This window comes from Nuphar pumila, chromosome 6, assembly GCF_984573655.1.
Source record: "Nuphar pumila chromosome 6, dmNupPumi1.hap1.1, whole genome shotgun sequence".
Taxonomy (NCBI): domain Eukaryota; kingdom Viridiplantae; phylum Streptophyta; class Magnoliopsida; order Nymphaeales; family Nymphaeaceae; genus Nuphar; species Nuphar pumila.
This window is the reverse complement of record NC_143254.1, coordinates 34,086,101-34,158,189: the sequence shown is the minus strand read 5'-3', so window position 1 is coordinate 34,158,189 and position 72,089 is coordinate 34,086,101. Positions and strand designations below refer to the sequence as shown.

At 35.5% G+C, this 72,089-nt stretch overlaps 1 protein-coding gene and 2 pseudogenes across 1 annotated transcript; 1 reads left to right on the top strand and 2 right to left on the bottom strand.

Annotated features, from left to right (window-relative positions):
• The first annotated feature begins 34,391 nt into the window (after positions 1 to 34,391).
• LOC149834593 (uncharacterized) lies at positions 34,392 to 37,538 on the top strand. The gene is made up of 3 exons (XM_090009404.1): positions 34,392 to 34,766; positions 35,287 to 36,106; positions 37,137 to 37,538. The coding sequence occupies exons 1-3, from the start codon at positions 34,392 to 34,394 to the stop codon at positions 37,427 to 37,429; spliced, it is 1,488 nt and encodes a 495-aa protein (XP_089865530.1). The 3' UTR covers positions 37,430 to 37,538.
• Positions 37,539 to 45,584: 8,046 nt separating this feature from the next.
• On the bottom strand, positions 45,585 to 46,047 carry LOC149834592 (protein DMP5 pseudogene; annotated as a pseudogene).
• Positions 46,048 to 68,108: 22,061 nt separating this feature from the next.
• On the bottom strand, positions 68,109 to 69,671 carry LOC149834591 (L-type lectin-domain containing receptor kinase SIT2 pseudogene; annotated as a pseudogene).
• Positions 69,672 to 72,089: the final 2,418 nt, after the last annotated feature.

Here is a 72,089-nt window from a genome sequence, read left to right as displayed (position 1 = left end):
AAATTAACATGTCCAAGTCTCTTGTGCCATAACCATTGAATTTCATTTGAAACAATAAGACATTTTTCATTAAAAGAGGGTAATTCATCTAGATATAGTTCATACACATTGTTTCTTCTTTTACCTTTAAAACTGATCTTTTTAGATTGAAAATAAAAAATTAAGCATAAATCATTTTCAAAAGAAACATGAAAACCTTTATCACATAATTGACTAATAGATATTAAATTATGCATTAAACCATCTACTAAAAGAACATTTTCTATCAAGGGAAATTTTGGATTACCAATACCTATCACTTTTCCCTTGTTATTGTCACCAAAGGTGACGGTTCCTCCATCCTTATTTTGGAGGGTGGAAAATAACTCCGGCCTTCCAGTCATATGTTTGGAACAGCTGCTGTCCAATATCCATTTGCTCCTTATGTTGTGTACCTACAACAAAATCAGAAAACAGAGCATTTGACCCCTTTCTATTTTCGGGTCCATGAGAGTTAGTCTTAGGAACCCATATCCATTTGGATTTTGGTTTCCTTTGATAATAAATATTCTTTCTATAAAAGAATTTAGAATAAACATTTCTAGAATAATCATTTCTAGATGTATTTCTATTAGAACTAGAAAATTTAGTTTTATGAACAAAAGGTTGAGAATAATGTCTTTGATTTTTCACCACATAGTTTGGTCTATTTTGAGTATCAAAGAAGCTATATCCCAATCCGGTTTTATTAACCGAGCATCTTTGAGAACCAAGAAGTTTTTCTAGATTCTCTTGACCATTTGTGAATTTGGTCACTATAGAAAGAAGATCATTTGACTTTTCTTTAAGACTAGATATTTCTTTTTGTAAGAGATTGGTTCTAACTCCAATTTCTTTTATCTCAAGTGCTTGGCAAGAATTTTCCTTCTTGAGATCTTCTATTTCTTGAAATAACACTTTATTTTGAGAGTCAAGAGTTAAATTTTCAGTTTTTAACTCTTTATTTTTAGAATTAAGACTCTTAAATTTAGCATATAAATCATTAAATGCTTCAAATAACTCATCATAGTCAAATTGACTTACCGAATCTTCTTGTGCTACAAAACACATGTTGGCGACTTCTTCATTTGATTCTTCATCGGAAGAGGAGTCACTATCATCCCAACAGGCTTGAAATGCCTTTTTCTTCTTGAATTGGTCCTTGGGATTGAATTTGAGAAGAGGACAATCTTTCTTGATATGTCCTGCCTTTTTGCAGTTAAAGCACTTTACTTCATTGGGAATGGAAGAATCTGCTTTCTTTGCCTTTTTTTGAAATCTTTCCTTTTTGATGAAGTTTCTGAATTGCCTTGTGATGAGGGCAATATCTTCATCTTCATCTTCTTCAGAATTTTCAGAGTCAGAAGTAGCCTTAAAAGCAAGAGATTTCTTCTTAGGCTCTTCTTCTTGTCTGTCTTGAAGTTGGACCTCATATGCCATTAGATTACCAACTAAGTCTTCAAGAGTGAGAGTATTGAGATCATTTGCTTCTTCAATAACAGTGGTTTTTCTCTCTCATTCAGGAGTTAAACACCTTAGAATCTTTCTGACTAAATCCACTTGTGAATATTCTTTTCCAAGGGATTTCAAAGTGTTAGTTATATCGGTCATTCTAGTTACCATGTCCGATATAGATTCATTTTGCTTCATTTTGAACAATTCAAATTTATGAACTAAAGAAGCAATTTTAGATTCCTTTACCTTTGACGTACCTTCATGAGTTACGAGAAGAGTATGCCAGATTTCATTAGTTGTAGAGCATTGAGAGATGCGATTGAACTCTACTTTGTCAACGCCACAATATAAGGCATTCATTGCCTTGGCATTAAGTGAAGCAGTCTTCTTTCCATCATCGGTCCATCGGCTGAAATTAGTTGATGGAGTTTGGTACTTTTCTGAAACAACTCTCCAGATATCGAGATCCATGGATTGCAGGAATATTGTCATTCTTACTTTCCAGTATCCATAGTTTGTTTCGTCGAAGAGAGGAGGACGAACAGAGGAACTTCCTTCTTTGTGCTGAGATGTTGTAGTTGCCATGCCAGATGATGGTCAAATCAAAGTAATAGCTAACCTGTGCTCTGATACCAAATGAAAGTGCACTAGGATCGAGGCAACGAGCACTAGAGGGGGGGTGAATAGTGCTTTTAAAAATTGTCTGCGGAATATAGAATGATTTTGCAAATCTCAAAGCAAACACACAAAGAACACAAGATTTTATCCTGGTTCGGTCAAACCCGACCTACATCCAGTCCTGTAAACACCCCAAATTTTCACCCTCATCCAGTGTTTGTCCATTTCATGTGTCATTGCATATCATTGCATGTATTCTGCATAGCATTGCATAGCATTGCATGTCATTGCATCTCATTTTCGAGATCCAACACTCCTATTTCAAAACATTCAGTCCAGATTTGAATTTTAAAGCTTTTATTTCAAAATCAACTTCAAAACCTGGGTTTTTATTCAACACTCTGTCATTTTCCAACCCCAGGACTTTATATTTCGAAATATTTTCTCAAGGAAACAATCTGGATTCATTTCAAATTCAAATTTTAATCGATTTCAATTCACAGATGAGACCCATTGAGGTGGTGTCGCTTCTGAATTCCTCTATTCATCAAATTTCTCAAAATTTAGAAAGTTTCAGTCCGATCAGGACTCTGTCTCAGAGTCCTGATCCAGTCAAAAATCTGTTTTTAAGTCTGTTTTACTTCCATTTTCAGTTTTTTTCGATTATTTTCAAAATTTAGGTCATTTTACATAGTCCAGTTAGTTCAGGATTCTATTTTAGAGTTCGGTTGAGTTAGGAGTCTAACCCTGACTGTGTTTTCTGACTTATTTCATCATTTCTTGATAAAATCTTTTGAAAATTCTTTCATTTGGCTTTTAGAATCTAAAATCTCAGAGTCCTAAGAGTTCAGGACTCTAACCCGGAGTTTCAGTCCGCTTGAGACCCTATTTTCAAAGATCTTGAATTTCAAATATCGATTTTAACCCCTTTTCAAAGCCATTTTTAGTATTTATTTCAAAATTTCTAAAACTCGATGTGGGCCCACTCAGTTGGCACCATATCCAGAGGAATTCTAATTCAGTTAGAACCCTATGCCATTTCAAAAATCCTAATTTTAAGATTACTTTTGAAAATCCTTTTGAAAACTCCTTCAATTTCAAGTTTTAAAATCGCTTTTTGAAAAAAACTCAAGTAGGGCCCACTCGGGGTGGCGCCATATTCGAGTCAGTCAGGGCTAGACTAGGGTTAGTTGATGTCTTGGTTAATGTTAGAGGTTTAGAAGAGTCAAAACCATTTTGAAAAACTCATTTTGAAAGTTAGTTTTTAAAACTAGTGTTTTTAAAGGTTTTTAAAAGGTGTTTTAAAACTCAAATGTTAAAAATGCCAAGTGGAAGTACATTTGGGGATTTTTTAGGAGAGTCTAGGGGTTAATTAGGTATTAAATAGGATAATTTAGGCTAGGGTTAGGATAGTAACTACACCCCAAAATCGCCCCCCCTTTAGAGTCCAAAATTTCCATTTTTTTTAAAACCTAAAAATTTTCTATAAAAAGGGGCTATAGGGGGGACAAATTTTCCAGCCACCTCCTATTGGATTCTTGGAGCTTCTCTCTCCTCTCCAGCCTTCCTTCATTTCTGAAACTCCAAGGTAAATAATTTCTTCAATTTTTAATATTTTATTTAGTGTTTTTCATGATTTAAACCTAGATCTAGGTTTGGACACCCCTCCTTATGAAGATCCAACCATGGTTTCACCTCAAGAACCATCAAGAATCAGAAAGAACGATCCAATAAGGTGATCTAACCCTGTTTTGGATGATTTACAGGGATTTTAATCCATTAGAATTGATTTTAATATGATTCTTTACATTATTAACCAATAAAATATATGATTTACCCTTTTTAATGGGTTAAATCTATGTTTTAAAGGTGATATCAAATTTCAGCCATTGATTCCCTGTTTTTATTTTATTTTCATGGTTTATTCATGTTTGTTTTACGTTCTATAGCATAGAAATAAGTTTTATTTACTGTTTTATGGTTTATTTTATTTATTTACATTAATTAATGCATGGTTTTTCAAGTTTCTTAAATTTCTGTGTGTTTTAGGTTTAGAACAGTAAAGATAATGTTATTTCGGATTGAAGTACTCATTGTTTATTTCTGATTTTTTTATATGTGATGCATGAATGAGTTATTGAGTTACTGTAGAAAAATCAGAGGTTTTGGATCTCGGGAACCCTGTCAAAAAAATCAGACATCAAATCGGGGTTTTAAAGATTTAAAATCGTGGTTAAAATCAAGAAGGTAACTTGCTGTGATGATATTTCTCTTATATTATATCCGATTTTAGATCTGTAAAGTGATATGGATTTACATTATATAGGTCTGTCTGCTGTGAAATTTTTGGATTTTTTGATCACTGTTTAGTATTTTTCCCTATTTAGAAAATCTGTTTTTAAATTTAAAACTCGTTAGGGTTTACCAAAACCCTAATCAGACTTGTGTTAGTCATAAATCCCAAACCACAGATCCGATCCTAGATCTGTAAAAAGTGAGTATTGTTATTTTTCTGTCTAATGTTTACCACTAAAATTTCAGATATTTTTGTTTAGTATTTCTATTTATACCTGTATTTTCAATCTGGAATAGCTGTTTTAATCCCTATTAAGAGTGATATATTTTAGCTCAGATTGCCGGAAGGGTTTCTCCCTAACCGGAGATGATTTTTCCGATCTGTAAGTTGGGAAATCTCTGTTTTTATTCTTAGTTAGTCTCTGTAAAATTTCATAAATTTCCATGGAGATTTGACCCCTGGTTCAGGTCTTGGAATGAGACTGGTTGGTGAATTGGGTCAAAAATAGCATATTTTAGGGTTTAATGCAATTTTCGGATTAGTTTAATGTCAAAAAATTATTTTTATAATTCCAATTCGACATTAGGGTTATAACATGTGCAGGTACCAATTTTTATGGATTTTGGAATCCATTTGATGGCTGAATTAAGCAAATTGCAAAACCGGGTTCCTGAAAGATCCAAAAACACTGCTAAAATCACAGTTTTTGTGATATTGTTGGATTTTCGTGCATAAGCATATATTTTTAGGGTTTAATCATGTTCATAATCATATTAGGACGCTTTAGGTTTAATTTTGTGCTCATTTGATTTCATTTAGTGCATAAAACCTAAGTTTTTACCAAAATCTATTTCTAAAAACCCTGATTTCAAGGCCATAGTCTTGCTATCAGGGGCAATTTGGTCATTTGACCTAAATTTCGAAATCCTTAACCTTAATTTTAATGTGTTTAAGTATGTCATATCATATTTTAGCCTAGGTTATTTGCATTTGAATTTCAAAATTTGCATTTTATCAAAATATCTTTCTAAAAACCCTAATTTCAAGGCCATAGTCTTGTTATTAGGGGTATTTTGGTCATTTTGACCCCAATTTTGAAATTTCAAATTCCATTTTCATATTTTTTCATTTTATTTCGTATTTTATCAATTTCGATTTAAGGGAATCATGGAAAAGGCTTATATCTAGCAAAATCCAGAAAATTTCTAGATATTACTGGATAAATCTAGAAAAGCCAACATATTTTCATTAACAAAGTTTTCTAGTTTTGCAGGTACATTGAAGACTTTATTTTTCATGTATTTAAATTTCAATAGTGATGTAATTTGTAATTAAACTTTGGAATAAGAATTTACATTTCCTGCTTAGCTTAGGCAGCATTGCATATAGTTTATTTTTTTAAATAATGTTAATGTGTGATGGATGATGATTCATGCATATTTTTACAAATTCACCATGGTCTACACGAATGGCACATACACTAGCTTTTATGAATTTTATAAACTTGGTGGAATTTGTATTTATGGCCATAGTCAGAATACGAAAGATACCCAGATTTATGATCTTCACATTAGCCACATTTAGCCTACACTCTTAGGCTAACTTCAAAATGCATTGGATTTCTCAAAAATACAAAAAGTATTTCTTAATTCCTCAAATCCATATTCATTCATTTCATGCATTTACCAATTCCAATTCAAATTCCAATTCAAAGAAGTTTATTTTTCTAAAAAATTTCCTAAGTCTTATTCAAACATCGATTTTCTCAAAATATTGATTTGCCAATGATATTTCCCAAGTTCCAAATTTGATTTTCTAAGTTATATTTTCAATTTCAAAGTTTGAATTCAAAGAAATCAAGTTCTCCAAAGTTATTTCACATTTCTCAAAATCGATTTTCACAAAAATCTCTTGAATACTTCAGAAATCGATTTTCACTTTCTCAAATACAGTATCTCAACCTTGATTCATGATTTTCAAAGAGTTTATATTCCAAGTATTCCAATATTCAAAGCAAACATCATGTTTTCAAATGTGCATTTTTAGAAATTCATAGCACATGCCTGATTCTTTGTGCATTTAGGAATTAGAATATGGTTTAGACAAGTTGAACAAAGCAAAGCATAAGATTGATCCTTGGTTCAATTACCCCTGTTAAAGGTGGCAGGAACGGTTGAACCTCGTATCGACAGGCGAGTCCCATTCTTCGGAATAATCCCGCATTTTAAAAACGGAGGCGAGTTATTTTCAAAATCTTTTTCAAAGGTCAGTTTGACTCGCAAAAGTTAAAAATTTTGCGATGATGACAAGTCCCCAAGCAAAAACCCGCTTGAGATTTTCCACTATCAACCTTGTAAACTACAAGATCACACAGACCATTAACCGGTCCCACTTTCAGTAACAATCCCACAGAAAGCAAACAACTCCTTTACACCAAGGAGTCCTTCTTTTTACACAAAAGAAATAACAACTTACAATACAACCTATGAGCCTTCCTTTTGAATGCAAATGAGATGCAATTGGCTTTTGAGGTTGTTGAAACACTCTACTCATGAATTCACTATCTCTCAAAGTGAATTGAGTGAAAAACTGAAGTGAAAATATCACGTGAGTGAGAAAACAAATACTTGAATGGATAGGAGTGAAAAGCAAGAAGTAAATGATTCAAATCGATTGAATTCTTTTTTTTGAGTGTAAAATGCACTCATATTTATAGTTCAAAGATTCCATACGTTGAGAGTATGAAAGGGTGTCAAAACTGTCCATTTTGAACGATCAAAACGTTTGAAAAATGAAAAGACACGCCTTTTTGAAGTTTCAGGAAAACGGTAAAATTAGTCGACTGAAACATCAGTTAGTCGACTAATAGTTAGTTATTAGTAGACTGTCAGTTATCATCGGTCGACTGATCTGTTAATCGAGCCATTTGAAAATCTGAACTTTTGAAACTTAGTCGACTTGAGAAAAGTTAGTCGACTGATAATATTATCAGTAGACTGAAAAACCTTTTAGTCGACTGCTGCTAAAAAACTTCTGAAAAATAAACATTCTGTTCGGTCGATTGATAAAAAGCATTAGTCGACTGCTGCTAAATTTTTCAGAAAACACATGTTCTATTCAGTCGACTGAAAAACCATTAGTCGATTGCTGCTAATTTTCCAGAAAACAGACATTCTGTCCAGTCGACTGATAAAAACTTCGGTCGACTAATTTGACATGAATGACTTTTTAGAAAATATGGCGCGAAAGGATTAGTCGACTGATAAGTCTATTGGTCGAATAATAAACATGAAAATTTAAGAAAAGAGTTTTCTAAAAAGATTTTCAAAAGAGTTTCTTTTAGAAAAGTTTTTCTAAAGACTTTTAAGATGAAATGCAACCTAAATATGCACTCTAAGTAAGGCTCTTACAAGAATCTAAGACTTTTAATGAATTAAACATTTGCACACTAGTCTTCAAGGATTCTTCACTGAATTCTTAAATTTCTTCATAGCCTTAGCTGAAATGCAGTTGATTCCACTTGTTCATCATCAAAACCTTGTACTTGAAGTATAATGTATGGCTTCATTGTCGTAACACCTCTAAATTCATGATCTACTAGTTTCACCAACTGAAGTCAATTCCTTGAGAATTGAAGAGACGGAGCAATTATGAGTATTGTCGTTTTCACCAAAGTGAAACGATAATGTTTCAATTATGCTTGTCTCAGAAAAGGTGAAAATAAATGGTCTCTCTTTTACTTTTTCAACATGAGTCTTGTTTGAGAAATAATAGTAATGTCTTTCCGTTTTCGTTTCTTATTTTATCAAGCTCCTTCCTTATCGACGGTTCTGGTAATATCCTCATTTTAGATGGATCAAATTTTTCTGATTGAAAAGAAATTGTATTATTCACTTTGGGCTATATGGATTTAAATCTGACCCTTAGAATTGACGAACCTCCCGCTCTTACAGAGCAGAGCACAGCCGATCAGAAGGCTGCCTCTAAGAAGTGGGAGCGCTCGAACAGACTTAGCCTATTGCTTTTGCAATCTCGAGTGGCTAAGAATATTCAATGTGTCATTCCTCATTGTAGGATTGTTAAGGAATTTCTGGGAGCCATTGAGGCTCAGTTTTTCACTTCTAATAAGGCAAGGGCCAGTACGCTCATGTCCAAATTAGTGTTTATGAAATATGTTGGTGACAGTCACATCCGACAACACATTTTGGAAATGAGGAATATTGCGACTCAACTGAATGACATGAAGTTCGCCATCTCTGACAACTTTTTAGTTTATCTGATCTTAACCTCGTTACCTATTGAGTATGGACCCTTTAAAATCTCCTACAACACACATAATGATTAGTGGTCTTTTAATGACCTCTTGGCCAAGTGTGTTGAAGAAGAGGAGAGATTGAAGGGTGAGAGGGTGCCAAGTGGACATATGACCTCTCATAAGGATAAACAAAGGTCGAGGCCAAAGAAAAGCTCATTCAAAAAGAAGAATCAGAAGAGAGCCACTGGGGAGAGTTCAAACTCTCAGGTGAAAGCCGAATCCCAGTTAGGTGACCCTTATATAAAGTGTTTCTTCTGCAAAAAGAAGGGGCATAAGAAGGTAGACTGTTTAAAGTACAAGAAGTGGCTCGAAAATAAAGGTAATAGGTCATTCGTTTCTCATGAGTGCAATCTAATCCATGTTCCATTGCATAGTTGGTGGATTGATTCTGGTGCCACGGTGCACATTGCCAACTCTTTGCAGGCATTTCTGAACAAAAGGGAACCAACGGAGCATGAAAGAAGCATCTTCTTAGGAAATAAGATGCGTCCGCATGTCAAGAGCGTTGGGACCTGCAGAATTGTGTTGGAGTCTGGATTTATATTGGATTTGGTCTATACTTTTTATGTTTCATCTTATAGTCGGAACCTAATTTCAATTTCAAAACTTGATAAGTTTGACTTTGTATTTAAATTTGAAAAATCTGAACTTATTATTATGAAAAATGCAATGAATATAGGTTCTGCATATATGAGTGATGGTTTATATCGATTAAGAACCAAATTCCAAATTCAGAAATCTCACTCCATTGAGAACACAATGATTGGCAATAAACGTGGCTTAAAGGATGATCAATCTTATTTGCTTTGGCATCGAAGATTAGGACATATCTCGAAAGAGAGAGTCCAAAGACTCGTGAAAGAGGGAATCCTTGGATCCCTTGACTTTACGAATATAGAGCTATGTGTTGACTGCATAAAGGCTAAGCAGTCTAACACATATAAGAAAGATGTCAAACGCAACAATGGAAAGTTAGAAATAGTGCATACGGATGTCTGCGGCCCTTTTTCACCGTGTTATACGGGTGAAAAATATTGTGTCACCTTTATAGACGATTACTCACAGTATATGTATCTCTGCTTATTATCTTGAAAAATCAAAAGTCTTTCAGGTTTTTAAGGACTTCAAGAAAGAAGTAGAGAAACAAACCGGTGAAGTTATTAAGGTTGTCAGGTCAGATAGAGGTGGCGAATATTATGGTCGTTTCACTAAGATGCGACAAAAGGAAGGTTCATTAGCGTGGTTTCTAAAAGAGAAAGGCATTGTGCATCAGTATACCATGCCTGGTAGTGCTTACCAGAATGGTGTAGCTGAAAGGAGAAACTGTATGCTTAAAGAAATGGTTCGAGCGATGTTGAATCACTCAAACCTCCCTTTGACCTTTTATGGTGAAGCTCTTAGGACAGCAGTGCATATTCTGAATAAAGTTCCTACGAAGGTTGTTCAAAAGACTCCTTACGAGTTATGGACAGGTAGAAAACCTTCTTTATCATATATGCACATATGGGGATGTCCAGTAGAAGCTAAATTGTATAACACACATATAAAAGCTTTTGATCCTAGGACAACTAGTGGTTTCTTCATTGGTTATCCAGAAAGATCAAAATGCTTTAGGTTTTATTGTCCATCTCATACACCACAGATAGTGGAAACAGATAAAGCAAGATTTCTTGAAAATGGTTCTGTTGGGATAGATGCGTCTCAAAATATTAATTTTGAGAAAATGCAGGATTCAGGTTTCTCACCTGCAAAGAATAAAGACTCGGTTTTCTCTATCATTGTTCATTCGAGTAATGTAAGAGAAAGTTCAGTCAATGAATATCAATCCCAACTAGATCCGGTTGTTGATGAGGATATACAACAACAACAGGATACAAATGCTCGTTTTGAACCACCCGTAGCACCTGTATGGAGGTCCACCAGAATTAGGAAATCTGCTATCCATCCAGACTATGTGGTGTATTTACAAGAGTCAAATGATTTCATAGACATTGATAAAGATCCATTCACATTTGCAGAAGCCATTGAAAGTGAAAGATCAACACATTGGATCAATGCCATGAAAGAAGAACTTGACTCTATGGCAAAGAACCAAGTGTGGGATCTTGTACCTCAACCTGATGGAGTTAGACCTATTAATTGTAAATGGGTTTATAAAACGAAAACATACTCTAAAGGTCATGTGGAGAGGTACAAGGCTAGGCTTGTTGCAAAAGGTTTCACACAGATAGAGGGCATTGATTATAATGAGACTTTTTCTCCTGTCTCAACTAAGGAATCATTAAGGATAATCATGGCCCTCGTAGCTCATTTTGATTTAGAGCTTCATCAGATGGATGCGAAAACTGCCTTCCTGAATGGGGATCTAGATGAGGAGGTATACATGCAACAACCTCTTGGTTTCAGTATAGATGACTCAAATAACTTAGTTTGCAAATTGAATAAGTCAATTTATGGACTTAAACAGGCCTCCCGCCAGTGGTATAAGAAATTTAATCAGGTAATAATGAACTTTGGATTCACTGAAAACATTGTTGATCAGTGTATTTACATTAAGACTAGTGAGAGTAAGTTCATAATTTTGGTTTTATATGTTGACGATATTCTTCTTGCAACTAATGATTTGAGTCTATTATATGAAACAAAATATTTTCTTTCCTCTCATTTCGATATGAAAGACATGAGTGAGGCCACTTATGTCCTTGGAATCGAGATCTGTCGTAACAGAACTAAGGGTGTCCTTGGCCTATCTTAGAAATCCTATATCTTTAAGGTTCTTAAAAGATATGGGATGGAGAATTGTTCTCCTTGTTCGGCACCTATAGTGAAAGAGGATAAATTAAGCTTAAAGGATTGTTCTCAGGATGATATTGCGAAGGCTCAGATGGATGATGTCCCGTATGCTTCAGCAGTTGGGAGTTTACAGTACGCGCAGACCTGCACTCGACCTGATATAGCATTTGTTGTGGGAATGCTTGGTAGATATCAGTCAAATCCAGGCATTGTGCACTGAAAGGCAGCGAAAAAGGTCATGTGCTATTTACAAGGAACGAAAGACTATATGTTGACCTACAGGAAAGCTGACCACCTAGAGGTCGTTGGATACTCTGATGCGGACTTATGAGGGTGTATTGACAATAGAAAATCCACTACTGGATACATTTTTCTTTTAGCGGGTGGTGTTGTCTCATGGAGAAGTTGAAAGCAGTCTATCACGGTTGCTCATACCATGGAGGCGGAATTTATTACTCTATGCGAGACTTCATCACAGGCCACTTGGATAAGGAACTTCATTATGGGTCTTGGTATAGTGGACTCTATTGAGAGACCACTAAAGATCTTTTGTGACAATGAAGCAGCTATGTCCTTTTTAAATAACAACAAGAGCTCAACATCGTGTCGACACATGGAGTTAAAATATTTTGTTATTAAAGAAAGGACTGAGAATCATTTGGTATGTATTGATACAATTGAGACGAAGGAAATGACTGCGGATCCCCTTACTAAAGGGCTAGCACCAGGATTGTATTCCCAACATGTTAAGGGGATGGGTCTATTTTATTCCTTCTGATGTATGACAATACATTATGTGATCACATTTGTGTTTATGTTTTGATTCTCTAAGGTTTTGTGTTATTGTTGATTTTCCATAAAGAATCTCTCATACGGGTTAGAGAGAATAGCAGAATAACAATATTAAAGGACCAATAGAATAGGTGAGAGACCAACCTATTCATAAAGGTAATTTTCTACATGCCTAAGCACTGAAGGTGAATTGTAGCGTAGTACATGGAAATATGACATTTCATAAAGGGGTGTTCATATCCTTGACTCATATGATTCATCTTTATGATAAAGGGTGGCATGTGAACCCACATAAAGAATTAAATCGAGATAACGGTATACACCTCGATTTAGTACACTTTTTGTGTCAATGGGTCAAGTGGGAGAATGTTGGACATTATCAGTTATGGGTCCAACCCACGAATGTGACCTTGTTTGACACCCTCCTAGTGGGTCACGTTAGTGACCACGTAATGGGGTAGTGGGTGGGAGTTACGTGAATGTGGAATAACCACATTCACGTAACTGCCTAATCTCCCATTACATAAGGGGTTAGGGGCTACAAGGATGATGAGTGACTCGTAGCATTTCCCTGCCAAATTCTGTTCCGCATTCGGACGCAACGTAATAGGGTCCTGCTCACCGTCGACCTAAGGCATGGGCTCATTGTGGGCGTCGACCGGCTGAGGAGAACGCCGAATTACCTACACAAACTATGGCGAATTCGGGTACGCTTCCTGTCATTGTTGATTTTGCAGGGATTCGCCAACGCAGTCATCCTACTACCCCCTTGTGAAGAGTAAGGCTCAAATATTTGGTGGGAGACTTTCCAATTTGCAACCAAAAAATTGTGGTGCCACCTCAATTCTGTTGTTGCCATTAAAAACAATGACTTTGCATTTATCATCATTGATTTGTAAATCCGAAATGGTCGACAACTCTCCTAGAAGCAACCACAGCCACCACATGTTTGACGATGAGGCTTTATCAGAAATCAAAATATCATCAACAAAGAGTAGATGAGAAAAATGTGTACATCCGGAATGGTAATATTTTGTAGCCAACCAAAGTTAGTGGCCTTCTCAAGCAACCTACTCAAACCATCCATTGCAATGTTAAGCAGGAGAGGAGATAGATGGTCTCAGTGTGATGCACCAAGTTTTGGCTGTTTTGCTGCCTCAAATAGTTTGCCAAAATGGCTAGTTAGGTTTTTTTTTTATTTAATTTCAGTAATATTTTTTAGGTTTAGCTCCAATGGTTTGTTAAGTTCTGTTTAAGCCATTGGCGGGTGTATGCCAAATTTTTATTTTGGGCAGTTCTTTTTATTTTATTTTTTATTTTTTCTTTTATTCCAGCTAACTGGATCCGCTTGGGATGGTTTGGATCCAGTTGGGCATTGGTTGGGTGGGTCTCACCCCAACCATTGGAGTCTTGGACCAAGACCCACCCATTGAAGCCTTGGGCGGCACCTCAAAGTCCCAAGGTGCTCCATGTCTCGAATAGGTTAGGCATTAGAAAAGTAGGTAGTTTAAATACATGTAATTGGAAACTAGGGATGAGTATCCCTGTTGTTAACTGGTGCTTTCTCTACAAGGAAAATCCGGAATGCAACCAGCAGCACTTTCTTGTTAATCGTCCGGCGGCATCTGATATTTGGCACTCTATCATTTGCCATTTCAATAAATCTTTTGTTCTGAATCAAAATATAATACAGGAGCTCCAATAATGGTTCAGAATAAAGTTTAGATTTAACTGGCTCAGATCAAGATGTTCTAGCAGTAGGGAGCCGGGATTTGTCTTTGTGAATTTTTTTATTTCATTCCTCCCAGTGTGAGGGATGTAAGATAAGCCTCTTGACTGGTCGTTGTATAATGGAAATCAGCACTAATTGCTGAGGGCCACATAGGGAGGGGGGGCAGCTTTATGATTCAAAAAAAAGTTCCAAATTTTTTTGGTAGATAGGGCATGATGACAATGAATTTTTAAATTTGTTAATCAATAAAAAAATAATGTTTCTATATTTCAATAGTAATATATATATATATATATATATATATATATATATATATATATATATATATATATATATATATATATATATATTTTTAATTAACATTAAAATATTATTAAGAAATTAAATAACGACAGTACATGTCAGTCTCTGCTTTTGTCACTAGGGATACGCACCCAAAAATGGCGTGTCCTTGTGACATGGTTGAGAACTGTTGTGCCTTATTGATGCCCTTGAAATCTGATGATGGGTTCATCATCAGACAACGCATTGAGAAATACTGTCTTATCGATGTCCTTGAACACTTTGATGGGATGATTGTCTGACTTGAAATTTGTTTAATAACGTTAAATATCAGTGGTTTTCTTCCTGACATTAAAAAGCAAAAAGCAAAAAAAAAAGAAACATGGAGAGAATGAAAATGGTGAATTATAATTTCACAACTAGGAAAACAAGAATTACTGATGCTCAGATGCAAATGGTTATAGAGAATTGTGAATGACCAATATCTTCCAGTGTAGCAAGTTGAAAGCATCTGGCAGGAAAGGGCATCCAATATTTATTTTTATTTAGTTTTTTTTGAGGGAGGAAGGGCAGTCAACGTTGATGCTCTAAGATATCTGATCTAAATTTCAATCTTAATGAGGATTATGATGAATATGGAGCATGCACTTTTAGACTGTAGGATCTCATTCACGTTAAGAAAGCATTTTCTATGATAAATAATGAGGCATATCAAGATCTTGTTTGCAAATCTTGGAACTTATTCGAACAAACAGAAGTGCACTTGAAGCTTTTCATTTGGAATGAGGAATCATTTTAAGATGTGGTAGGCATAATGGAATGCATGAAAGGGACTTGGCACACTGGCAGGAAGCATCCTCACATTGTCATTCGTTGTATTTGGGAATGTTTGGAAGTGGATAGAGTCAAAAGTTTATTCTGTCAAGCCAGACTAGGAAACAAGCTGAGCTACAGCTCAAGTTTGGCTTGCAAAAAGCTTCTTCGAACCCGTAAAATGACCTCGACAAGCTGAAAATGTAAAATAGGTGTTCAGCTCATATAACCAAGTAATAAATGCATTTTAGATATATTTTACATCATATAATATAGTATTAAAGTATTTGGCTTGTCAAGAAATAGGTTTAGAGACAGCCTACAGTGTAGCTTTCAAAACAATTTTTTTTTTTTTGTAATCATATTTTTTTTGACAGAAAAATAATTCATTTCATTTCATTGAAGATTGGAAGAATTACATCACAAGTTACATGGTTTGAGTGACCAGAGATCACAACTATTATCATGAATAAGAAGAAAGAAAAATGCTACAATTGTGGGGTAGGCGAAGCCAAGCCATTTAAAGTGTAACCTGGTAAGGAGTTCACTCCGTGCAGCTTTGGCGACTACAGCTGAGTGCATAGATTTGCCCTCATGGATTCGACCATTAACAGGCGAAGATGTATTTTGGCCCCCAATGCTGAACGTGCAAGGCGATTAAGACTGCCCTTAGAGTATACGGTCGTATTCCATTGGGGAGCTAGAGTGTGCCAAATGAATCCTAAACATTCCTTCGCATAGGCACAATTTTTTTTTTTTTTTTATAAACAAGCTGAGCTACAGCTCCAATTGTTTAGGTCAGCTTCATTATGAGCTCAAGCTTCGCTTGGCCTACCATACGTAGGAGCCAAGCTTGAACACTTCAAGCTCAGATCCATTGAGCTCATTTACCAGCCCTACATCAGTCATGGATCTCTACTAGGCCAACCAGTCAAGGTTTACTAGCAGTGCCTGGTGGCTTCAAATAATTGGTGCACTTTTGCTCTGCTCAATATCTCCATTAGGGATTAAGATCTCTTTAAAATGGAAATGGAAAATATCAAGGAGATGTTGGTTGGACATGCATGGTCAGTGAGCCAGGTCTGACCTGATCCTGATCTTGTTTGACTCGGTCCTGGACTCAATCAGATAAGCTTATCAGATCGGGTTCCTAGTGTGCTTGTCCTGTTTCGGGTGAGTCCTTGTCCAAAACACAGCCACGGACACCACTATCATAAAATAGTTGCTTGAATGTTATGATATGTTTGAGAAAGTACCAACAAAAATTTGTTCTCGGTTAAAATTGGCAAATTTTCTAAAATCTTCCTTTCCTTTCTGTATTAACTACAGGCTAGCTCTGCCTGGCCTTTATATATATATGGGTAGGTGCTAAATGGGTTTTTCTGCTCTTTTTTTTTTTTTGCAGTTCTGACCTGCATGGCCGATTTACGAGGAATCCACACCTGGATCATGTGTTTTAGACGAAAAAAATGATATTTGGAGCTTAAAATTTTTACAAAGACTTTTTACCGTTGATTTTTAGAAAGGTATAAAAACCCACCGATGTGTCAGAATCAAACAGTTCAAGAGCTGATCCCTATAAAATCAACATAGGTCACATCTGTACGGTAAAAATTTAAAGATAAAATAAAAAAACCTGGAAACTATATATATATATATATATATATATATATATATATATATATATATATATATATATATATATATATATATATATATATATATATAGTGAGTGGTAGTTGCCTAACGCAAATGGGCACTCATTACACATCCTGTATAAAAAGGACCTTTAGCGGTGCCGCTAAAGATCCCAGCAGGATTTTGAGCTTTAGCAGCGCTTCAAAAGCTCCACTAAAGGTCCCTTTTACACATAGGGTGTCCTGTGTAAAGGAGCTTTAAGCGCCGCTAAAGCTCTCAGCAGGATTTTGACCTTTAGCGGCGCTTCAAAAGCTCCACTAAAGGTCTCTTTTACACTGAGCGTGCGTGATGGATGCTCAGCACACATCCATTTTTGTCAGGTTCAAATGTGGTCTGGCAGCTATATATATATATATATATATATATATATATATATATATATATATATATATATATATATATATATATATATATATATATATATATATATATATATATATATATATATATATATATATATACACACTGGTGGGAGGATATGGACAGCCTCAATTTCTCATTTTTAATGCTTTCTTTAAAATCTGAAGTTGTAGATGTGATGTACATGGTTAGTTTAGTAGGAATAAGATTTAACACCCGATTACCACATTTGAGCAAGATTCTATAAAGATTCAAAAATCAATGACTCAGAATTTTCATAAGTTTTAAAACTCATAAAATCAAAATTTGTCTCAAAAACTCATGATCCAACAGTTGATTTGTAGCAAATGAATCATGCTAAACACATCTGAATTCACCAAACACAGCTTGAAGCATAAAAAAACAACATTGTTCACAATGTATGGATGGACCAATTTTTCACATATCAATATATCTTTTTGTTATTAAATTAAAAGGTTGTCTTATACCAAACTCTAATTACAACATCCCCTCTCTGCCACATCACACCTCGAACAAGGCACTGTTCTTATAGGCTAGAAAGAAACACACTTTCACATCTTCTGAATTTGAAATAAAATGGTTAAGGAGAGGAAAGGTTCTTTTTGGAGGATACTCCCAAGAACAAATCCAGTGGAGACCAGGTAGGGCATGTAGCTCAAAGGATTAGAGCATGTGGCAACAAGCCATAGTGTTAAGAGTTTAAATCCCTCCTCGCCCATAATAGGCCTCGAACAAGAAGGCCTTTTCCTTTCCTTTATTGCCTCTGGGGTAGGAAAATCATGATCAAGATAGTGGATGTAAAGCTATGGAACTTGGGTGTAGGTCTTTTATTGAAATTGATTGACCTTACTATTTATCGATAATAGTTATATATAGTACGCCAAATCAGCATATTTGTGTTTTTACTCCTCATAACTCTTTCTTAGTCAGGCTTAGGCAGAATAGCATATCAAGTCTTCGTAGCATAACACAAATGTGTTCCTCGTCATTACATTAACATTAATATGCTTTCTCATGGTAATACTATGGTCTCTCAAGAGAATTGATGACCGCATCTTTCATACACTGCTAGTACGTCACTTGATAATTCTTAATTGGCAGGTTATAAATAGCCTGAGGGCTATGGAACAAAGGATTATCCCAGATTTCCACCAACAGTGAGCGAGACTGACCCTTAGGCGAAAGTAAGTTGAAAGGAGGCAGCTGAGTGTAAGCTTGTCGATCCAAATTTTAAAAAAAAAATTGAATTTTGGGGTTTTCCTGAAAGGAATTCCCTAAAACAACCCTAATTTTTGGGTTTTTCTTCAAAGGAATTACCTAAAAACCCCTCAAAAAGTTTTTTTTTTGTTTTATTTTCAAATGGATTCCTCCTTATGAAATGAAGAAAAAACTTCAAAACCTCCATTGACATAGTATCGAGCCACCATCAGTCGTACGTTTCGATTAATAATGCATGAGCTTTTGTGGGTCACCACTCCACAAAGGAAGTACTTCCTAATAAGCTAGCTTCTCAGGTTTTTCCCTCCCAATCATTGTCGGCTCGTTCTACATAAGTGTTTCTATTCTCTTAGCTACGGTGTGTCCCTATAGGTACCTTCATGGAGGGGTTACTCTTGAATAATACGCAGTTGGTAGGGGACTATCTTTATGCCACCTTATGTTATCGCTCTGCTTTCACCCAATATGCAGGTTCAATGATCATCTATGATTATACAATCATAGATATAACTATCGTATTTATATTATCTTTTTGTTGTTGATTTAGTTGTTTTGCTTGCCTAATTCCTTGATTAATTAGCAATGAACACATCTAATTAATCAAGAAATTAGATGTGTTTTCTTATTTTTTGAGTTGCTTTCCTTGCTTTTTTGAGTTTCTTACTCACCTAAAAAAGCAAAAAAGGAATCGAGTTAGCATAGCGAGAAAGCAATTTCTTTTATATTTTTCCTTGCCTAAAAGCGAGAGTGATAGCGACTGAAGTAGTAAGCGAGCAAAGTGAGCCAAGGAGTGAGGGAGAAAAGTGACAGAGCAAGCAAGTAATTGAGGGAGCAAAGCGACCAATGGAGTGAGCAAGTACTCTAGTGCTTTGCCTAGTAGCATGACACTTTTGATTTCTTTTCCTCTGGCTACAAAGATGTTTCAGTTTGCCAGGTTGTCTTTTACCTTCCCATGGATTCAGCAACAATTCAAAAGGTTGACCTATTCGAGAATCTCTAGATCTATGCTTATTTTTAACTCCCTGAAGAATTTCATCACTTGCAACACCCTTTCTCATCTCTGGGTGCCTAGGTATCCACTATAATCCTTTCCTCATTTGAACTTCGTCGTTAATGCTAAGGTGTTGCTAAATGGAAGGATCTATGCCATTATTTGTAATCTATTGATGATAATTATTGTCATCAATATGTTGTCAATAGATTATAAATGACCATGATTGTCAAGATGTCAATTATTTGTAATCTATTGACAGTGCTAATTATCGCCATCAATATGATGTTAATAGATAACAAATCATTAAGATATTTATGATGATAATTATTGTCATCAATATGCTATTATTTATAACTATTGATGATGGTAAGTATCCTCGTCAATGTGTTGTCAATAGATTATAAATGATCAATATAATGAGGATGATAATTATTTTGTCAATATGTTGTCCATAGATTACAAATCATCAAGATATTGGGGATAATAAATATCATCGTTAATATGTTATTATTTGTAATCTATTGACGATGCTAATTATCATCGTCAATATGTTGTCAATAGATTATAAATGATCAATATAATGATGATGATAATTATCATTGTCAAGATGTCAATTATTTGTAATCTATTGATGAAGATAATTATCACCATCAATATGTTGTCAATAGATAACAAATCATCACGATATTGGTAAAGACAATTATCGTTGTCAATATGCTATTATTTATAACTATTGACGATGATAAGTATTATCGTCAACATGTTGTCAATAGATTATAAATGTTCAGTATAATGACGACGATAATTATCGTAGTCAATATGTTGTCAACAAATTACAAATCATCAGCATATTGGTGACGATAATTATTATTATCAATATGCTATTATTTATAACTATTGACAATGATAATTATCGTTGTCAATATGTCGATTATTTGTAATCATCGTTAATATGTCATCAATATAATATACATCATCGACATATTTGTGATGATAATCATCATCATTAATATGCTATTATTTGTAACTATTGATGATGCTAATTATCATCATCAATATGTTGTCAATAGATTATAAATGATTAGTATAATGATGATGATAATTATCATCATCAATATGCTGATTATTTGTAATCTATTGACGATGATAATTATCGTTGTCAATATGTTGTTAATAGATTACAAATCATCAAGATTTTCATAGGTTTTTTTTTATTTTTTCTAAAATTTCACTATACAGATGTGATCTACATGCATGTTTTTATAGAAACAGACTCTTGGATCATCCAATTATGATGTATTAGAATGTTCTTTTAAGGATTAAAAATCAACGACTCAGAATTTTTGTAAACATGCAAACATAAAAGTCACATTTTTTATCCAATTACAATGATCCAATAGTCATTCCAAGCAAAAGGATGCAAGGTTAGATTTGCAAAAAAAACTATGAAAATCTTCGTTCATACTAGTTTACATGTTAGAGTTTCCCTTGATCCAAGGTAAGTAAAATACGTAAACTAGTATGCATCAAGATTTTCATAGGTTTTTTTTATATATATAAAATTTCACTATACAAATGTGATCTAGGTGTATGGTTTTTTAAAGACAGACTCTTGGATCATCTGATTATGATGTATAAGGATCTTTAAGGCTTGAAAATCAATGGCTCAACATTTTTGTAAACATGCAAGCATAAAAAATCACATTTCTTAATCCGATTACGATGATCCAATAGTCAATTTCAAGCGAATGGACCACAGTGAATGCTTCCGCAAGGTTAGATTAGTAAAAAAGCCTATGAAAATCTATGTTTATACTAGTTTACATGTTACAGTTTTCCTTGATCAAGGTAACTAAAATATGCAAACTAGTATGCACCAAGATTTTCATAGGATTTTTTTTCTAAAATTTTATTGTACGGATGCGATATAGATGCATGGTTTTATAAAAACAAACTCTTGAATCATCGAATTAAGATGTATAATAAGGATCTTTTAATCCTTGAAAATCAACAACTCTAGATTTTTGTAAACATGCAAGCATAAAAATCATATTTCTTTATCCGATTACGATGATCCAATAGTTGATTCCAAACAGATGGACCACACCGAATGCATATGCAGGGTTAAATTTGCAAAAAAAAAAAAACTATGAAAATCTTGGTTCATACTAGTTTGCATGTTACAGTTTCACTTTAACAAAGGTGTAACTAAAATATGTAAACTAGTCAAATATGTAAACTGGTATGCACTAAGATTTTCATAGTTTTTTTTTTCTAAAATTTCAATGTATGGATGTGATATAGATGCATGGTTTTATAAAAACAGACTCTTGGATCATCCAATTATGATGTATAAGAAGGATCTTTTAAGGCTTGAAAATCAACAACTCAAAATTTTTATAAACATGCAAACATAAAAGTCACATTTTTTATCCAATTACAATGATCCAATAGTCATTCCAAGCAAAAGGATGCAAGGTTAGATTTGGAAAAAAAACTATGAAAATCTTCGTTCATACTAGTTTACATGTTAGAGTTTGCCTTGATCCAAGGTAAGTAAAATATGTAAACTAGTATGCATCGAGATTTTCATAGGTTTTTTTTGTTTTTTTTATAAAATTTCACTATACAAATGTGATCTAGGTGTATGGTTTTCTAAAAACAGACTCTTGGATCATCTCATTATGATCTATAAGGATCTTTAAGGCTTGAAAATCAATGGCTCAAGATTTTCGTAAACATGAAAGCATAAAAAATCACATTTCTTAATCTGATTACGATGATTCAATAGTCAATTTCAAGCGAATGGACCACAGTGAATGCTTCCGCAAGGTTGGATTAGTAAAAAAGCCTATGAAAATCTATGTTTATACTAGTTTACATGTTACAGTTTTCCTTGATCAAGGTAACTAAACTATGCAAACTAGTATGCACCAAGATTTTCATAGAATTTTTTTTATAAAATTTTATTGTACGGATACGATCTAGATGCATGGTTTTATAAAAACAAACTCTTGAATCATCGAATTAAGATGTATAAGAAGGATATTTTAATCCTTGAAAATCAACAACTCTGAATTTTTGTAAACATGCAAGCATAAAAATCATATTTCTTTATCCAATTACGATGATCCAATAGTTGATTCCAAGCAGATGGACCACACCAAATGCATATGCAGGGTTAAATTTGAAAAAAAAAAAACTATGAAAATCTTGGTTCATACTAGTTTGCATATTACAGTTTCACTTTATCAAAGGTGTAACTAAAATATGTAAACTAGTCAAATATGTAAACTGGTATGCACTAAGATTTTCATAGTTTTTTTTTTCTAAAATTTCAATGTATGGATGTGTTCTAGATGCATGGTTTTATAAAAACCGAATCTTGGATCATCCAATTATGATGTATAAGAAGGATCTTTTAAGGCTTGAAAATCAACAACTCAAAATTTTTATAAACATGCAAACATAAAAATCACATTTTTATCTGATTACAATGATCCAATAGTCATTCCAAGCAAAAGGATGCAAGGTTAGATTTGCAAAAAAAACTATGAAAATCTTCGTTCAAACTAGTTTACATGTTAGAGTTTCCCTTGATCCAAGGTAAGTAAAATACGTAAACTAGTATGCATCAAGATTTTCATAGGTTTTTTTTTTTATAAATTTTCACTATACAAATGTGATCTAGGTGTATGGTTTTTTAACGACAGACTCTTGGATCATCTGATTATGATGTATAAGGATCTTTATGGCTTGGAAATCAATGGCTCAAGATTTTCATAAACATGCAAGCATAAAAAATCACATTTCTTAATCCGATTACGATGATCCAATAGTAAATTTCAAGCGAATGGACCACAGTGAATGCTTCCACAAGGTTGGATTAGTAAAAAAGCCTATGAAAATCTATGTTTATACTAGTTTACATGTTACAGTTTTCCTTGATCAAGGTAACTAAAATATGCAAACTAGTATGCACCAAGATTTTCATAGGGTTTTTTTTATAAAATTTTATTGTACGGATGTGATCTAGATGCATGGTTTTATAAAAACAAACTCTTGAATCATCCAATTAAGATGTATAAGAAGGATCTTTTAATCCTTGAAAATCAACAACTCTGAATTTTTGTAAACATGCAAGCATAAAAATCATATTTCTTTATCCGATTACGATGATCCAGTAGTTGATTCCAAGCAGATGGACCACACCGAATGCATATGCAGGGTTAAATTTGCAAAAAAAAAACTATGAAAATCTTGGTTCATACTAGTTTGCATGTTACAGTTTCACTTTATCAAAGGTGTAACTAAAATATGTAAACTAGTCAAATATGTAAACTGGTATGCACTAAGATTTTCATAGTTTTTTTTTTCTAAAATTTCAATGTATGGATGTGATCTAGATGCATGGTTTTATAAAAACAGACTCTTGGATCATCCAATTATGATGTATAAGAAGGATCTTTTAAGGCTTGAAAATCAACAACTCAAAATTTTTATAAACATGCAAACATAAAAGTCACATTTTTTATCCAATTACAATGATCCAATAGTCATTCCAAGCAAAAGGATGCAAGGTTAGATTTGCAAAAAAAACTATGAAAATCTTCGTTCATACTAGTTTACATGTTAGAGTTTCCCTTGATCCAAGGTAAGTAAAATACGTAAACTAGTATGCATCAAGATTTTCATAGGTTTTTTTTATATATATAAAATTTCACTATACAAATGTGATCTAGGTGTATGGTTTTTTAAAGACAGACTCTTGGATCATCTGATTATGATGTATAAGGATCTTTAAGGCTTGAAAATCAATGGCTCAACATTTTTGTAAACATGCAAGCATAAAAAATCACATTTCTTAATCCGATTACGATGATCCAATAGTCAATTTCAAGCGAATGGACCACAGTGAATGCTTCCGCAAGGTTAGATTAGTAAAAAAGCCTATGAAAATCTATGTTTATACTAGTTTACATGTTACAGTTTTCCTTGATCAAGGTAACTAAAATATGCATACTAGTATGCACCAAGATTTTCATAGGATTTTTTTTCTAAAATTTTATTGTACGGATGCGATCTAGATGCATGGTTTTATAAAAACAAACTCTTGAATCATCGAATTAAGATGTATAAGAAGGATTTTTTAATCGTTGAAAATCAACAACTCTTAATTTTTGTAAACATGCAAGCATAAAAATCATATTTCTTTATCCGATTACGATGATCCAATAGTTGATTCCAAGCAGATGGACCACACCGAATGCATATGCAAGGCTAAATTTGCAAAAAAAAAAAACTATAAAAATCTTGGTTCATACTAGTTTGCATGTTACAGTTTCACTTTATCAAAGGTGTAACTAAAATATGTAAACTAGTCAAATATGTAAACCGGTATGCACTAAGATTTTCATAGTTTTTTTTTTCTAAAATTTCAATGTATGTATGTGATCTAGATGCATGGTTTTATAAAAACAGACTCTTGGATCATCCAATTATGATGTATAAGAAGGATCTTTTAAGGCTTGAAAATCAACAACTCAAAATTTTTATAAACATGCAAACATAAAAAAATCACATTTTTATCTGATTACAATGATCTAATAGTCATTCCAAGCAAATGGATGCAAGGTTAGAATTGCAAAAAAAACTATGAAAATCTTGGGTTATACCAGTTTACATAATACAGTTTTCCTTGATCCAAGGTAAGTAAAATATGTAAACTAGTATATACCAAGATTTTCATAGGTTTTTTTTTTTATAAAATTTTACCATATGGATGTGATCTAGATGCATGGTTTTATAAAAACAAACTCTTGAATCACCTGATTAAGATATATAAGAAAGATCTTTTAATGCTTGAAAATTAACAGCTCAATTTTTTTGTAAACATGCAAGCATAAAAAATCACATTTTTTTATCAGATTATGATGATCCAATAGTCGATTCCAAGCAAATGGACCATGCCAAATGCATCTACAGGGTTAGATTTGTAAAACCAATGATTTGGACCATCATCAATATTAATCTAAAATTGATGATAATAATTATCATTATTAATAATTTAAAGCTGACAATAATTATCATCTTCAATATGTTGATTAATTAGTTTAATCTAAAACTGATGATAATTATTGTCGTCAATATGTCTAAAACTGACGATAATTAATGTCGTCAATATTAATCTAAAATTAACGATAATTATAGTCGTCAATATGTTGATTAACTAGTTTAATCTAAAACTAACGATAATTAACATCGTCAATATAATTAAAATCGGTGATAATTATCATCATCATTATTAATCTAAAATCGATGATAAGTATCATCATCTATATGAATCTAATATAATGACAATTATCATCACACTTAATAAAGAATTGCCGATAAATAACATCATTGATGTTAAAATTTTGTTTTTTCCTAAATGTTTTCATGAGGGGGGGGTCCCTTCTTTTCATTCCCTCCCTTTTCTTTCATTTTTTTTGTTAAATTTAGTTCTTCCATCTTTCTCATCCTACTTTCTCAAATTTTCCTTTTTTTCTTTCTTTTCCTTTTTTTGTTCTCTCTCCTCCGATGGGTACTCACTGTTGAACGATCCCTCCCCAAACTGGAGCAATAGGCCGCCCAAGGAGACCATCCTCCTCAATGGCTATGACTATGAGCACTGGTTCATTGTCATGGAGTTCTCGGAGAACCTGAAGCCCTCTGAGGATGAGACAATCACCGCCTATGTCAAAACCCTAGCTGTCGTCATCGAAAGGTACTGTCTTTCATTTTTCTTGGCCTTCTCCTTTTTTGGTTTCTTTGATTTCTTGCCTTGAAGGAGAGACTTTTTCTTTTGTTCTTATTTTTTATGTGAATCTTGGGGTCATTTAACGAGGAGGGAAAGAAGATCTACTCGGTGTGCACGACAACATATACTAGATTTGTTGCTTTTTCTTTCCATAAAATCTGGAGTTATGTGCAAAAATTCCATGGTATGTTTTTTTTAATGCTATAAAGAGCATCAAAGTTGTAGTTTATGAGAAAAGTGATATCTATCTCTTTAGTGTTATATACATGCATTCTTTTTAGAATATTTTGTTCCTACTGCATTATTCTTGTAAATAGGGTCACTTGTTATTTTGTCAAATTTATCTATTATTTAAGACTGAAGTTCCTCTTTCATGTGTTTCTAGATTTGCAAGGCATTGGAGTCCTTTCACAGTTACTAAGAAGAACTAGAGATCATCAATCATTCTCTTAAAGTAGGTGAACACATTGTGCCTGTTGATAAAAAAAGAGGAACTAAGATCTCTTGGTGCTCGTAAGTTTCTTGCTTCGATTTTTTTTGTTTTTAGCATCATTCTTTTTATTATTGACTCGAGAGATGAATTAGGCTAAGCAATTTTAAGCACCATTTTTCCTCTAGTTGTTCATCTTTAATCTTTTATAGGGACTAGTTACATCTCTCTCAAACTCATATGGTTGCATTTGATGTGCTGGAAATTTTTATTTAATGTTTCTACTATTTAGATTGAGCAAATATAAAATATTTTATTGATCAAACAATAGATGTTTGTCTCTGAGGTAGAGTGCACACTCTTATATTTTCTGTAAGGACAGAAAAATTCACAAGATTCCATGCCAATTTTCCAAGAATTGAATGACTTTTCATATAACTATAAAAATTTGCATAATTTCATGCACATTTCCTTTTAATTAAGTGATTTTTCGTCAAACTATGCAGAAGTTCTATGAAAATTTGCATGATTCCATGCAACTTTTCTTCTAATTGAGCAGATTTCCATAAAACTATGCGGAAGTTATATAAAAAAACATACAATTTTATGCAATTTTCCTTCTAATTGTGCTATTTTTTATTAAACTATGCAGAAATTCTATGCAAATTCGCATGATTCTATGCAATTTTCTTTGTAATTAAGCAAATTTTCAACAATTTGCGTGGAAGTTCTATGCAAATTTAGATGATTCCATGTGATTGTCCTTCTAATTGAGCAAATTTTTATCAAACTATGTAGAAGTTCTATGCAAATTCATACAATTTCATGCAAAAATTATGCTAATAAAAATATAATTAAAAAAAAGAGACTTTTGCTAACGATATTTATCGTTGGCTATATCAAAGTTACTAGGTTTTCTTAATATAACCGAAGATATTTATAATCATCTATTTGAACATATATGATTTTTCAATATATATACGATGATAATTATCGTCGAGTTTAATCTATACCTGATGATATTTATCATCAGATATTTTTGAAATATATATGTTTTAATATAAATACGACAATAATTATCATCACCTTTAAGAGAGAACTGATGATAAATATCGTTAGCTATTTGAACATATATGATTTTTCAATATCTCTTTGATGATAATTATCATCAACTTTTGAAATGTCATTGCCTTGACAATAATATAGGTGGTGATATTTATCGTCAATTTTGATTAACATAGCCGACAATAAATATTGTCGCCTTTAATTCTTGTTATCGATGACATTCTAGAGTTGACCATTTAATATCGACTATATTATATTGTCGAATTTATTTTTAGATACACAATGATATATAAATATCATAAAAAATAGTAATATAAATGACCGTAAAAGGTAGACGACCCGAGTGATGATATTTATTATCATTGATGTTATTGGCTACCATGAATCATATATTATGACGATAAATATCGTCAGCAATGACTTGTTTTGTTGTAGTGATTCTCTCTCTCTCTCTCTCTCTCTCTCTCTCTCTCTCTCTCTTTCTATATATATATATATATATATAGAGAGAGAGAGAGAGAGTAGAGTGTAGGTGCTTAGTGATACGTGCTTAATGGATTTTTTAAGCTTTTTTGTTTTATTTTTAAATTTTGACCGTATAGATGTGATCTATGTACTTGATTTTATCGGCATCAGGATGACACATGGGTGGGTTTTTATAAGGTTAAAAAAATCAATGGTCCAAAGTCTTTGTAAAATTTTTAGGCTCCAAATATCATTTTTTTTTATCAAAAACACATAATCTAGGTATGAATTCCTCATAAATTGGCCATGTCGAACACATTTATAGGGTCAGAACTGCAAAAAAAACATCAAAAAAGCAGAAAAATCGATGGTTGGTGATGATGAAAAATTTTCACCAACAAGAAAATTTTATTAATTTTTAAAGATTTTAAAACTCTCATCGGTTTCCAACTCCGCATGTTAGCATGAGATTTGATCGTTCCCTCCCAAGTGGCAGGGTGTAATCAAACCATGAGTTGAGATTCCTGACTAGAATTATTTTTCTCACATTCTTTTTTAGTTCCTATAAGCATCTGTGCAGGAATCCTTGAGTGTTGGACCGACCCATGCTCAAACAACAAACAAAGAGAGTGTGGATTAAAAAAAGTGTGTACACAATCAAGTATAGAAGATAAGAAAAATAGGGTGAGAAAGTACATACTTAGGATTTTTGGAAAACCTAGCTCCTTCCTCATGACAATCCAACAAAAAAACCCAGGGTTTTTAGAAAAAGAGTGGCATCTTCTTTAGTTTTTATTGGTGTTAGCCTAGTATAGAGGCTCTCCCATGTAGAAAATAGATTTTGAAATAAAGATTCTAAGAAAGAAAGTTGCTTGGAAAAATAAACCACAAAAAACTAGTTCTTGGAAAATAAGAATCCCAATAAAGCAAGAAAAATATATTTTAAATGAAATTTTAAAAAAGCTTAGAGTTTAGCTTGGGGCCCTCTCCATGGTAGTAACAGTTCTAAAGGTTGATCTTTACTCTGAGCTTTGGCGGGGCTTCAAAGTAGAAAATGGGAGAAAAGAGAAAAAAATTAGAGAGAGAGGAGGAGAGGAAGAGGCTTGGGAAGCAAGAGAAAATTCTCAACCAAAGCCTCAAGAAAAACCCATGAAGAGAGCTAAAGAACTTTTCTTTATTACCCACGGGACAAAAGATGGAGAAAAGGAGTATATGGCTCTAGGGACTCTCTCCCTCATTCTTGCCTTTGAAAGATGTTAGATTTGCTGACAAAGCTCTGTTGATAAGTTATAGACCTGTCTACAAGTATCAGACTTGTCAACAGAATGTGTTGATAGGTATTGGTCCCGCTGGCACATGATGTCCTAAGCATAATTTTTTTTGGTATTTTGGCTATATCTCTCTAGTCGTGCGTAGGGTTGATGTGTGGTTTGAAGTATTGGAAAACTGAAATCATTCTCTACAAATTTTGTTTTGGGTGAAAAATCAATTTTGACAATTTGGTCGAAAAAAAATGCATTATAAGTGGGCTCTGCTTCCTAAAACCATTTTTCAAAACTCAAACTTGTTTCACTTATAACCTTTCACTCTGATGCCAAAACTTGAAATCTCTAGTTTTGAATGAAGAATGTTTGGAAGATGTACTTTTGAGAATCAAATGTGGTGAAAACCAAGTTTTGGCCAAAAAGATTCAAAATAACCTTATATTTTTTGTGGGGTCCTATAAGAAAGGTCTCTCTCTCATGATTTTGAAGAAATTTTGGTAGAATGTGCCCAAAATTGGTTGCTAATCCTATGCAGAAGGTGTCCTTCACAAAGTATTTTATTATTTACAAGAAAAATACTTCAAGTTCACATCCAAGGTCATTGGGATGTGAACAAACCAACCCATTCCAATGAGACAATGACGTGACTCTAATGTGTCACGGTCAACATGCATGTTGGTTAGGACCATAGAAAATATTGGGTGCCAACACTTGGTTTTATAGAAAAGATTCTTGGGTTATTCTGATTATGATGCATAAGAAGGGACTTTTAAGGCATGAAAATCAATGGCTCAGAATTTTTGTAAATATTCAAGCATAAAAAATCAGATTTTTACATTGCAAATACCAATGTTGTCACTATCAGTGCATATCAGTTGTATCATCGATACGTATTATATCGGCAAAAAATCGATATGCTTCACCCCTAAATCAACTATTTTTTAATAAATATAAAAAAAATACTTAAAATTATTTTAATGGCTTTAACACTTGTCATGTTATGATTGACACGTAATATTTTCTAATTATTTTTTAGCTGATTCAGAATGATTCACTTGACTATCGGTATCGGCCAATTCACCTGAATCATTGGCTAAATGTTGTAGTGGCTCCACCGAATGCATCTGCTTGGTTGGATTTGCAAACAAATTGTCGTAAATGCCTAGTTCACATATATATTTCATTTAACATATTCTAGTGAAGCACCTACATTACTGCATGTATATAGTCACTAGAATATAAGAACTAATGTGTGAACTATGATTTTCATAGATTCTTCATTCTTTTCTCTTGAATCTAACCATACGGATGTGATCTACATGCTTGGTTTTATAAGAACTTGCTCTTGAATCATCCAATTTTGATGCATAAATGAAATTTTTTTAAGGCTTTAAAATCAATGGATCATAACCTTCATAAATATTCAAGCATTCAAAAATCACATTTTTTCATAAAAAATGTGTGATCCAATGGTTGATTATTGGAAATTCACCGTTACAAGCACATCCACATGATTGGATTTGAAAAAAAAGTGTTGAAATGTCCATATTTCTAGTTATCATATTCTAGTGACTCATATATATATATATATATATATATATATATATATGTGTGTGTGTGTGTGTGTGTGTGTGTGTGTGTGTGTGTGTGTGTGAAAAATATTTGCTACCAATGAAGGTAAGAAACAAATGAGCTATCATGGGTTCAAGTTGCATCAACTCAATCTACACATAAATGTGTTCAATATGGTTTGTTTGCTAAGCATCAAGCCTTAATGTGATTTTGAGTTATGAAATTTTGGCACATTGTGGACTGTTGATTTTTGGACCCTTTTAAAAACCAAATTATTTGTTATAATCACATGATTCAAAACAAGTTTCCTACTAAACAACTATGTCGATCACATTCGGAACATTTGATCTACAAAAAATTGATTTTTTTGCACATTGTGGGCCATTGATTTTTGGACCCTTTTAAAACCTAATTACTTGTTATAATCACATGATTCAAAACAAGTTTCCTACAAAACAAACCATGTAGATCACATAGGTAACATTTGTTCTACAAAAAATTAAAAATTTTGGCATATTGTGGGCTATTGATTTTTGGACCTCTTTTAAAACCTAATTACTTGTCATAATTACATGATTCAAAACAAGTTTCTTACTAAACAAACCATGTAGATCTGTAACATTTGATCTACAAAAAATTGAAATTTTTTAAAGAAAAAGTGGTTTTTACTCAGCAGTTTCTTACCTTCATTAGTAGCCAATATAGATACATGTGGGTTAATATTTGGTGTTGTTGAAGATACAAAATTATAAGAAACTATTGAGCTGGAAATCTTTGGTTCAAGTTTTATCTACTCAATATAACCATATATCGTGTTCAAAATAGTTTGTTTGCTAAGGATTAAACCTTGGATGGTGTTATTTTGATTCAAAAATAATATTTTTTGAGAAATAAAATTTTAGTGCATTGTGGAACATTAATTTTGAAGCCCTTAAAAAACTTGCTTATGTGTTACAATTATATGATTCAAAACTTGTAGTTCCCATCCATAGGATTTAATTTAAAAAAAGTCAAAAACTTATGATTTTTGGCTCAGTAGTTTCATATATTTGTCTTCAATAACAACAAATATTTTATATATATATATATATATATATATATATTAGTAATGATAGGGTGCTCCCGGAGCACCTACTCTTACCTAATAGAATTTTTAGATTTTCAAACTTCTTGAACTTTTTTTTTTGTTGATAAGACTCTACTGATATGATCTATAAGCATTATTTAGTAAAAAGCACGTTTTGGATCATGTGATTATATGTAAGTTTTTTAAGACCTTTAAAAATCAATGGCTCACAATGTATCAAAACTTTATGACTTCAAAAATCATATTTTAATGTCCAAATAACATGATCCAAAGCATGATTCTTATCAAATAAACTATAATGAGTACGTATGTAAGAGTAGGTGCTCCCGGAGCACCTGAGCATATATATATATATATATATATATATATATATATATATATATATATATATATATATATATGTTCACTACAGTCAATTGTATTTGTAATCAACCTAGCAAAACTCCTTTTTTCAAGCTTTTGGTACTTTTGTTAAAACAAACCTATGTGATGTACATGCGATGTAAAAGTCGATGCTTGTGAATGTGCTGAACTTTTTCAACTTAAAAGACTACTTTTCCTCCAAATAATATGATCTGAATGTCAATTTCCACTAAATCAACCATGTTCAAAACATTAGGTGGTTGGATTGAGTCACATCGACTTGCATGGGTGAGATCTGTACCAGATTGTACCTCATGTTGTAGGTACAATCTACTATGGCAAATACATATACTTGGATATAAGAAATGTTTTAGTCAGGTCCTATTTTTCTTAGGCCCTAATTTTGGTCCAGACAAAAAACATGGTTACAGGTGTTTTTGTCGAGTTTGAACTTGTAGGTGTTCTCGCAATTATTTATTTATCAAAAAAAATCCACTCAATTTACCAAAAAAAAACACATTGATTTTTCACTCTTCTAAAAAACACGTGCATGAAAAACACCTAATTGAATTGAATGTATGTTAACTACTAAGTTATGATAAACAAATCTATTAGTTTAGATCAAGCAAACACAGCCTGCATCTACGTTTTTTTACTGGACATATTTGAGGCCTGAATAAAAAGGGGCCAGACTAATATATATATATATATATATATATAGGGAAACTGGAATATGTTTACCAACTAAATATGTTTGCTGGTATGAATTGAGATTTTCATAGGTTTTCTTGCAAATCTAACCTTGTAAATGCATTCAACATGGTCCATTTGCCAGGCGATTGTTGGATCATCATAATCACATCAAGAATTGTGTTTTCTTATGCTTGAATATTTATAAAAATTCTAAGCTATTAATTTTCAACCCTTAAAAAAATCTTTTTATACATAGTAATTGGATGATCAAAGAGATTGTTTCTATAAAACCAAGGGTCTATATCACATCCGTATGGTCAAATTAAAAAAAAAGTAATAAACCCTTTAAAATCTTGGTTCACACCCTTTAACATATTTGGTTGGTAAACATATTTTACTGAAATGGATAGGTGCCTAACAACTTCAGTGCCTAATCGAATGGACGTACGTGTGTGCATGATGGACGCATGCACATGATGGACGATCAGTGTGCATTCACGTTAAAAAATAGCTTTCAAAGCGCCGCTGAAGACTATTTTTTTCGCTCAAACCTTTAGTGGTTCTTTGCAATGCCGGTAAAGATCTTTTAAAACGTGTAAATCACTTTTTAGCGTGCTTGAGAAGCGTGGCTAAAAGTTCTAACCTGAACGCGCATTGAATCTTCGTCACGCGTGTTCATTCGGTTAGGCACCTAACTCGTAGGCAACCTCCTCGTCACTCTGTCGAGACTTAAAAACAGGAGCTGAACCGGAAAAAAAAATGGAGGGTGCCAACCGCGAAGCCAGCGAAATCCAAGGCCAAACCTCTCATTTCGAGAGGACCCAGACCCCATCACCATCACCATCATCTCTCACTCTCTCACTTGCTGATTTTTTGTTTTGTTGAACACCCTTTTCTCTCTCTCTCTCTCTCTCTCTCTCTCTCTCTCTCTCTCTCAATTGCTGATCTTTCTCTTTTTGGTTAAACACCCTTATTGATCTTATGCCAGAACATTGAGCACCTCCCCCACGAAGGACATCCCATTCTCTTTCCATCCCTGTGGGACCCTTGTTCTCGTCTCTCTCTCTGCGTGTGAGGGAGAGGGAAGGAAAGATACACATACACATAGGACGCACAATCAATTTTATTGAGGGAAATTTTTAAAGACAAAAGGAAAGCAACAGAGAACACGATCCAAAGTCCTTATATAAGGGAGGAAGCACGAGAAGGAGAAAAGGGAAAGAAGAGAGAGAGTGTTGCAAATGATGATGACCACGACTCTTCTCCTCTCCACCACCACCGCCACCACCCAACCGGACTCTTCCTCATCCTCATCCGGCGGTGGCGGCTCCACCGCCACCTTAGGTGCCGGTGTCGCCACCATTTCCGCCCTCAAGAAGGGCCCGTGGACCGCCGCCGAGGACGCCATCCTCGTCGACTACGTGAAGAAGCACGGCGAGGGCAATTGGAACGCCGTGCAGAAGAACTCGGGTCTCTCCCGTTGCGGTAAGAGCTGCCGGCTCCGCTGGGCCAACCACCTCCGCCCCAACCTGAAGAAGGGATCCTTCTCACCTGAAGAGGAGCGCCTTATCCTGGAGCTCCACGCCAAGCTCGGCAACAAATGGGCTCGCATGGCCACCCAAGTAAGAACCCAGAAAACACCAAACCGTTCATCCATTTCGCCACTCTCTTCTGCAAATGAGTTCTCATCTGCAAAAACACCAACTCCCCAATTCACAAAATCCACGACTCTGCCATCATTTCTGAGATGCCCATCTTCTCCATACGACCTATCGAATATAAAAACTCTCGACTTCTTAGCTCCCAAAATTGGCCACTCAATAGAAAGAAAAGATCAATCATCCGACAATGAGTTCTTGGAGCAAAACATCGACTCCCATACTCCACGTTTCCCCTGTTTCAAGACTCTCGGCCTTCCCCTATCATTTCTATCGATGAATAAGCAGTACCCGTCTTCTCCAAACGAGCTTTCGGGTGACAAAATAGCGATCCACCACTTACCCAAATTCACCACCCCATATGTGAGAATGAAAGATTCCCATGTTCTGTATATTCAGTTTGTCTCCCAAAATTCACCACTCTCTGCGTCCCCCATACTCCCTTAATGAGTCGATTTCACTCGGTCTTGGTTTGTTGGTGCAGTTGCCAGGGCGAACGGACAACGAGATCAAGAACTATTGGAATACACGGATCAAGAGGAGGCAGAGAGCAGGGCTTCCCCTGTACCCGGCTGGCATCCAACCCCATGTATCGACTCAGCCTGCTCTAACGCCACCGTCGGCGACCGCCACCACTACCACTATGGTGGCCTCTCGTCCTCCTGCAACAGCCATTTTGAATTGCGTCAAGCCTCAACAGGCATTCCCCTTCTTCGACCATCAACGCCTCCCCATCGCCGGCGGCCTGGCCCACGACTCCTCTGCCTTCATCCCCACCACTCCCACGAGCCGGTTCCGGGATGAGAGCTTCGGTTTGGGCCTACCATTTTCCGGCAAGACCTACCAGCCACTGCTGCCATCGGCACGGATATCGTTGGCGTCACAGCTTCCGACCGCCGCCAGCAGCAGCAGCGGCGGAGGAGCAGTGGAGCTTGATGCTCTGTTCCGAATAGTGGAATTACCGTATGATCCTGACCCTGTTGCTGGCTTTGGTTTGGCCGTGAAAACGGAGCTCCCTTCAAGCCAACTAGCGGAGGCTGCCGGACTGGCGGATGCCGGATACTTGTTCGGCGGCCTCGACTGCACGGTCAAGCCGGTGGCCGCGCCAATGCCGGTGCCGGCGACTCTTGGCGGAACGAATAGTGGCTTGCTGGACGCCATGCTGCAGGAAGCTCAGGTGATCGCCGGAAGCGAAGTTGGGAAACCGCTGGAATTCGGTTCCCCGGAAGGATGCGATTGGACCAACGGCAAGGATTTCGCCAATAGTGGCATCGACGGTCAGTGGGAGCATTCAAGATCAATTGGTTAGTTTTTCTTTTGCTTTTTCTCTCGTCCTGTTTATTCCTAAAGAAAGAATTTGGGACTGGATCAAGCTCAGACCTAATCAATCTAAGAATTGTGTTGAACCCTCTGAATTCGTTGGCTCATGGGCTAGTAAACAGACTTGGTCAAACATTTAAGAAATGGACTCGTTCGCCTTCGCTCAGAGCTCTTGGTCTGGACCAAATCGATCCACTGGGCTATGTTGACTCGTTGCCAATATGCCTCCTGGTTAACTTATGGAACCAAGTTCCATTGATCGACTCATTGGCTTCTTTTTTATTTATAACACGAAGAAACTGCACCCAGTACAAAGACCTGGTTGCTCTGGCTCCGCTGCCATACCTAAGGTCATCGTACCGGCAGCTTAAAACTCATTGGCTTTGCCTATTAGCTACTCTCATTTTTGGTGCAGAATTGGAACCCCACCAAGTTAATGTTCTGACTAACCTTTCATAAGCCAAGGGCCAAGTTCTTGCACCAACTACGGTATCATATGAATGCAGTTTGATATGATTCATTGGAAGTCATACCACGAACTGACCAAATTTTCCCATTATAAGGAATTGAATAAGGGCCTTGTCTCTTTGTAAAGCTTTTCCATACACTGTCTATGCTAGTACTGTGAGAAGTGAGAACTATAGTACCTAGTTGCTGTTAGAAATCAAGAATCTCCTGGATTTTGAATTTCATGTACTTTATGGACATTCTCCACCATTAAGTGGTGTGGTCTCATTGTGATGTTTAACCTTACAAGTTCTGACGTTTTTGGTATTTCTACTAGAAAATTAATGATTCGGAATTTTCAGGTTTTTCTACTTCATGAAAAACAGGGTAATGCTTTTTAGAGGTTATGCTATTGAATTCGTGCGCAATGCGCGCACAGCATAATTCAAAATTTTAAGATTGCTTCATGTTACCTACAAATTTCTTAGCACTTTTGAATGCAATTCATGAGCAGTATGATTCATTTTACTGAGTTCCTACAGTTTTCAATATAATTCTGGTTGACAGCAGATTCCAAGATCAAGAAAGCAGGGACTGATGAGTGTAACTCAGTGGACGATGAGTTCTCTACACTGTTTGATTTCATGCCATCATCCACTGCCCCCTCCATCCCAGAATGGTTTGGTGAAGGGACCATTGAGACATCGAATGCACAATCTGGGTTAACAGAGTCGCTTGCCACTGAATTTGCAGACGATCTCGGCATCGATATGCAGCAGATCGCATTGTCAATCGCGAACACAGATCAGTCTTGGGGCCTTAGTTCTTGTGCCTGGCACAACATGCCAGACATCTGCTGAGTGTTTCCAGCTTGCAAGATCCCTTTAGGCAGTGCATCTGCCGAGTGTTTCCAGCTTGCAAGATCCCTTTAGACTGTGCATTATAAGTTTGAAGATGCCCATGGTGCCCCATGGTGATGATGTATATTGAGTACATACAGACTCTACAATTTCTTTGATTTTGTGAATTCAATAGATAATATGTAGTGTTTCATGCCATGATTTATAGTATATTCTATGTGGGGTTTCTTGTCTGTTATTGCCGCGAGAGTTACTGTAATTAGAACTAAAGGAAGATCCTAGCTAAAGATAGCAAGGGTGACGACATATAGGAATGCCCCACAAGGAGACTACCCCACTTGGATCATATAATAAGCCAGGGTTGCCAGTAGGACACCCCTCAATTTAGGGTTGCCTAATTTGTAGGACGCAATTTTCTATTCAGAGACAAACTTGGCTGTTTTTAGAGTCATGTTCTGCGTATTTAGGGCGCAGATCAGGTCATGCTGAACATGAGCGTTTTTGCTCATGCGGACATCGTGGCCGTCTGTTTGCATTTTGGATGAATGCCACGTGGTTTTGTTGTTTTTTGAGCTTTTTAAAATGCAAATCGGACGGCCATGATGTCAGCATGAGCAAAAACGCTCATGTTCAGCATCACCTGATCCGCTTCCTTAATTAGTATGAAATTCGACTTGCCTGCTTTTAGAGTCATGTTCTGCGTATTTTCTTACTATGAAATTCCGTGTTTGAAGGTGTCAGGAGGCCATTCTTCTCACGCCTTGCGTGTTATGCGTCCATTCTGTCTGTGTGCTTGTGCAGAAGGATGTCTGTGTGCGCGAGTGGGAGCACACACAGCTGTGACAGGGACACACCATCTTCGGTTTTATCTAGTGATACGACACCATGACAAGTATGAACAATATTTTATTATTTTTAAATAATTTAATGGTTTTAATAATATTTTCAATAATAATATATTTTAATATAAAAAATAAATATTGAAAAATTGTTTCGCCAGTACTATTTTTCAAAAAGTTTGAGATTTGTTTCTTGTACTCGTATCAAGTCTGTAGTTCGTGTTGATATGTTGACCGGGGATGAAGGGCATGAAACGGGGATGGAGGCGGGGATGAAGGTTAAAATCTATCCGCGTGTGGGGATGGACTTACGCTTTCCCCCGCCCTGTCCCTGTCTCAATCCCCGCCTTTCCCCGCCCCGTCCCCCAATCCTTTAAGGAATGACTATAGACCGAGGGGAAATGGGACCCTGCCCCGCCTCACCCCCGTTTGGACCGGGGATGGAGGACATGAAACAAGGATGGAGGCGGGGGTGGAGGTTAAAATCCATCCCCGTGCGGGGATGGAGGCGGGGATGAAGGTTCAGATTTTGAAACGGGTGGGGGTGGAGACCTTGTCCCCCGCCCCGGTCCACTGCCATCCCTAGTGACGTGCAATGCAGGGTGTGGGTCATGGGTGACATGAGTCAAACATGTTATGACACACTGACATGACCTTGAGTCATACGAAGTTTATTTTAATAATATTTAATAGTTTTTAACATTTTAGTAATATATTAAAATGAACTTTTATATATTAATATATCAAAAATTAGATTTTTTTTTCTGGCAAAGTGATTAAAATTGGTTGAATTCAATTAGATATAAAAAATTCGGTGCAACTCGAGAACATAGTAGGCATGTATTAGGGCAACACATAAGCCAAGTCAAACTGGATCTTGCCTATGCTAGGCTCCTTCCAACCCATTAATGAGATTTTTTTTTTTGTTTTTAACTCAGCCTTGAGAAACTACAAGAAATTACCTTTTTACTCATGTGCCTCTTATGCAACTCAATTAATGAAGCATCTTTACTGACGTGAAATATGCTTGTGTCAGTATAGACTTATGTTATACTGGTGCGACATACATTTGTATAACATCTTTACTAACACAATCATATTCCACACCAGTGAAGTAAACATCATTACTAGCGAGAAATAAGATTGTGCCAGTAAAGATGTATCTTATACTAGGGAGACATTAGTTCACGTCAGTATAACATTATTACCGGCGTGATACTGATCCAATTAAAATTAGATCCTCATTAGTGTTGGATAGAGCAGGGCAAGAAGAGATCTAACCCAACTCTATTTTGGATGGACCAAAGCATGGAGCTAAGTGATTCAACATTGTAGAGACCGTCTCCAAAAGAGACCCAAAGGGCGAGTCAGCTAGCCAAGTGGGCCCCACCAAGGGAGGTTGACCTTCCCTATTGAATGTCCATGATGAACGTGTAAGGGGGGTTTTGAAGGGATTTGGGTGTTACCTAAAGGCCTAGTAAGTTCTATCTAGGGGACTCTTGGGAGTTTATGTTTTAGTTAATATTTATTGTTATTTATATTATGATTTAAATATTTTTGTTAAGGCTTATATATAGAGCCTCTACCTTGTAAGCAATAAAAAAAAATCAGATTAAAAGTTAAAGTTTCTCTCTCTTTCAAAATTGTCCCCCTTGAAGGGATCTCTCTCTCTCTCTCTCTCTCTCTTGTTCTTCACATTTTTCCTTAGCCCTTAGGCCTTTGTCACCTCTATCCCTGGCTTCTAGGCTCTTGTCTATTCTCAAGTAGGCTCCTTCCTTTGAGCTTAGGCCTCTTGTAGGCCAACCCAACTGACTTGATGTAAGTCTAAGTGTAGACCATGCAACCACATCAAGCATTTAAGTGAAACCAAACTGTGTCAACTAGGGGTGGCAATCGGATCGGATTGGCGGGTCGGGATCGGTGGGTTGGCAGGTCAACATACCTCAACACAAACCCGGCCCATTTATTAAATTGGTCGGCTATGGCAAACACGAACCCGACTCATTTATTAAACGGGTAACCCGACACAACACGGTTAACTCGTTTAATAAACGGGTTGGGTCGGGTAAACGGTTTGGCGGGTTGGTGGGTTGGATTCGGGTAAACGGGTTGGCAGGCGGGTTGGTGGGTCGGGTACGAGTAAACGGGTTGGCGGGTGGGTCGGGTAAACGGGTTGGTGGGGTGGGTTCAGGTTCGGGTAAACAGGTTGACCCACCCGTCTAACTCATTTATTAAACGGGTCAGTCGGGTTGGCGGCTTGGCATACCCCTAACACGAACCCGACCCGTTTAATAAACGAGTTAGGCAGGTCGACCCGTTTACGACACAAACCCGAACCCGGCTAAGAAGCAGGTTGGCGGGTCGTGTCAGATTTTGCCACCCCTAGTGTCAACCAAGTCAACATTCCTGAACCATCTCCTAGTGGTGGACCCTTAAAAGACCACATAAGCCAACTTCTCAAAACCTTGGTAAGTTAACTAAGCCCAAGCATTAACCTGGAACTCAACCTTAGCCTCCCTAGACCCATTAACCCAACCACAAGTTTAGCAATTTGTTGTTGTGATTTGCTAAATTTGACTTAACTTCCTCTGAATGTTTCTCACAAACCTGACCTAGTCCAAACATGCAAATTTAGCCCTAAACTCGCCTACTTTTCTTCAGACTACCCACAAAAAATTAGATTCAAACTCATTCTTAATGTGGAAAAATAAATTTTACACTTAAACATATTTTTACCAAATCTTAGTTCAGACCCAAACCTATTTTTGGTGTTTTCATATTTTTAATCTCTCTGACAATAAATCTCTTGAATCCCAAATTTTAACCAACCTTTCCTAGCCTATCTAAAGCCTTTTTCTAGTTTTTTATATTATTTTGATTGATGTTTTGTGAGGAATAAACTAATCCTTCAGAACCTATCATAATCCAAACATAACACTATTCACGAACAATCTTAGAACCTCCATAAATTTTATTTCCCAAACAATCTCAGAACCTCCATAAATTTTATCTCCCAAAGCATAATTCTCAAACTCCAACAGTTTTTAACCAAGCTAGCTTTACCAGTCTAAAAGCACCTCTTAAATTTTCAGTATTTTATCTATTGTGAATTCGAAGAACCAATTTTTTTACTAAATCTTGTTCAAACACAATGTGAACCTCAACTTGTTTTTAGCCTAGCCAACCTAACGTAGACCTAAGTTCAAACTCAAACCTATCTATGGGCCCAGGAATGTAACATGGCATAATTTTTTATTGCACTAGTGAAATAAAGGTATTTACTTATGCAACAAAAAATTGCTTTAATAAAGTGATGTTAAAAAAACAAAAAACCTCGTCTCTCTCTCTCTCTCCCCCTCGCTCAGCCCCTCTTTCTCGTTCACTCTCTCTCACCCCTGACCACTCTCTCGCTTTGTTGCCCCCGTTCTGTCTCTTGCCCCATCTCCTCTCTTTCCCTCTCTCTCTCTCTCTCTCACCACCTCTTTGTCGCCCCTTCTCTTTCTCTTTCTCTTTCACCCTTTTGTCTTTCTCATGTTTCATTCATCATTAAGTTAATTTTTTTTTATTCAATGCATGTTAGATGTATTTTTTTCTCATATATGATTTAAATTTTAGGGGTTTTATATTCTAATTGTCTATTTTATAATTTATTTATTGAATACATGCTAAATATATTTTTTTCTCATATATGATTTAGATTTTAGGGGTTTTATATTTTAATTGCCTATTTTATGATTTATTTATTTAATGCATGTTAAATATCTTTTTCTCTCATATATTATTTAAATTTTAATAGTTTTACATATTAATTACCTATTTTATAATTTATTTATTCAATGCATATTAAATATATATTTTTATATATGATTTATATTTTAGTGGTTTATATTATAATTTCCAATTTTATTTTTTATTTATTGAATGCATATTAAATGTGTTTTTTTATATATGATTTAGATTCTAAAGGTTTTACATTTTAAATACCTACTTTATGATTTAATTATTGAATAAATGTTAAATGTATTTTTTTCTCATAATGATTTATACTTTAAGGGTTTTATATTTTAATTACCTATTTTATGATTTATTTATAAAATGTATATTAAATATTTGTTTCTTATATATGATTTAGATTATAGGGGTTTTATATTTTAATTGCCTATTTTGTTATTTATTTATTAAATTCATGTCAAATATGTTTTTTTTATATATGATTTAGATTTTATGGGTTTTATATTTTAATTTTTTATTTTATTATTTATTTGTTGAATACATGTTAATTTTTTTTTTTCATATATGATTTAGGTTTTAAGGGTTTATATTTTAATTTTTTATTTTATAATTTATTTATTGAATGCATGCTAAATATATTTTTTATACATGATTTAGATTTTAAGATTTTTATATTTTAATTACCTATTTTATGATTTATTTATTAAATTCATGCTAAATGTGTTTTTTTCATATATGATTTAAATTTTAGGGGTTTTACATTTTTATTGTCTATTTTATAATTTATTTATTGAATATATGTTAAATATAATTTTTTTATATGATTTAGATTTTAGGTTTTATATTTTAATTGTCTATTTTATGATTTATTTATTGAATGCATGTTAAACTTATTTTTTCATATATTATTTAGATTTTAGGGGTTTTATTTTAATTAATTATTTTATAATTTATTTATTAAATGATTATAAAATATTTTTTATATATGATTTAGATTTTAGGTCTTTATATTTTAATTATTTATTTCTTGATTTATTTTTTGAATGCATTCTAAATGTATTTTTTTCATATATGATTTAGATTTTAAGGGTTTTATAGTTTAATTACTTATTTTGTGATTTATTCACGAACATCAATGCAAAAATCTAAAATGCCGAATGAGTCATCAGGTATTTGCTATATCATATTGATAATGCAATGTTGTTTATTGTAACTAACAAATTATTAATACTTGTCTTTTCAATGCAACAACTTGGAGGCAAGTACACATGCTTTGACTACTATAGGTCATCGCCTGGGACAGAAGCACAAAGTTGTCTTTAATAAGTGTGAAAACCCATAAGGCTGGAGGCACAATACCTTAGTACCCACATAGAAGCTATCACATGTAATCCTGCCCAAACACCATTGAATTTTTTTAACCGACATTCATTATCATTTACTCATAAGGAGTACGTTTAGGCTTCTATTTAGGTATATATTTCGTATAGCTAGATTTTACAATTGATTCGATCATTAGCATTTATTCTTTTAACAATATTTAAAATACATATTATTATTTATTGAATGTATGTTAAATAGTTTTTTCATACGTGATTTAAATTTTAGGGGTTTGATATTTTAATTGTCTATTTTGAGATTTATTTATTGAATGCATGCTAAATGTGATTTTTTTCATATATGACTTTAATTTTAAAGGGTTTACATTTTAATTATTTATTTTATAATTTATTTATTGAATGTATTATAAATATATTTTTTTATACATGATTTAAACTTTAGGGGTTTTATATTTTAATTGTTTTTTTTTGTAATTTATTTATTGAATGCATGTTAAATATGACTTTTTTGTATATGATTTAGATTTTAAAGGATATCGGAGAATAGGTTGAGGAAGGTTGTCATGATATCAGAGAATCAATTTGGTTTTATGCCTAGAAGATCAACTATGGAAGCTATATATCTTCTTAGACAATTTATTGAGAGATATAGAGAGATGAACAAAGATTTGCATATGGTTTTTATTGATTTGGAGGAGGCATACGATAGAGTACTTAGGGATGTTCTCTGGTGGACAATGATGAAGAAAGGTGTTTCTCTCAAGTACAATAGTATAATTAAAGATATGTACGAAGGAGTAGTAACCAATGTCCGCACTTGTGGAGGGGTGACAACCAATTTTTCTATAACGATTGGGTTATATCAAGGATCTGCATTAAGCTCTTTCCTATTTGCTATAGTGATTGATGAGCTTACAAGATCAATTCAAGAAAATGTGTCGTGGTGTATGTTGTTTTGATTGATGAGTCTAGAGTTGGGGTTAATGCTAAGTTAGAATTATGGAGACAAACATTGGAAGCAAGAGGTTTTAAGTTGAGTAAGAGTAAGATAGAATATATGGAATGTCGGTTTAGTAAGCAACAAAGTAGTGACGGGAGTGTAGTGAAGCTTGGTGAGCAAGAAATACAGGTGGATGACTATTTCAAATATTTGGGATCTATCATTCAAAAGTATGAAGAAATTGATGGAGATGTAAATCATAGGATAAAGGTTGGGTGGATGAAATGAAAAAGTGCAACTGGAGTGTTGTGCTATTGTAGAATGCCATTGCGGTTGAAGGAACAATTTTATAGGACGACAATTAGGCCTGCTTTACTATATGGTACGGAATGTTGGGCTGCCAAGAGACATCATATTTGAAAAATGAGTGTAGCTGAGATGCGTATGCTTAGATGGATGTGTGGAAATACAATAAAAGATAAGATTCGAAACGAGAAGATACGTAAGAAGGTAGGCGTTACATCCATTGAAAATAAGATAAGTGAGAATCGTTTATGGTGGTTTGGACATATTCGGCAAAGGCCTAATGATGCTCCAGTTAGAAGGATGGAGAAATGGGAAAATATATTAGTTAAAAGAGGTCGGGGTAGACCTAGGAAGACATGGATGGAGGTGATAGGAAAGGATATGAATGCTTTGAACCTCATCGAGGACATGGCATTGGATAGAAATGATTGGAGGAGAAGGATTCATGTGGAAGACCCAGAATGATTTTCTTTTTTTGTTCTAATCGCCGACCCCAATTGTTTTGGGATGAAGGTGTAGTTGTTGTTGTTGTTAGATTTTAAGGGATCTATATTTTAATTGCTTATTTTTATAATTTATTTATTGAATGCATGTTAAATATAGTTTTCATACATTATTTAGATTTTAGGGGTTTAACATTTTAATTGTCTATTTTACGATTTATTTATTAAATGAATATAAAATATATTTTATTTTAGGAGTTTTATATTTTAGTTTTTTATTTAATGATTTATTTATTAAATATATGCTGAATATTTATTTTTCAAATATAATTTACATTTTTAAGAGTTTTATATTTTAATTGTCTATTTTATGATTTATTTGTTGAATGAATGCTAAATATTTTTTCTTAGATTTTGAGAGTTTTATATTTTAATTATCTATTTTTATGATTTTATTTATTGAATACACTGATTTTTTTATACGTGATTTAGATTTTAAAAGTTTTATATTTTAATTACCTATTTAATTTTGTGATATATGCATGCTGAATGTGTCTATTTCTTTTTAAGAAAACAACAAAAGCAGTGCAGCACATTCTTGTCTCTAAGAGCCACAGCAGCAACACCAAGACTGATAGCACTGCGTGCACAAAGTCGATGAACCTGAGTCTAGATTGGGCAGTCCCGATGATGACGAGGTAGTCGATGAAACACATGACTTTGAAAGTTGCCAAACCATAATAGAGTTGACCATCATCTGATCTGATAGTATCTGTGAAACAAGCAATAAAGCATGACGCAGCCAATAAGATGAGCAATGTTTGGGTCATGAGACACCATTGTTGGAGAGGTTGGGAGTCAACAACTGGAAAGCCAAGACGGTGCCTGTGGGGAGGAGGTTGGCCAAGTGGGCTGTGCTTGCCAGAGTCTGCCTGATGGTTTTCTGTGTGGCAGATTCAGATGGTTGCACCAGAGGCGTTTCTTCTTCATCATCTTGAGTTTTATGCGGTCTCTGCATCGTTTGCTCTTGTGCTTTGAGTTGTTGATCCGAGAGACATTTTATATGGATGGTGGGTGGGAGGACGTGATGGGCAAAAGAATGGTTGTTGGTTCTGACTTCTGAGGGCAAAGAAAACAAAGAGATGGCATGATATACATGGGGTGAGCCATTTCTTGCACAGCTGTATATCTCTGCAGCGTGATGTTATGGAATATAATACAAAGTAAAAGTTTCTTGGGTCTTTCCCGATGGCTTCATCCCTTGTGGAACTCTCTCTCTCTCTCTCTCTGGCAAAGTTGTTTTTTTTAATCTAAATATGCATTCTATCTTATTTAGCAGAAAATATGCATCTGACTATAAGCACTTATTGCACATGAAATAAAAATCAAAATTGCTATGGAAAGCATGATTTTTAATAAGACATGATAAACACATCTACGTGTTCGGATTCAGTAAAAAAATATCAGCAACATGTTTTTTAAAAGTGTCTAGGACATTTACGTCATACCAGCAACATGCTGTCCATATGACGATTGGGGTCATCTGCAGCCTGCACCAGTAAAGTGATATTTTTTTGCACAAAAAATGTGATAGAAAAGTATACTCTACTGGTGCAAAATTTTTTCATTTTCATTGAGTTTATGAAATCTTAGCCATTCAGCAGAACCATCTAGCTAATTGATTGGATGGCTAGGATTGAATGCACTATGAAACCCATCCTATTTCGAATGATGGGATCTGTGTTCGCCTCGTAGGGTGACTCCCGAATGTCACCAAATTGATAGGACGAAACTAATTTAAAGCCTAAGGATATGCATCCTCTAACTTGAAGCCGAAGCTGGGTGTACTCTCTGGTGGACAAGGAAGCCTAGGCTAATGAACTCGATCGGTGAGGGGGGGACGGCTTTTTCCCAAATATCCAAGACACAAAAAGAGGAATTAACTTTTCATACAATGATTTAATGTGCAAAGCTTGCAAGTTTGGGGACGGTAATTATACTCCTTTTGGCTTTCTTATGGCCTCTCTTCCCCTGTACTTTTTAAACACGGGAGCCCCACTTTGACTCTTTCACTTTTGTTATTGGCAGTAAAAAGGCCACTTGGTCTTTGGTGCAAAAGTAGCTCCACAAACCTTTCATTCAAAGTGTTGCCTTTGGAGAATTCTTTTTCCTACCAAAAGATATGGACTTGGCTACCCTGGGTATGTTGCCCACCTTATCAAACTTGCCTTTTTCCTACCAAAAAGGAGAAGGCTAGGCATCATTTAAAGATAGGATTTCAGTTGATTCTGGTTATATGAGTTTGGAAAAGTGGAACTCCCTTTTCAAATAAAATTAGATTTAAGTGGAAATCAATGAATCTTGTTCCATTTCTTTTCTTTTTAAGTTGGCTGGATATTTGACCTCAGTGCTCCTCAGTTGGGATATCAACAAAACTATCATGTTTGACTTACCAACTGGGGGCTCGGCTTGTATGGTAGGAGAAGCTAGCGCACATCACCTTGTGTTGGGTCATTGCAGGTTCAAACCCCAACAGAATGGTTGTATAACTGGTAGGGGTCTGCCTAACCCCAGCTTGCCTTTAAAAAAAAAATATTGACTTACACCATGGTTAAAATAGTAGGAATAGACTCTTGAATCATATTTTTTTTTACATCCCAATACATTTTTTAATACACTTGAATTTTCAACCCCAAAAATCTGGAATATCTCTCACGAATTAATTAAATGAGAATTAACCTTCTTGCTATTGTACAATAAATGATTACGATAATCCAACATATTATCCATTCCACCATTTAAAGATAGCTTGAAGTACATAAAATATATATGACGAGCATATGTGGAATGAAAAAGTGCCACAAATTATCTCAAATCACTTAGAAATCCAAGAAACCGCCAACAAATCAACGAAGAACATCGATCACCAGGTATCATTAAAAAAAAAAAAGACTAGATGGGCATCCTAGGCTTTTTGTTTTTTGTTTTGGTTGCCAACAAGTACAAATTTTTACCAAGCCCTGTTTTCGGATCAGAACCCCAGGGGACAACCAGCCCACTTACTGGGACCTCAGCTTGGGCCTTAGGGGACACATCTTGGGCTATTACAGAAGGGACCATGCATGTATGCTTTACCATAACCTGTTTATAGTATGTGAGTAGGTGTCAATGGGTCGGATCTGGTTCGGACCCAGATGGGTTCAAACCTGGATCCGACTTAAAGTGTGGGTACCGGGTCATATGGGTCTGCCATATGAAAAACCATACCAGGACCCTATAAAAATTGCATGGACCAGATCTGGTCCATACCCTATAAAATATTTTTTTCCATTTTTTACAATGAAAAAGCATGGGTCTTAACCAAAACTCGGGTCGGGCCTAGCTCTGGTATAAAGTTTCATAAACCATACCCAGCTCCATATACTAATTGGATCCTTTAGGTCCAACCTGGATTCTTGTCTGACCTCATTCTTTATCACCAAACTCTGAACCTATAGGGTTTGGTACGGGTTGGGTCCAGGTCAAACCCAACCCATTGGTACCCTTATATGTGAATGTGCATTCCTCTTGGTGTTTCTTTTTTTTTGACGGACAAAGCTGGGGTTAGGCAGACCCCTACAAGTTACACAACCATACCATTGGGATTTGAACTTCCAACGTCCCAATACAAGGTGACATGCACTACTGCTCCTGCCAGACAAGTCGAGCCCCAGTTGATCCTCTCCATGTTTCTATTACACGGATGTGTGGAGAGAGAGAGAGAAGAAGGGAGATCTCATAATAGAAAAAAGAAAATCGCTTGAAAAAAATCTCATGAAACCATAAATATGTAACATATTTATAAATAAAAAATTAAAATATAAATAAGATATTTCATAACATTGAATAATTTCTCAATTACAATTTTATAAAATTCACAGCTCTTATATCCTTCTCCTCTCAAAGGAATTTCGTTCCCGAAATCTGATACAAGTCTATTCAAACAAGTAGGGGTTTCCCTATTCATGCTTATGACTGTCAAGTGCATTCTTCAATGCCATGTTGTTGTCATCGTACATTGATCAAATGAATAGTCCTAGTCCTCAAGGCTTGTTACTTCTTGTCTATGATTTTCATTTGTCTCTCTTTCACCATCAGATCTTCGTGCACATCCACATCCTCATATTGAATTATGTAGAATGGATCAAGTACATACTATAGCAGCATAGACACGTGAAAAACATTGTATATATGTGAATGTTGAAAAGGTAATGTGACTCTATAAGCAGTTTTGCCAATATGCTCATGTACCAAAAATAATTCGACATATCTGGGACTCAGCTTCCCTTTCTTCTCGAATCAAAAAACGCTTTTGGTAAAAAATACCTTAATAAAGATAGAATATCCCACTTTAAAAGTGAGAAAGTGAGTTCTTTACGTTGTTTGTCGGAGTAACTCTTTTGTCGACTCTAAGCAACATGTAGTTTGTCACTGGTCATATGTACCTGCTACATATAGTATTATTGCACTATCGGTGACTCCAATGTCCTCTCACCAACTTTGTTCTATTAAACCGGAGACTGGCATGGTCGTCCATACAAGGCTTCATATGGTGTCATACTGATACTTGCATGGTAGTTATTATTGTATGCAAACTCTACTAGTACTACATGTGTATCTCAGTCACCCTTCCAATCGAGAATACATGCTCACAACATATCATCGAACATTTGAATTATTCTTTTTTATTGTTCATCTGTCTGTGGATTGGAAGTGGTAATGAATTTCAATTTAGTACCCATTGACTTTTGCAACTTGCCTCAAAATCGTGAGGTGAATCGAGGATCCTGGTCCGATATAATTGAAACAGGTACCTTGTGCAACCTCACAATCTCTTTGATATATAATTCAGCGAGATTCTCCAAGGCTTGGTTGACTCTCACCGGTAGAAAATGTGCTGATTTGGTGAATCTGTCGACAATCACCCAATCGAGTCATGTTGTCGTCAGGTCTTGGGCAATCCAGATACAAAATCCATCATAATATCTTTCAATTTTCACTTAGGAATTTCTTCTATATTACATTTTTCAGCTCTTTTCTAGATTTCAGACTCAGTCTTTATATTCATTGGGTCAAGAACTTATAACCATGATTACTAGAATTATTGGTTATGGGATTAAAATTGACTAGATCTTATGAACTAGATCCTATTGAGATAAGCACGCTTATAGCTTCTCAATTTTGCTTCATTTTTTAAAGATTTTTTGTTGGATCTCCGACATCAAGATCTTTAAAGTTGCATTGAAGATATCCATTTTCTCAAAAATGGATCTGTCCAGAAACTGCTAGGCTACCCTTTTTCCTTTATCTGATTTATTTTAAATATCATTCTAAGTGTGATAACTTGACTAACTTAGTCGAGTCAAGTTGACTCGAACTTTGATCCTAACCAAGTCATTATGCTTCTTTGACTCGGTTAAGCACCAACCCAAGTCAATTTTGGCTTTCTAAGTTTTCCATCTATGCACTGCATTGCTATTTGGGCCTTCATTGGGGCTTGGACAACAACATGGTTGAATGGGCCTGACCTAAGAAAGAACCTAATAGTTTGAGCTCGTGTAATTCAGCTAGAGAGAATGATAATAATCAAATCAAGTCAGGCTCATGTCAGCCTTGGTTATTGTAAAGCCTATCAGGCACTTACTGGCCCTTATTCTGGTTGTCATGACTATTTTAACCTTTCACCATGTTCGAGGTTCAAGAATCATGTTTACTTTTCTAAACATACTTAAGCCTTTCTCAAACAAGAGATACTGTAACAAATCTTCTCCAACTACTAACAATTATTAGCTTTCCTATTGATAATATTATTCAAAAAACACCTTTTTGGCACACTTGTTAAAATTGAAGGGACTTTTGGAGATATGTGGTACTACAAATCTCGATATACCAATTCTTTCAGTTTTTAAACCAAGTTGATGAAATAATTGATATTTGAAAAGAAAAAAAAGATATACCAATTCTTTTCAGTTTTTAAACCAAGTTGATGCAATAATTGATATTTGAAAAGCAATTTTTTTTTTAAAGAAATTAGACTTTGAAGAAAGGAAAGCAAGAAATCACTGAAAATAAAAAACTAAACAAGTTGTCCTCGAAAAAGCATACATCCTAATTCCTTGCAACTTCTCAGGAAACCATGTTTAAAGAAACCTGACAACCCACAAGAGCTTTGCCTTCCTCGATAGGGATACCATAGTGTTTCACCTAAGGAGGGATGGACATGATCGAGAAACATGCACAGCAAGGGCTTCCTCATCATCTGGTAGGGGAAACTTTGTGCATATGACTAAGCTGTTGAGATCTCATGAGTTTGAAACGCATGGAGGATGTCCATTTGCAATAACAAGATGGGTGTACTACTTAGTAAACAAGAGGGACTCAAGGGTTTTTATTAACCGGGGACTTGTCAATGTATAATTAGTGATGAGAGGCTTTCCCTTTGGCCTATCCAGAAAAATGCAAACTTTACATGTTTTCTCTGCGCTGCCTGAATATTTCCCCTAGGATGTGTGGAGTTTTTAAAGTGAATACAAATGAAATCTGGTTCCATGAAAATTCTTCTATCTAGCCATTGCGATAGTTATGCATGTGGTCATCTTGGCCTTGTGTCAAGCTGAAGGATTAAGATCAAATCCCACTGGCATTGTCTTTGCTTCATAAAAAAAAGAAATAAAATTCTTCTATTTAAAGCTAGAGAAAAGAACATTTTTACAACATTTAAGTCTATATTCACCAAAATCCACAAATACCCGTAAACCATAATTAAATATTCTAAAATTAATTTAAAATGTAGGAAAAATTGAGCACAGAAGAGCATTAAGCATGGATGAGATACTATATTGCAAATCCAAAAGGTTACAAACATAGAGAAAAAATAATACTAAATACAAGGGCAGCAAAACAAAGTGCTCTGTTTCCATTTTCAGCCAACCAAAGCTTAATTCAATCTGTCATAATACATTTGTCTCTCTAGTTTTAAGAGCATAAATCATTATGAACTTCTTAACAGTATGCATCTTACTTTAAAAACATAGAGGGCATCTTACTAGTTTACATAAATAGTTACACTTTCAAATGATGGAAAGACCTACCATCATCAACAATGAAAAGTCTTTTTCGGATAATATATACAGAGTTTTTTAAGATAGAAATGTGACACCTACCATATGGTGTGGAACTGCACATTGTTACTGAAGTTCGGCATGCCACATGGTTTACTTGCAAACTTGGCTGAGTCACCCTATCTCATATCCCCCAAATTATGAACTAGAGTTCGAAGATAGCTCTCAAATGAAGAAAATGATAGGACTAGTTGGTCGAAACCTTGACTATCGTTGATTGCCATGTTCTCAAGAGCCAAGTTTTTCAGTGATTCATCACTGTTAAGAACTCTGGGTTATCAGAATTCTATCAGACATTAGAACCTCAGAACTCTAATACCATCAGAACTTTGGGTTATCAGAATTCTATTTGGCGTTAGAAGTTATCATCAAAGTTATGAGAACTCTTGGCTAGTTAAGAGTCCTGATTGTATATGCTCATGTTTGCTATTGTATAAATATTGATGTATTCCTACCGTATGAATCAATGAAAAATTATTTTTCTCCTTCATCCTCTATTTCCTCTTGTAGTCGATTTTCTCATGGTATCAGAGCTATAGATATCTGAACAGCTCGTGCGCATCTAGACTAATTTGGTTTCAACATTAGTGCTTTTTGCACCACTTATCTTCATCAACCGATTAGTCGATATTTGTCTTTCCAGCAGATTGGTGTTTGAATATTGTCACCAATGGCGCTAGAGGAAGGATGCTCAAGGGATATGGCTCTCCCAGGTCAGGATATTTCAAGTCCTTTTTTTATTCATCATTCTGATAATCCCATCAATGTTCTGGTCTCTCAATAGTTGACCGGGGATAACTATGGCACTTGGAGCAGAGCCATGATGATGGCTCTCAGTGAAAAAAATAAAGTTGGTTTCATTGATGGCTTTATTACCGAACCTGAGGAATGAACAATCGACCATCCATTTTGGGTCCGCTATAACAACATGATATTATTCTGGATTTTGAATTCGGTAAGTAAAGACATTGTCGATAGTGCAATCTACTCCACTACTGCTCATGAGATGTGGAGAGATCTACAGTAAAGATACACTCAAAGTCTGGCACCACTGATCTATCAAATCCAAAGCTCTATTTGTCGTCTCCAACAAGAAACAATGTCAGTTGCCATATATTTTACCAAATTGAAATCTCTATGGGATGAGCTAAGTTCTTATTCTCAAGTGCTAATATGCAAATGTGGCTCAATGAAAATTATTTCTCATCAAATGCAAAGGGTTATTCAATTCTTAATGGGGCTGAATGATTCTTATAATGCAATAAGGGGTCAGATCCTCTTACTTGAACCCTTACCCAATGTAACTAAGGCATATGCATTGGTACTCCAAGAAGAAAAACAACGTGAAGTCAGGTTCACAACGCCAGTTAATGGTCAATTAGGTATGATCTTAGTTGTGGCCTATGGTAATAACCCCAGTCGTGAATCGACAAGTCGAGTTAAGAAATTTAGAAATAACCGGCAAAACCGACATGTGTGTAGTCATTGCAATGGAGTTGGTCACCTCAAAGAAAAGTGTTTCAAGCTGATAGGCTACCCTCCAGGTCATCGGCTATATGACCCAAATTTTAAACCCCACACTGTTGCAACATTTGTTTGCAATGATTCTCAAACCACTCTAACAGATACATATAGTATTAATGGTAAGGCTGATGGGTTAAGTAATATTGCTCCTACATTCACTATAGATGAGTATCATAAAATCCTGTCACTCAAAAAAAAAATCAGCCCGCATCAGTCATTTTTGTAGGTATGACTTCTTCACTCACGAGTCCCTCAAATCAAGTTTGGGTAATTGATTCCAGTGCCAGTCAACACATGGGAACCAAGTCTCTTGATTTTCATAATCTGGCTCCATGCAATATACACGTTTCATTATCTAACGGTAAACATATTCTCGTGTCACATCAAGGTTCAATCTCTCTTTTCTTGTTTAGCATAAATCATGTTCTCTGTATTTCTTTCTTCAAAATGAATTTACTATCAATGAGTCAATTGACTAAATCCCTGAATTATTTAATAACTTTTTATCCCAATTTTTGTGTTATTGAGGACATGAAATCGAAGATGATGATTGGACAATGTGAAGAAAGAAACAGGTTGTACTTCCTATGACCAAACAATAGTATCCAAGCCTATCTCACTACAAGAACCAATCATGCATTATGGCATAGGCGATTCGGACATCCATCACCTTTAAGAATAAAACTAGTAAAATCACAGTTGAGTTTAGCCTTTGATTTTGATGAATCTCACTGTTGTGACACCTGTCATAAATCCAAACAAACTAGATTAAAGTTTCCTTTGAGTGAGATTAATACGAAAAATGTTTTTGATATGATTCATTGTGACATATGGGGACCCTATTCAAAGTCCACTTATTTCGGCGCACACTATTTTTTAAGCATTATAGACAATTTTACACAAACAACCTGGGTTTTTCTTATGAGGCATAAGTATGAAACCTTTGCTCTTATAAAAGATGTTTTTAAACTTGTGAAGACTCAATTTCTTAAACAGATCAAGATCATCTGTTTCAATAATGGATCAAAATTCTTTTCATATGAGATTCAAAAAAATTCAAAGATAATGGTGTGATACATCAACATAGTTGTGTTTACACTCCTCAACAGAATGGGGTAGTTGAACGTAAACAATGTCATCTTTTTGAAGTATCACGGGCTCTCTATTTTCAATCTAATTTACTTATACAGTTTTGGGGTGAGTGTGTTCTAGTTGCAGCTTATCTAATCAATAGAACACCAACACCCAAACTTGAGGGGAAAATGCCATTTGAAAAATTATATCATAAAAAACCAAGTTACAAACATTTTTGTGTCTTTGGCTTATTATGTTATGTAACTGATACAAGCCAAAATTAAAGCAAATTTGACGTAAGAACTCGATGTTGTGTATTTCTTGGGTATTCAGAAGTGAAAAAGGCATATAAGGTGTACGATTTAGAAAATCATCAGTATTTTACTAGTAGAGATGTGGTTCTTCATGAAAACATTTTTCCTTATAAATATCTTGAAGAAAATAAGGATGTAACTATGTTGCCTAAGCCTATAGATCATGTCGAAGATCCAAGAATCGTTACCATGTCACACCCATTATAGGATTCAATCCTTGAAGTACCAACCCATGAAACTCCAGATTCTTCCCTAGAACTTCAATCAGAAATCGTGAGTCCCAACAACACAGAACCTGCAACTTCCATACCTCCTTTAAAAAATGACCTTAGAAGATCATCTTGACCAAGAAAACCCAATACGTGGATAAAGGATTTCTACTGCTCATTGATTTCTTCACCAAGTCTGAATATATCTTCAACACAAGGGTCCAAGCTAAGTACTCGGTTTCCATTGTCAATGTTTGTCTCTTTCAAAAAAAATTTAAGTAAACACTTTTCTTTTCTAGCCTCCAATGCCTTTACTTATGAACCTGATACCTTTAAAGAAGCAGTTGAGTATAAAGTTTGGCAGGACGCTATGCACTTAGAAATATGTGCTTTGCAAGAAAAGAATACTTGGACCATCACCACTTTATCTAACAATGTGAAACCTATCGGTTGCAAGTGCACTACAAGAAAATTGTTAATTAGCGACGGAAATTTGCGACAGATTTTTTCTGTCGCTAATTAGCGACAGATTAGCTAGAGAAACAATTTGTCGCTAATTCGCGACAGATTAGCGAGGAAACAACTTTTATCGCTAATCCGTCGCTACTTAGCGACGGATTAGCGACATCAGTTTTTTGTCGCTAATTCTTAATACAAGAAAACCATTTTAGCGAAGGATTTAGAGAGGGAACTCTGTCGTCGCTAATCCATCGTTAATTAGCGATGGCTTAGCGACAGAATATATTCCGTCGCTATTTTGGTATTTTGATTTACGACGACTTAGCAACGGAATTATTCTATCGCTAAGCCGTCGCTAAATGTCGCGTAAATCCCTAATCCCATCCCTCTTTCTCTTTTTCCTGTTTCGCTGTCTTGCTCCCGCCCGCCGCCCTCTCCCTCCCGCCGCCCGTCGACCTCTATCCGGCCCCCACTGTCCACTGCTCGCCAGCCGCCGCTCCCCGTCAGCCTCCCGCCACCGCCCGGCGATGCGCAGGTAATCATTTTCGGCAGCAGGGGGACGACCCCCCTGCATTTCTCTTCTAACCCCTCTGGTACGGTAAGTCATCTTCATTCTTCTTCTTATTCTTCTTATTCTTCTTATTCTTCTTATTCTTCTTATTCTTCTTCTTCTTCTTCTTCTTCTTCCTCCGATTCCTCATATGCATTTTCTTCTTCTTCCACTAATTCTGTATAAAACAAAATAAATAAAAAACAAAAACAAGAGAAATAAAAATAAAAAGAAAAAAACAATAGATCGAATTAGCATTTGTTTCTCTGTTTCCCGTCTTAAGCATCTGCAAATTTTTTTAATCGGTTCATAGATCTGAGTTTTTATTTTCATTGTTTGTCGATTGTTGTTGTTCATTGTTGATTTTTCTTGTTTTACAGTCGTCAATTTCATGTGTTCTTTTAATTTCTTGTGTTTTTTTTCTGCATTACACTTTCAGTTTACATTCAATTGTCTCTATTTGTTTTTAATTCAGTGTTTCTGCATTATGATTCAATCATCGTAATAGATTTGTGTTTCCTAATTCTCGAACTATTCTAATTCATGTTTTCATCTTTAGCATAAATCTGATTTTCATTTTATGTCTTGTTTGATGTCAATTTTTTATTTTTCTGTTTTCATTGTTGAATTTCCTGCTTTTCAATTGAGTCGGTTCCTGTTTGCTTTCTTTTTCAGCATTGCATTACCTATTTTTCTTTTCTGAATTTTCAATAATTTTCTGTTTGCTTTACTGTTTACATTAAGTATAGTTTTTAGTTTTTTTTTTCTGTTGCTAATTGTTCCTGTTTTTAATTTCTAGTTCTAATTTCCTGTTTTTAATTTTTCCCTGTTTTCTTTTCTTTCATTCAAAATTTTGTTTGTTCAGTTTTATGTTTCATGCTTTTATCTGATTTTTTTATGTCTATTTCATTCAAATTTTATTTTCCTGAATTTTTTTACAAGTTCATTTTTTTGTTTTTCCTGTATTTCAATTTCCAATTGTGTTTTTCTCATTATTTTCTTGTTTCATTTTTCTGTGTTTGCTTTTGATCATTGCATTTCATGTTTAGATAATTCCTTGTCTGCATTTCTTGTTTTGCTAATTTTTGTTAATCTTTTAGTTTTTCATTCTTGTAAAAGTTCTGTTTAGTCTTTTTGCTTCCTTTGCATAAGTGTTTGTGCTTCCCTAATTAGCTTCAATATTCATTGCAGTACATTACTTGCACACTTTATTTCATCGCATTTCATCATTAGATATATCATCATCAGTTTAGTTGTTTTTTGTATTGCATAAGTGTTTGTGTTTCCCTAATTAGCTTCAATATTCATTGCAGTACATTACTTGCACACTTTATTTCATCGCATTTCATTATTAGATATATCATCATCAGTTTAGTTGTTTTTTGCATTGCATAAGTGTTTGTGTTTCCCTAATTAGCTTCAATATTCATTGCAGTACATTACTTGCACACTTTATTTTATCGCATTTCATCATTAGATATATCATCATCAGTTTAGTTGTTTTTTTTTTCGGCAGGTGGTGACTTCATTTTAACACAGTGTTTTTTGCAGATTTCTCAACGGAACTCGCTTGTGCCCAGCCACCCGTGGTAAGTAAGTGACAAAAACAATGCAAATCGGGTAAATACTCGTGGTGAGTAAGTGATGCAAGCGCATCACATGTTATTTAATTTATTGAATGTAACACTTTATTGTTCACACACTCACTTAGTTGTTGATATCTAGGACTGCTTTGTTGGAGTTCGGAGATCATGCTGAGCATGATTTTAATGTATGAATATGGAAGTGTTCTTATTTTTTGAGTACGGAGTCCATGCTAGGCATGGTAGTAGTTAGTGGGATATTGAAGTGTGTTTGTTGCAGGTACATGTTTGACATTTGTTTGATATGACTTATTTCGATGTATTGCAATATTTGATGTGATTGTATCCATGCTTGCATGCAGTTACTTTCAATTTGATTATGTCTTCCTTGTGAAATTGTATACTGAAAGCATGCTTCAAATGAATGTATCGTGTCATGAATAGTTTGCACATGAAAATATTAAGTTATCAATGCATGCATCATAATTCTTGTGATTGTATGACATCATATATTGCATGATAAATTTGATATTTTCTTTATCATAGCATTCTGATGGTTCTCTTTTAACTGGTTAGGATACTATTCGTAACATCATACGACAAAATGACTGCAAACCGTGAATGGATGTACTGTAGGATAGTGGACAATGAGTTATCGCAGGAATATATGGATGGTGTTGACAGTTTTATTGAATTTGCAACGGCAAGTGTCAGTACAGTAGATTCCACAGGTCGGATTAGGTGTCTCTGCAAGATTTGTAAGAATAATCGATTTGTAGAACCTCATGGCGTTAGACATCACCTATACAGGAAAGGTTTTGTGAGTGATTATCAGAACTGGACGTTTCATGGAGAAGAATTTAGAAACGATTTTGATGCACGGGTGAATATGGTGCACAATAATCCATATACGAATTTGATATTTGATGCCGCAGGAACAAAACTGGGTTCTGCTATGAGTTCTAGTGATGTAAGAACTGTCGTAGATGAAGAATCACCAAACGATGCAGCTAGTAGATTTTATGATTTACTTAGAGATGCTGATGAGCCACTTTGGAACGGTTGTGAGAGTCACACTAACTTGTCTGCAGTTCTTCAACTAATGAATTTGAAGTCCGAGTATAATTTGAGTCAATCATGTTTTGACCGTTTGTGCATGATTGTGAAGAGTATGTTGCCCAAAGATGAGAAATTGCCACAAAATTTCTATCGTGCGAAAGTTATGGTCAACGCTCTAGGTATGGGTTACAAAAAGATTGATGCTTGTCCAAATCACTGCATGTTGTATTTCAAGGAGCAGGAAAACAACATATCATGCCCGTCATGTGGAAATCCTCAGTTCAAGCCAAAGACAAGAGGCAATGGTAGCACGAGATCAAAGGAAGTTTCATACAAGTCGCTCCGCTACTTTCCTATCACTCCTAGATTGCAGCGATTGTATATGTCTTCAAGGACAGCTAAACACATGAGATGGCATGCAAATAAAGTTCGACACGATGAAAACAAGATCACGCATCCTGTTGACGCTGAAGCTTGGAAGCACTTTGATCGTACTCATCAGAACTTCGCAATGGAAGTGTGAAATGTTAGACTCGGTCTATGTACAGATGGATTTAATCCATTTGGGGGTAAATCAACTCCATACTCATGCTGGCCAGTATTTGTAACTTCATACAACCTTCCACCAAGCTTGTGTATGAAACGTCCAAATCTTTTCTTATCTCTGTTGATCCCTGGTTCGACCTCACCTGGCCAAAATCTTGATGTATATCTAAGGCCATTGATTGATGAACTAAAAGTACTGTGAGATGATGGTGTTACCACGTATGATGCCCACAAAAAACAAAATTTCAACATGAAGGCCGTTGTTCTATGGACAATCAGTGACTTCCCTGCATATGGTATGTTATCTGGTTGGAGCACACATGGGAGGTTGGCTTGTCCGTACTGCATGGAGGATTCCAAAGCTTTTAGATTGAGGCATGGAAGGAAGCCTTGCTGGTTTGAGTGCCATCGTCGATTTCTACCCAGCGATCATCCGTTCCGACGACAAAAGAATGCGTTTAAATCAGGCACAACTGAAACGGAAGGTCCATCCTCAAGATTGTCCGGCATAGAGATTCTAAGAAGATTGTGATACTTTCCAGATGTATTAACAGATGCCCGCAGTCCTACACCCTTCCGTGGATTTGGGAAGGATCACAATTGGACGAAGAAATCTATTTTTTGGGAACTACCGTATTGGTCGACCCTATTGATACGACATAATTTGGATGTGATGCATGTAGAGAAAAATGTGTTTGATAATGTGTTCAATACAGTAATGAATATTAAAGGAAAAACGAAGGATAATCTGAAGGCCCGTATGGATTTAAAATTAATATGTAAAAAACCAGAATTGGAACTCAAAGAGTATAATGGCAAAGTACTGAAACCAAAGGCAAAGTACGTGCTCGGACCTGATCAAATAAAACATGTATGTCAATGGTTGAGACAACTGAGATTTCCAGATGGATATGTCTCTAACATTGCTCGGGCTATGAAGATTGACGATGGACAGTTATATGGATTGAAGAGCCATGATTGTCATATCTTTATGCAACGATTGATACCCCTAGCATTCCATGATATGTTAGACAAATCTATATGGGGGGTATTGTCTGAGTTGAGCGAATTTTTCAGAACATTGTGCGCATCAGAGGTCGTTGTATCAGATATAAAGAATCTCGAGGATTCTGTCATCACCACTGTTTGTCTGCTAGAAAAGATATTTCCGCCAGCATTTTTCGATGTTATGGAACATTTAATCATACATCTGCCATATGAACTAAGGGTTGGTGGCCCTGTGCAATATCGATGGATGTACTTATTTGAAAGGTATATGTTTTTTTATATTTGTCTCTTTAATGACAGATATTTAAAATTTGAAATATATATTCTTGTCATATGCATGTTCGACCTAAAAAAAAAAGTTCGTAATAAAGCAAGAGTAGAAGGCTCTATTTAGAGGCGTACACTTTAGAAGAGATTTCAAATTTCTCATCTATGTACTTCGAACCTCACATTCCAACACGTTACATATGCCCGCCTCGTAACGATGATGGAGAACAAGTAACTGTAGCTGACAAGCTGTCGATATTTCTACCACTTGGGCATGCATTTGGTAGTTGCCGATCAAGGCTATTGACAGATCGAGAGCAAGATGCAGCACATATCTATATTCTTTTTAATTGCTCAGCGATGGACCCATACATCGAGTAAGTATATGTATATGCAACTCAATTATAAATCCTTTTATGTTCTATATGTGGATACATGGCTCGGTAATATAAGTATTTGTGGTTTGCAGACGATTTGATCTGGAGTTGCAAAGCAAAGTTTCACATCTCACTGATGCAGAAGTACAAAAAGAACGTGAAACTAAGTTTGTGGAGTGGTTGAAACAGTTGGTAAAGAAGCTAACATAAATTTTGTACTTATAAACAACACTAAGTTACTTAATTGATCGTGATCACAATCATTGTTTATGTCTGTGCATAGGTTCTCCATGGTGATGTTAAGGATTAAGGAATATGTGATTTAGAAAATGGTCCGACCAAAGTTGTGCAATGCTATAACGGGTATATCGTAAATGGTTATCGATTCCATACAAAAGACTACGGTATAAACAAATCAACGATAAATAGTGGCGTGTGTGTCAAGGGTAGCAGCTACGGTGAAAATGAACATGATTACTACGGTGTTATAGAGGAAATAATGGAGTTGACTTACTTAGGCATGAATAACAGGGTTACGATATTCAAGTGTCATTGGTTTGATCCAACTGCAACAAGACTCGACAAAGCTTCATGCATTGTGGAGGTGAATCATAAATTCAGGTTTGGAACATATGAACCATTCATATTAGCCTCGCAAGCTCAACAAGTTTATTATACTTCATATCCGAGTATAAAAAAGTCAGATAGAAATGAATGGTGGGTAGTTTGCAAGGTGAAGTCCAAACTATACCCCGAGTATGATCAGTTACAAGAAGATGAGTTAGCTGAAGACAGCGATTACTATCAATCAGATGATGTCTATGACTTTGCTTATGGTCATGATGTTGCGCATGATATGCATGTCATATCTCCATTGGCCGATGAAACATTCATAGAGGAATGTGATCCAAATGATGTACCAAGTGGATGGGCAAACAATGAAGAAGAAGAAAAAGAAAAAGAAGAAGAAAGTCAAACTAGTGACGAGGAAGAATTCTCAAGCTAGTAAGCAAAATCTTATACTACAAACCTCTATTTAAATGCATTGCAGTACTTGATGTGAGTTGTATTGCAATACTTGGTGTGAATGATTAAAAATTTTATTTGAATATATTGTAATACTTGATATGAATGATTCGAATGCATTGCAATACTTGATGTGAATGATTTGAATTATTTGAATGTATTGTAATACTTGATGCAAATGCATGAGTTGTATTGCAACACTTGATGTGAATGATTAAAAATTTTATTTGAATGTATTGTAATACTTGATACGAATGATTTGAATGCATTGTAATACTTGATGTCAATGATTTGAATTATTTGAATGTATTGTAATACTTGATACGAATGATTCGAATGCATTGCAATACTTGATGTGAATGATTTCAATTATTTGAATGTATTATAATTTATGCAACGAATGATTTGAATTATTGCAATACTTGATGTGAATGACTTGAATTATTTGAATGCATTGTAATACTTGATGCGAATGATTTGAATGCATTGCAATGCTTGATGTGAATGACTTGAATGCATTGTAATACTTGATGTGAATTATTTGAATGTATTGTATGACATATGTTATTTGTTAGAATATGGTTCATGGAGGTTATAGTGGTCGTTCATCCAGTAGTAGTCAGGCTCAGCCTTCATCTTCACGGGCTTCTGTGATAGGTATATCATATAACTAATTGGATGCTTGATTAGTTCAAATGCGCATTCTGAGAATTTCTAACGTATTTTTTTACAGATGATGTTGCGCCTGTACACGACCCACCTACACCAGTTGATCACACAAGTTAAGAGCCAACACAAGAAACAGGGTCTTCTCAGACTGGCACAAGAAGACTCATTTGAATAGTGTATATCGATAATCGACCGTAAGTATTTTGTTTTCAATTATTGCATATCTTATAAATATTTTATATTGATATTTATTGTGTAACAATTCATGTGCAGCACGAGGTTTGAGCCACAAGAAGTAGTACGGGAGATTAGGAATTCACTTCTTCAACATCTACCAGGACCGGTTGCTCAATGGAAAGAGTACCCAAAGGAGGTGTTAGACAGATTGTGGTCCTCATTCATGGTATACAGTTGTCCCTCATAGTTAATGTGTTTCATATTTAATTTATTTAAGTAATGTCTACTAACTTTCTTAAAATATTTGTAGGCTTCGAATCGCTTCGCAACTACGGTGGAAGAAAATGATGCAAGGAAGGTGTGGCAGAAGGTGGCTGCCAATCGATTTGCAGACATGTTGCACACTATGAAGACTACAGCAAAAAAAGCATATGGCGTAGTAGATGATCCATTACTATGGAAGGGCCATGACCCTATTACTATCAGGAGAGATTATTGGGATGAAATGTGCGATAAGTGGGCGGGAGATGCATTTAGAAATCGCTCTGTGAAGGCTGCACAAAATCGATCGAAGATGCCCGAAGCCCATCTACACACACGTGGATCTAAGACATTTGGGAGCCACCTGAAGAAAATGGTAACTCATCAATATATAATATTAATTTTATAAGTACTGTTGCAAACTTGTGTACTAAATCTTTTGTCATTTAACTTCGCAGGAAGCAGAAAAAGGAGGCAGTGTACCATATAAGGATGTGTTTGTTGAAACACATAAACGGAAGACCACGGGAGTCTTCGTATCAGAGAAGGCGAGAACGACAACGGTATGTATTTATTCTATTAATAATCATTGCAATATATATGCAAGTTATCATAATGTTATCATTAATTATTAATGAATACTTTAAACATTATTTTGTAGGAGGCATATGAGCAACAGATGGTAGAGCGATATGGCGATGACGCTACTCAATATCCATCATTTGATCCTACAGCATGGGTGACTGCAGCAGGTGAACCCAAAAAAGGTCGCGTGTTCGGGTTTGGGAGTAATATGAACACTTCATCAGTTATTGCTTCTTCTAGTTACGGCTCACCGACTTCTTGCGCCGACATAAGCTCCAAGCAGCAGACTATTCTTTCTGGTGATGATGTACGCCAGATCGTTACGAAATCACTGAATAACTACTTCCATGACACCGTCGCCCCTTTCTCCGAAATGAGATCAACAATCTTGTTCTGAATAGGGGATCTTCGATTCCAGGTCCCTCTCAGGTATAATCACATATTCAGTTTTTTGTCTGCCTTAGAATACATATGAGCATAATCAAATCACATATATAACTTTTTGCCTGCCTTAGAGCACATATGAGCATGATAGAATCAGATATAGAGTTTTTTGCCTGCCTTAGAGCACATATGAGCATGCTATAATAACATATAGCGTCTTTTTATTGCCTTAGAGCACATATGGGCGTGCTATAATCACATATAAATTTTTTTTGCCTGCCTTAGAGCACATATGAGCATGCTATAATCACATATTCAGTTTTTTGACTGCCTAAGAACACATATGAGCATGATAGAATCACATATAAAGTTTTTTTGACTGCCTTAGAACACATATGAGCATGATAGAATCACATATAAAGTTTTTTTGACTGCCTTAGAGCACATATGAGCATGCTATAATCACATATTCAGTTTTTTGACTGCCTAAGAACACATATGAGCATGTTATAATCACATATTCAGTTTTTTGACTGCCTTAGCACACATATGAGCATGATAGAATCACATATAGAGTTTTTTTATTGCCTTATAGCACATATGAGCATGCTATAATCACATATAAAGTTTTTTTGCCTGCCTTAGAGCACATATGAGCATGCTATAATCACATATTCAGTTTTTTGACTGCCTAAGAACACATATGAGCATGTTATAATCACATATTCAGTGTTTTGACTACCTTAAAACACATATGAGCATGCACAAAGCACATATACAATTTTTTTACTGCCTTAGAACATATATCATTCATGATAGAATCACATATAATTTTTTTTGCTTTGCCTGCCTTAGAGCACATATGAGCATGCTATAATCACATATTCAATTTTTTGACTGCCTTAGCACATATACGAGCATGATCGAATCACATATATAGTTTTTTGCCTGCCTTAAAGCACATCTGATCATGGTAGAATCACATATAGAGTTTTTCTAGCTGCTTTAGAACACATATGAACATGCTATAATCACATATTCAATTTTTTGACTGCCTTAGCACACATATGAGCATGATAGAATCGCATATATAACTTTTTCCCTGCCTTAGAGCACATATGAGCATGATAGAATCACATATAGAGTTTTTTTATTGTCTTAGATCACACATGAGCACATGATAGAATCACATATAGTGTGTAATTTATTTCATTATATTTTGTTTATCAATACTGATTGTTCTTTTCTTGTGTAGGCTCCTAGCGATAATCAGCGTAGTGGAGCTGAAAGGGACAGATAAAGACAATGAACAAGAAGACGCACAAAATCTTGGCGATGATTAGAGAACTGTGTTGAAGAAGTTCTATTTTTTTATGTTTCCTAATTGTAATTGTTGAATTGTAAATAATTAAACTTGTTAGTTTTAAGGTGGAACGATTAATTGTTGTAGATTCTTGTTATATGGAATTTTTTTTGTGGTTTGTTTTTTATTTACAGGAAATATAAATTGTACAAGAAATATAAATTGTACCGTTCTCGGTATTTAATTTTCAATTAATTTTTTTTAAATTTTTTTTTGTGTTTGAGATGGATTAGCGACGGAACCATCCGTCGCTATTCATATAAATCTAGCGACGTCATAGCGACGGAAGTAAATCCGTCGCCAAGCCGTGGTCGTCGTTTAGTACCGGCGGATTGGCGACGAAATACAGCGCTCGTTAGTCCGTCGCAATTTGCGACGGACCTGGCGACGGAATAAATCCGTCGCCAGTTAGCGTCGAAATATTTGCGACGTAAGCATACTGTCGCCTCGTTGTCGCTAATCCGTCGCTATGCCTGTTAGCGATGGATTAACGACGAAATGTGGTCGTCGCTAATCTGCTGCTTTGTTGTAGTGGTGGGTGTATAACAACAACAACTACGCTTTCATCCCAAAACAATTGGGGTCGGCGATATGAACCAAAAAAGAAAATCATTCTGGGTCTTCCACATGAATCTTTCTCCTCCAATCATTTCTATCCAATGCCATGTCCTCGGTGAGGTTCAAAGCATTCATATCCTTTCCTATCATCTTCATCCAAGTCTTCTTAGGCCTACCCTGACTTCTTTTAACTAATATATTTTCTTATTTCTCCATCCTTCTAACTGGAGCATCATTAGGCCTTCGCCGAATATGTCCAAACCACCGTAAACGATTCTCTCTCATCTTTTATTGTATTTCCACACATCCATCTAAGCATATGCATCTCGGCTACACTCATTTTTTGAATATGATGTCTCTTGGCAGCCCAACGTTATGTACCATATAGTAAAGCGAGCCTAATTGTCATCCTATAAAACTTTTCCTTCAACCGCAATGGCATTCTACGATCGCACAACACTCCAGTGGGTGTATAAAGTAAAACATAAATTTGATGGGTCGATAGAATGGTATAAGACGTGGTTTGTCGCCAAAGGATACTCACAACAAGAGGGCCTTGACTATAATAAGACTTTTGCTTCAGTTGTACGGTAAGAACCTTACTCGCAGTAGCGGCCCCTCATAACTGGGTACTTTGTCAAATGGATGTTCAAAATGTGTTTCTACATGGAGACTTGCATGAGGATGTCTATATAAAAATCCCTCCGGGATATGCCCAACAGGGGGAGAACCGTGTGTGCAAACTACAAAAGTCCATATATGGCTTGAAGCAGTCACCACAAAATCGGTACCATAAACTTTCTAATGCTCTTGAGAGTTTTGGGTTTAAACAGTCCCACGCAAATCATTCACTCTTTACCTATAATAAGTGTCATATTTTTGTGGTGGTTTTAATCTACGTGGATGATCTAGTCATTGCTAGCAACAATCCAGGAAAAATTGATAAATTGAAATTGCATCTCTCAGAGTTATTCTACATGAAAGATTCAAGAGTTCTTAAGTATTTTTTGGGTATTGAGGTCATCCATTCAGATAAAGGAATCTATTTGTCTCAACAGAAGTATGCCTTGGATATCATAACTGAGATGGGCCTTCTTGGTGCCAAACCCGTATCTTTTCCTATGGAATAAAAACACGGTTTGAGTTCAGAAGAAGGTGATCTTGTACATGATCCTCGTCACTATCATTGACTAGTTGGACGATTGATATACTTAAGTGTTATACGACTGGATATCCAATTTGTAGTACATGTCTTGAGTCGATTCATGCAACAACCAAGACTCCCGCATTTACAAGCCAGGGATATTATTGCAAAGTAGCAATCCTCTTCATCTTACAATATTCTGTGATTCAAATTAGGCAGTTTGTCCCCAGACGCAACTCTCTGTAACCGATTATTGTATATTTTTGGGTCCTCCTATTTCTTGGAAAACTAAGAAGCAAGCGATCGTCTCTCGTTCGTCAGCTGAGTCAAAATATCATGTCATGACGAATGTTGTGTTTGTGAAATTGTATGGATTAAGTTATTATTAACTGACTTATGCATTGAGCACACACAATCAGTCACATTATCCTATGATAATCAAGCGGCTATGCACATTGCCGCGAACCCGGTGTTTCATGAACGGACCAAACACATAGACATTGATTGTCATGTTGTGAAAGAAAAACTGGTGCAAGGCGTTATTCAGACCTGTTATATTCGCAGCCAAGATCAAGTGGCAGACCTCTTTACCAAGGCCTTGGGAAAAGAAGCATTTACTCATCTTCTTGACAAACTCGGTGTGTACATGCACCCGTATGAGAGAGAGTGTTAAGAACTCTAGGTTATCAGAATTCTATCGAACTTTAGAACCTCAGAACTCTAATACCATCAGAACTCTGGGTTACCAGAATTCTATTTGACGTTAAAAGTTATCATCAAAGTTAGCAGAACTCTTGATCGATTAAGGGTCTTGATTGTATGTGCTCACGTAATTTCTCTTGTATAAATATTGATGTATTCAAATCAGCATCCAGTAACACATTGCTTGCCTTTACATCTCCGTGTAAAACAACCTGTTTCCACTTCCCACCCTTCATGAAGATAGAAAAGACCAGCAGCAACTCCCTTGAGAATCTTGGACCTCCCAGCTGAGGCTTCTCTTCATGTCTTCAAAAAGGAAAGTATCTAGGCTCCCATTTGGCATGAAATCATACACCACAATCAGATCCTCTTGTCTCCTGCACCATCCTTGCAATTGAACCAGATTCCTATGCCTCAATCTGCCCAAGTTTGACACCTCTGCTACAAACTCTCTCATTCCTTGCTTTGAACCGTGTGAAACTCTCTTGATTGCAACCTCCATGCCATTGCTTGGCAACACTGCTTTGTAGACACTACCAAATCCACCCTTACCTAGTACCTCCTTGAAACCTTTTGTTGCTCGGTAGAGTTCCTTGTAGGGGAAACCTATGTGGGTATTCCTGCTCCCAGTCTTCTAATGTCTCAGCAGTTAGCTTCCATTTCCGATATGTTCGACAAATTACACCGAGTGTCACCATTACAAGAAATACTGCTAAAGTTGAAGAATATGGCACCAGCTTGGAAGCCTTGAATCTTGAAGCAGATCCATTCTTTGTTACTGAAGGAAGCTGTGAGAGGTCTAGATCTGGAGCTTCTCCATTGATCATGAAGCTCCAAGTTATGATATAATGCTCACTTGCAAGCTTCCCGGTGCCGGAAGTGAATCCGACGTACATGAATTAAGAAAGAACCGAGGAGAGATCAATCGTAGAAGATATCTGTGGGCGGTTAGGCTTGAGAGGATGTGTTAATGAAGTTATCGGTATGTTGAGCTGCTTGTCATAACCATTATAGTCTATCCACGCCTGGATAGGATTGCCACCAAGTAGATCAATCAATTGTTTGCTATTATCCGCAGTGTAGTAAGCAGCAGATGCAGAGACACGGGAGATTACGCTGTTGATATCAACTCCAACATGAATGTTGTCAATGTCTCTGAATCTTGGTGATTAAACTGTATCGAATTCGAAAGCGAAAACATGATTGGAGAGGTTGCCATTGTTTGATGCATTGAAGAGGCCGAGGTAATCGCCATCCATGGTGTTGGAGAGCTGGGTGGAAGGCGTGAGTATGAAGGCAACGCCATGACCACCAGAATCTTCTCTTTCGGGCAGAATCAAGAAGACAAAACGAGTGCTGAAAGATAGAGCTGCATTGGCAGCAGAGTGATTTTTGAGCTCCAGAGCAACTGGGTAGAACGCATGGCCCTTGTTTCCTTTGTTCTGCGCATGAGAAATGTTGGCTAGACGCAGAGCCCCGGTTGAGGTGATTGCAGAAGAATCACCTAAGATCAACTTGGATTGAAGAAATCCATTGAAACTGAAGTTGGTTGCAGTTGAAGTAGCCGGTTTAGAGAGATGAAGAAGATAACAGAGGAGCAGAAGGGTCCTTGGTAGATGGGGAGACAGATTTGAACATGCCATGTGTGTGTGAGAGAGAGAGAGAGCCTGATTTTACGATACTATTTATGTTGGGGGATTTACTTTACAAAAAGGTAAACGTTAGGTGTAATAAAGACGTGAGTGCAATAGGCAGTGGGCCTTCACTTGAATTTTCGCTCGTTAGTAGGGACCATGAAATGGAAGATCTAACAATTTCCCATGGTCAGATGTGTACAAACTTCTTTGGCTTTTTGTTCTTTTCTCTCAGTTGTTAGTCAAACAAAATGATTGAAAGAAACGCCACAAGTTCTGCTTAAAGGGGCCACAGCTGCTTGAGTGACAAATAGGACAGGTATGATATTTTATGTTATCTCGTTTTCACAAAAATGTTGCAATGCACCCTTTTACCTAATATGCTTTCATCGCTACATATTCTAGTAGCATTTATCCAAGTACAAGGGAGAACCCTACGCTTACTTGAAAATTCCGTAAGGAAGCCTCATGAGCTAGTCATCCTATTGTTAAGAGGATGATGTGTGCGCTGAACATAGTGTAGGATGATGAAGTGGAGACATATATTTGTTACAGTCAATTATACCTAATTATTCCTGTAAGCTACTTGGGATTTCACCTGATAAGGAAACCGATTCCAATAAGGCAGTTCGTGAGATGCCAATCACGAAGAGTTCTGTCTCACAAGGGAACTCCAGCGTCAATGATGGTTGAGGAAATGCAAGAGAAAGTTGGACTCTTTCCACGTTGGTTGATCTCAACACATTTGGATTGGTTAAAGCAGTTAACGTGAGATCAGGAAACCCATATTGTTTGTCAGTTATCTTGTTTGTTAATTATCTTCGTGTATATCAAAACGTGTACTCATCTGGAAAGTTTTCAGATCTCAAATATTGTAATCAGATCTTCTATAATATACTACTCGGTCCTCTCGGTGAACAGGACAGTTATCCAGATTACCAACTTTCTCTACAGTTCTTTCATCACCATGCAAGTCATTTTGATTCATATCTGACCTGTAGATGTATTTAGCATGATCAACTTAGTAGAAAACAATTTTTGAATTGCAGTTTTTAATGAAAAATAATATTTTTGGATCAAAAAATGTGTGCTTATAACTTTTTACAGCAATCAATTATTGCATTGTCAGAAGAACCTCCACACACCTCTGATTCCGGCACTTCAAAAGTTGTCTACTTAACGGATCATGTAAATCATATTTATAAAGTTAGATTTAACAAAAAAATAAAAAAATAAAAATTGTGTTTCACTAGCTCATAACAAACATTAACGTAAAGTGTTACCACAGAGAGAGAAAGAAACAGGTGAACTTGTGTCGATATGTATCATTGCCAGCTTCTTCTGACGACAATACACCGCAAATTGGTCCTTTTTTCTTATATTTTCTAGTTGTAAGTCAATTTTTGGTATTGTGCTAACAATTAGTGTCGTCTATGACATTGCAGTTTTTTGGAAGATCATATAAAACCTACATGTAGGTCAGAATTACAAGATTCAATCTATAAGATCTGATAAAAATTTATAATTATTTAAAAAATTATCTCCTACCAAGTAGGTGTAGGTGCAACTGAAGCACCCTATCATTACTATTACTTGACAAAACAATGAGACAAATTAGTCATACGGAATCACAATCGACACTTCTTGCTTTTTACTAAGAGAAAAAGGATCCCTCCCCAAACTTTTGTGCAGAGCGCCGAAAGCTTTCTTTGTAAAACTTGGTATAAAATGTAACTCGAGGAAACTTTGAATAATCACTGAACTCGATTGTAACAATGATTAAGAAATGAGACACTTGTCTGCATTAGGTACAATTTATATTGGATAGCGCAGGTGACCATTGATACAATTTAAATTGGAGATGTCACTGTCACTCTCATCCGAGTGTTTAATAATGAGTATCTCTGATGCCATTCATTCATGTGATGAATGGCATCCAAAATGCCATTCGTAGACTCTATCTCTTAGATGGGTCTCATATTTTTTTCACAGCCATTGATGCCTTAGATGAATGGCATCTATAGTTTGCAAAATGAACGGCTGAAAATATAGGTTAATCAATGGAATGCTGTTGATGAACGGCATCAGGGTGAGGTCTGACAGCAATCCTTCGGACTTGATACACACCCTTTAATAAGATCACTGATTCAAAACAAGTGGGACACAGAGCATGACTGAAACGATAAATATGCGACCAATCCACTATAGCCTCAGACGTTATTCACTCGATTGCAATTGAAAAAACGGGTAACGACATTTTAATGTTCTGAAAAAGACACTATAGCCTCAGTGGGGGTGTACGGGGAGCCGTACATCCTGCAGTCTGATGTACGGCACTGTACGGCTCCCCCCTACATCCCACTAAGCACCACGCAGCGCTCAGTGGGGACCCCGAAACGCAACACCCTCTCTCGTGTTGGCCATTAC

Excerpts from the sequence above, each read along its gene's own strand:
- LOC149834593 (XM_090009404.1), top strand. The coding sequence starts at position 34,392 with ATGACCACGACTCTTCTCCTCTCCACCACCACCGCCACCACCCAACCG. Across the intron at positions 34,767-35,286 it reads GGGCTCGCATGGCCACCCAA|TTGCCAGGGCGAACGGACAA; the intron begins GTAAGAACCCAG and ends TTGTTGGTGCAG. Across the intron at positions 36,107-37,136 it reads GGAGCATTCAAGATCAATTG|CAGATTCCAAGATCAAGAAA; the intron begins GTTAGTTTTTCT and ends TCTGGTTGACAG.